The sequence below is a fragment of the Acartia tonsa genome, chromosome 6 (genome assembly GCF_053477335.1).
Source record: "Acartia tonsa isolate MP-2025a chromosome 6, ASM5347733v1, whole genome shotgun sequence".
Classification (NCBI taxonomy): domain Eukaryota; kingdom Metazoa; phylum Arthropoda; class Copepoda; order Calanoida; family Acartiidae; genus Acartia; species Acartia tonsa.
Genome location: NC_137265.1, coordinates 244329 through 316417, shown reverse-complemented (window position 1 = coordinate 316417; position 72089 = coordinate 244329). Strand labels below are relative to the sequence as shown.

General features: G+C 31.6%; 1 protein-coding gene and 2 long non-coding RNA genes across 4 annotated transcripts; all 3 read left to right on the top strand.

The window, feature by feature from the left end:
* The first annotated feature begins 653 nt into the window (after positions 1–653).
* On the top strand, positions 654–5306 carry LOC145323209 (uncharacterized). Its single transcript, XR_013880878.1, has 4 exons — positions 654–973; positions 2205–2264; positions 4221–4377; positions 4677–5306. It is a non-coding gene; the product is annotated as an uncharacterized LOC145323209 (long non-coding RNA).
* An 11352-nt stretch (positions 5307–16658) lies between these two features.
* Positions 16659–64316, top strand: LOC145321490 (uncharacterized). 2 transcript variants are annotated; one of them, XR_013880255.1, is made up of 10 exons: positions 16659–16728; positions 16946–17075; positions 19410–19553; positions 20362–20421; positions 51715–51791; positions 52159–52218; positions 60175–60396; positions 60682–60741; positions 63231–63387; positions 63687–64316. It is a non-coding gene; the product is annotated as an uncharacterized LOC145321490 (long non-coding RNA). The 2 variants fall into 2 exon arrangements; XR_013880254.1 differs by lacking the exon at positions 16946–17075.
* On the top strand, positions 44295–46070 carry LOC145323208 (uncharacterized). Its single transcript, XM_080165659.1, has 3 exons — positions 44295–45305; positions 45432–45571; positions 45690–46070. Exons 1-3 carry the CDS (start codon positions 45035–45037, stop codon positions 45981–45983), a joined length of 705 nt encoding a protein of 234 aa, XP_080021785.1. The 5' UTR covers positions 44295–45034; the 3' UTR covers positions 45984–46070.
* Positions 64317–72089: the final 7773 nt, after the last annotated feature.

The window sequence follows — 72089 nt, the reverse complement described above, 5'->3', positions numbered from 1 at the left end:
TAAAAATTTCAAACGGCTGTAATTTTCTTATTTTTGAAGCTAGAAGAACAATTTTTTCACAGAAAATCTTTATCTTTATGTAAATTTTATATTAGAAATATCAAAACATAAATTTCAGCGGCCGCAGCTGTACTTGGCAGCTGCCAGCCGCCGCAGTCGGCGGGAAAATATGTAGACATGTAAGAAAAGCTTAAGTTTAAAATTTGAAGTCTTTAAGTCAAAAATTGCGGTCACAGGAGCCTTTTAAAGATTTTCCTGAGACCTGGAGGATCAGGACCTGCAGGATCATACCTGGAACCTGAAATCGACTTGAACACCTGTATTTCATATAAGGATTTACTACTAGAGGATAATCTAGTATTTTAGTAAGATTAAATGCTTTGTTTAAGTCAAAAAAAAATATTTTTGCTCTTTACCTGGATCACCCTGCCAGGTTTGCTGGCATCCTGTGCCCGCCAGGATGGAGATATTCAAAAAATTCCAACTCTCAGTTATGTGTTATACACATACTTAAAAACTCACGCAGTTTGGGCTCTTTATTTTTCACACACAGAAAATGAGATAGAAAAAAACTTGAAAGCCCCCCCCCCCCCGACTGTTAAGGGTTAAGGGTAATTTTCGAATCAGCAAGGGCTAACAAACCAACCAAACAAACTATTTACTTATATATTAACTTCAGGATATGATTGTTATTATATGTATAATGTATATGCATGTTTTAATTCAATTAACATTATTTTTTTTTATTTGACTCAAATACCCTTAACATAAATTAATCATTATATAAAATTGTTTAGTTAACAAGATTTGAAGAGAGGACAAGAAGTTTGCTTCATGGTTGAAAAGTAAGAGAAGAGCTACATACTATGGGATCTTGACATCTAATACATGTATACAACATAAACTCTCATCACACCTAATATTATATGTATACAAATATATATAAATATAATCTCTGGATTATATTTAGCAGGTAAAAGTTCTCATATAAAATTTTATTGTGGATAGAGTATAACCTTTTCAAGAAAACAAGGGTGACAACATCCATAAGTATTGAAGCGCAAAAATCATGGATAAAATATGGTCAAAGTGATTTAAAGAAAATTTGTTAAATATTAACAAAGGCATTGCCAGTTAAGGGGAAGGTCCGTGGTGGAATAATTGCATGGGATGCCATGTTTACTATTACATAGATATTTGAGTTATAAACAACCTTTGCTGTATAAAACTTTACTTTAACATTATAATGATTAAAATAGCATTAGACAGACAGCCCTATTGGATCACAGAAAGCCAGGGAAATGATCTTCCTTATATGCTAATAAAATAGTTTTTTTTTCTGTCTGCACCAAAAGTTCTTGCTAACTGCTGAACCAATATGGTCTTTTTCTTTAGTGTAGCTTCTCATAGGTCCTGATAAGGTTTATAACTTTTTTTGGAAGGGTACCAATATCTTCCTTGTAGATTTTACCCCAAGAAAAAAATCCCCTCCCCTCATTTTTTTTCACTTTTACTTTTTAAAACTACTATCGGCTACGCCCCTAGAGGCCTCTAGTGGCCTTTAAATGTTTTTTTTATTTTAAATATCTAATTTGAGAAATAACTTGTCTATGTTATCAATTGTTAAATTCACGCGTCTACGCAGCGCGACTACGTAGCGCGACTATGCTAGCGACACTATGCGGCGGAAATATTTAATATTTTTGATTTTATTGTGATTTCTCTTGGGAGGGTGGTGGTACCCTCCCCCAAAATAGTTATAAACCTTCCTGGGACCTATGAGAAGCTACCCTGTTACGGAGAACCCGATCGGTTCAGAGGTTAGCGAGATCCTTCGGTACAGACACACAGATACACAGACAAACAAACATCCTGTTACTTTAGTATAAGGATAATTAAAAAAGGGGTGGTTGACAATTTACATTTGATACTAATAGCAGAAAATAAAAATAAATCGGGCCAATACCACCAAAGATATGTAGATAAAAATAAAAACAGCTTAAAATCTGTTTTAAAGCAGTCGGATTGCCATAAATATTATTTATATAAATATGCTCCCTAAATCAAATATCTAGATTTAATAACAGCTGAGTAAATCCTATTTCCCCAATAGCGTTACGGACTGACTGACGAATGGACAAAGTCAATTATAGAGTAGCTTTGCTACTAAATACTTATATATAAATAACATGTGTCTGTTTTAGGATTCCTGCAACAATAAGACTTAAATAAGGACAACAGTCAGGCGAATTATCAAGTGGCAAGTAAGTTCCTTTGCAGCTCACCTACTCTTTAATTAAGGTTTGTCTGTACATCTCTGTTACATAGAATCTCTGAATAAAAAGGTATTTTAAAAACAAGATTTTTCTTCTTCAAATTTTGACCTTGATAAAGAGAACAAAAATATACAAAATGATCAGTAATTGAAACAAAACCCTGTAAAAAAGACCCATATTGTGTATCTAAAAACAATAATGAATGTAGAATAAACAAGGATGGCAACATCTACAAGTGGCAAAGCACAAAATTGTGTATGGACAAACAGAGAGAGTGAGTTAAATAGTAGAAATTCATTGATTTAAATCAACAAATAAAAAACCGCTTAACCTTTTTGAATAAATTTCATATGTATTTGTCTTAGAAAACGCCTATTTTAAAAAAAGCTTTCCTCAATAAATTCCTATCTTATAAAATGTATACTACATATTAATCTTAAAATGCATTGTTTTATTCCTAGCTTTTGTTTTAACAGATTAATAAGACTATATTTTATATCATGCATGTGTCACAATTTTATTAATTTAGTATTAAGACATTTTTAGTAGCGAAGCTACTCTGTAAATTGAAATGTCCGTCTGTCTTAGTTTTGGGGAAACGTGATTTTCTCGGCTCCTAAAAAAGATAAAAGGCTAATTTTTTTTGACAACATTTTCATTACACAATTTACTATAAAACATCAATGGTATCGGACCGCTATTTAGCAGGTTTTAGGCTATTTTTGTATTTTTAACATTTTTCTCCATATCTTTGGTGTTTATGGTCTGATTTCCATAATTTTTTCAGTTATAGATATCAAAATTAAATTTCCTGTCGTTGAAAGAAAACAACTATGACGGTCAGACTCCCTTTAAGCAGTTTTTAGGCTATTTTTGTATTTTTCACATTTTTCTCCATATCTTTGGTGTTTATGGTACGATTTCCAAATTTTTTTCAGTTATACATATCAAAATTAAATTTCCTGTCGTTTAAAGAAAACAACTATGACGGTCAGACTCCCTTTAAGCAGGTTTTAGGCTATTTTTGTATTTTTCACATTTTTCTCCATATCTTTGGTGTTTATGGTACAATTTCCAAATTTTTTTCAGTTATACAAATCAAAATTAAATTTCCTGTCGTTCAAAGAAAACAACTATGACGGTCAGACTCCCTTTAAGCAGGTTTTAGGCTATTTTTGTATTCTTCACATTTTTCTCCATATCTTTGGTGTTTTATGGTCTGATTTCCAAATTTTTTTCAGTTTTAAATATCAAAATGAAATTCAAAGAAAACAACCATGACGGCCAGACTGCCTTTTTGCAGGTTTTTAGCTATTTTTAAATTTTCCCCTTATTTTTCCATATATCTCGTGTATATAGTCCGATTTTCCAAATTTTTTAAGCTAAGGATATAAAAATTTTAGCAGGTTTTTGGCTATTTTATATGTTTTACATGTTTCCTCATGTTTTTGGTGTATTTGGTCCAATCTTAAAACTTTTTTGGGATATCAGTATCAAAATAATTTTTCTTATTTTTATGAGCATCTTTTGTGTAATTTACTTTGACTGCATCATTAAACAAAATATGTGTTTATTTTCTCTAAAAAATCTATTCTTGATTATAAGAAATACAATTTAAATCTAATTGTACGTATTCCCATCAATGATTTTTTGTGCTTCGCTACTTATGGATGTTGTCATCCTTGTTATTTTATTCTTCATGAGCTTATTCTACATTTTTAAAATGAATAAGTAGTATGCATTTTCTAAAAGGGGTTATTGTCAAAACATTTATGAATGAGATTAATGTCAACATTATAACACTTACTGGCAAATTCAATGAGCTTTGAAATGCATTCTTATGAATGAAATATATAATCATAGGAATTATATTCTATTATAAAAAGTTGGCTTTTCTTCTTACTTTTATATGAATCCATTTTACAACTTGCTTATGTTGTTTAGGTATGAATGTATATAGAGAAGGCAATACAATGGTCTAAACTAACAACAACATGGTTTTGCAACTGGATGAAACTAGAGATAGAGAGCAAATAAAAGAGAACTAAAATACAGTAATATTAGCCATTGCACCAAGCACACTTGTGTGGTGTATTTACAGGTAAATATTTTCTCATAACTACTCCATTATTAAACAATTTATTTTGTAAAGAAATAGATATAATAGAATATAATATAATTTTAGATAATACAAATAACCTATAATATTTCTAAAATAAAAGATCAAAATCAGAAATGAAAATGGATAGCGGAGTATGTATTTGTATAAAACCTGTTGAGTTTAGTAATAATTGTCAATTAGTCATGGAAAAGATGTCTTAATTATTAAGGTAGAAATGTATATTTACATAATAGATTTGATGATAAAAATATCTTTCAATACACAAAAATGTATTTTAGTTTGTGAAATGGAAGGAGCTGGCCCAGCAACAAATTCTTCCTGCACATGTGGTTTTCAATTTGGGGTATATACTCTATCTTTACAAGATTCTCAAGTATCAAATTTAGCTGAAGAATTTAGTAACTTGAGTATAAACTTTCATGGACCTGCAGGAGAAAATCAAAGAATTTTAGCTAAAGAAAAGATTGCAGAAATAAAAAAGAAAGTAGCTGATTATTATTATGATCAAGACTGTAAAGTTATAGCTATTCCAAATCATTATGTAGTACCTAAGAAACCAACTGTGTTAGGAAAAGTGGGGAAGGAAAAGCAAGATGCTCAGATTTTGGATAAATATCTTGAAGAACGTATACATCATGAGCTTGTCAATGCAGCTAGAGAATTAAAACTGGAATCATTCATCTTCCTTGGCTTTCAAGCAGCTGATTGCATTCACCAATTAGATAAAAAAGGAAAAAATACCAGAGGCAAGGATAAATTTGCAGAATTTAATGAGTATGAGAAAAAAGTGAAGGAGATCCTTGACATAGAAGATGTTGAAGAGGAGAAATTGAAGTCTTGTATTGAGGAACATAAAAAGTGGAGGGAAAATCCATTGGAATTTCAAAGCCCGCAAAACTGGCTGTTTAAACAGGAATGATCATATTTCATTGATAAACTATATATTTTTCCTTAAAACCTTATTTAATCATTGAAGGCATAATTATTTTTATTTTGATCAATTAAATAATCTTAAAGGGAGTGTGAACGTAAAAATTTCTCATCTGATTATCAAATCTTAACATTTTCTAAGCACATTCCACTACACTGATCAACCAAAAACGTCCCATTAACAAAAATATCCAGGAATAATGCCTTGATTTTGTGGTATTTTGGGAGGGAAAAGGAAAAGACAGGGAAAATCTGAACGTTTTTGTTTCTTATAATGTTTGTAGGGATATTTAACTTGTCTTATATAGTTGAAACAATTTACTTACTGTTAAGGATTTTTTTATTATATAATTATTGCCAATTAGTTTTTTTTATAACGTAGTAATTAGGTAATAAAAACCTATTTTAAATTCGTATTATTGACAAAAAAATACCTCACTGCCTACAAAGGGTTGAATCTCATAGGTTATTTAAAATAATAATATCCTTTTTTTATTGTGTTGGACAATAAATAATCCACTTTGGAGAATTAGTTTACACTTTTATCAGACTGTTTATAAAGAAATATTGCGTCTTTATTATTTACAAATTTGTAATTAAAGGTGGGCGAGAGATGGACAATCTAAAGTTAATTGGATACTAATAAAAAAACCTGTTTCTAGCTTTGTTATTGTATTTGATTTTCAATAAAAAATATTGCTTATTTTATCAATTTCTAAGTAACTATACATTGGTTTAAAGCAAGGATTATGTTAAAAGTCAGCTTAACCGTTAGGAAAAATCAAGAACTATGTGAAAAAGTTTAACTTTAGCTATAATGGGAGAAAAAAGCAATTTAATGCACATTTATATAGTACGGAAAGTTTCTTCCTTTCCCTGGAACTTTTAAAAATCGTCAGAAAAAGCCGTTTTTTAAGCAAACAAAAGCGCGTTTTGCTCTATCTGTGAGATATTATGAATGAGATAATGTTTAGATTTGATATCAAGATGAGAAAAATTTAGGTTCACAGTCCCTTTAATTTGAGATATCAATAACTTACTTTTCATCAAACTTGCTAAAAATTCTTTTTTTGTCTTTCCATTGTTGTTCTTTTTTATTAAATTTTAGTATTAGGTAATATCTAAACAACAACAAAAAATTTCAACATGTGAAATATTAGCTTCATTTACGTTAGGTGTTAAAAAGTCAGGTAGACAGAAAACGTTTCAATAAGGAATCAAAGCAACAGGCAATTGTTGTTGAGAATAATCAATCTGATTTCCAGAATATCATCACTGACAGCTCTAACCAAGATCAGTGTTCTTCTAGTCTAAGTCCCGAAAGAAAAAAGTTATATAATAAAATTGAAAATACATTACTACACAAGATCCCTGATGATAAGTTAAAACACTTTTACAAATATCAGTTTTACAATTTTAGCCTGCAAGAAAAAAAGACTGAATGGGACACCATCATGATAATTCCTAAGCATAATGCTATTATCAATATAGAGGTTAAACTTGGACCTAAAGATCAAGGAGATAAACTCAAACTACTTAAAGATGCTTCAGATCAAACAAAACAGCACTTTTCTTTCATGCAGAAATTATTTGGAAAAATGCTTCCAAAAGATTGGGTGTTTGTCAGGGCTGCATGTGTTCCACATTTGACTATTGATGAAGAAACCACAAAGCCCTGTGTCAACTGTCAGCAATTTATTCTACAAGATGCTAATGATGCAACAACTTGGTTAAAGCAGATAATTGAACACAAGCTTGTTACATCTGATTTTTATCAGACAGTATATGAAGAACTTGTAGCTGAATTGATATATCACATATCAATAAATGAGTCCAGTAAATTTGATAAACTTATATCAGATCCATTCACAATTAGCAGAGAAACTGAGAAAGCATTTACTGGAAAAACTGATGGTTTATCAGGAGAAAGCTATATTCCTGAAAATTTACTAACTGATGAACAACTAGAATTAATAGGAGAGGCTGAAGGCCTTTCAGGAGGTGATGTTCCTAAGAGTATGTTAACTGATCAACAATCAAAATTACCAGAAAAGATTGAAGAACTTTCAGAGGAGAGTAATGTTTCTGTATACATGCTTAACAATGAACAACTGCAGGCAGTACACTCACCAGCTAAATTCCTTATCATAGATGGTGACTATGGTACTGGTAAAACTTATGTACTAAAGGAAAGAGCTAAAAAATGTGCAAGAGATAATAGTAAAGACCAATTATTTTACATTGATCTGACAGCAATTACATATGAATTAAGATTTGAAACAGCTGAATCATCCATTATGAACATTATAGCTGTAGCAGATTTTGAATATTATCCTAATATCAAAGTTATTACTACTAAAGATTTAAGGATCAGTTACAAATACAAACCCCTAGAAAAAACTGAAATAACCAATGCATTAAAAAGTTTTTTAATAGATAATCACTGTGATCATTTATTCATTGATGAAATGATAATTGGAAAAATTGTTTTTCCTGCCTCTATAGAGACAATTTGTGTTAACTTAAAAGTAATAGATGAAGAGAAAGAATATTTAGAAACTGAGAAAGCAGAGTGGTTAGAAACTATGAAAATGAATCATAATGCTGTATATGTTAATCTCACCAAAAATATGAGAAATTCTCAACAAATTATCCATCTAGCTAAAGCTTTAAAGCGGAATTCTACTCAACAAATATCTTGTTCTCCTGATACTAATGTCATGGGTAACCATAATTTTTTCTACAAAAATATTTATAACATTAGTCCTCAATTATTAGTTGTTGCTGCTGTAAACAAATATTTCATACACAAACCTAAAGAAAGTGTTGTTATATTATCAGAAAATATAAGATATAGTGATAGAGTATTTCAATTGTTACACAAACACTTTTCCTCGACTACATCAGTTGACAGAGATTTCAGAGAATACATGAAAAAACCTGAAGGAATATTGGTAACAAGTATAGAGGAATTTCAGGGTGCTCAAGCAAGGAACATTATCCTATGTAATATATATAGGGTGGGCTTGGCTGACAATATGAGGAATACAATACTTAGAACAATGGCCCATGCAATTATTATTATTGAGGGAGATCACTATAATTTAAATAGTTCTGGAGCAATTAAAGATAAAAACCTACATGAATTTATTTATACAGAAGGAAAAGGTCCAGAGTGTCATCACTATCAAAATGAATATAAACATAATATTAGTGCCTTAACTATGGCAATATTAGAGAAGTACAAATTATTAGACCATGATGAGAGTATTGCAATTATAACATACTCAAGAGTTTCTAAAGATATTATCAGAGAGGCAAATACAAAGGAGTTTCTTAGTTTACCTGAAAGAGAAATAGAGGAACAAGTAGGGGAGAAAATTAAATTAGAAAATAGAGAACTATATGAAGATGTAAAGAGAAACATTTCTAGAAATTATCCTGATATATCATGGAGCTACTATCACATTAACTACGCCGAAAGAGACTTAAAAGATCTAGTAAACAAGCCAAGACATATCAATTATATCAATATGAGGGATGCATGGAAGGTGAGAGATTTTGATGCACTCAGTGAATTAAAGAATATTATTGTATTTGCTGATGAAAATATTCATCATAAACATGAATTTGCAGCTTGGGGAAGAGAGTGTTCACTAAATTATTCAGATCATGAGACAAGCATAGATGTTAAGTGGAGTAAGAAGGAAAAAAATAAATATGATAGATTTTGTAGAGATGTAATTATGATTCATCAACCAAAGTTTGCCATAGTTGTTCATGATGGCAACTTAGAAAATTTCAGTGAACCTAAAGAAGCTCTAAACCAAATTGAGGATGATAATCTACATGAATACATACCTGTAACAAACACTAAGCAATTTTTTAAGGGAAGCTTCTAATAGTTTGTGTTAGATTGTTTTAGAATATTTTATATTTATATTTAAGCCATTGGATAGTTTTAAGCCATTTTTCTGCCCATTTTTACCCAGTTGAATACAAAACCCCTAGATGCTAGAGTCTCAGCCGAAAGTCCTCTTATAAAAATTATAAATCTTTGTCAGAAGCTAAATATATCTGAAAATGCTGTTCCAAATTTGTTATACTTTTCAGGGATTCTTTATGAATGTCTTTGGTTTGTTTTAGGCTATTTTTCCTAACCTCCGCGGCCCTCTACTATAGGCTATGGGCACAGCAGCTAGTATTATAATCAACAATAATAAGATAACAATATTTTTTTTGCAAATATTGTATTGCTAAAGCGAAGCTTTCTATAATTAGGGTTGGCCTGTTAGTACGTTCATCCATATCTGTTAGCTCTTGTTAATTGAAACTTATTAGGATATTTCTATTGAATTTAAAGTTTGCATGATGATTCCTATAACAGTTAGGTCCAATTTAGGAAGTGTTAAATATCTATAATTGTTACCAGAAAATCCGTTAAAAACATGTTTAATTTTAACTTTTAATTTTTCATGTGATATAATTATCTTATTCAACTGATTTCTGAAATAATGGTTCCTAGGACAACATAATGCAATACTATAAGCGAAGCTTCTCTATTATCAAGTCCTAAATTCAAGTCCTATATTCATGCAGTGTTAGGTGTTAATATTTATATTTATAATATTTATTTTATATTAAAAAACACGAAACCTTCCATGAAAAATATTGAAATACAAAACTTTTAATATTGGTTCAGAATTTGCATTTTCGCTGAATTCAATACAATTCTAAACTTGAATTCTAAATGAAGACACACAATGTTTTACATGAATTTATAAATAATGTAAATATATAAACACGGTAAATTGTTTTAAAAATGTATATTATGGTTTCTCTCTTAACTATTACTTAACCCAACGTTTGAATAAATCAAAGTTTCTTGTCCTACTACTACTTGTCATCCTTAGGAAAGAAATTCTAAAGAACTAGCTAAAGGGCTTAAGCTGTGCCGAAAAAATTCACGAAACCCGTATGTGATTAAACTTAGTAGTAATGATTACCTTTTTATTTGCACCCAAATATCAATTTAAATTTATTTTTGTTATTGGCTGCTCGGCTAAACACCGCGTCATAACTAAGACGTTAAAAAAGGTTCCTATTGATACTAAGTCAAGTGAGTGGCATTAAAAGTTAGGAAAAATGCTTTGCTCCAAAAAAGGCGCAACTTTGGACAGTAGATCTTTTCATGAAAATACCCTTTCTCGAATTTCATTCTTCTGCTAACCTAAAAAGTTACTTTAGGGGCCTAGAAATACATGTACAAAATTTCAGCTTTTTATCTCTACTGGCGACCTAGCGCCAGGCATGTAAAATATCAACAGATAACGGTAGCACGGCGGTTTTAACAATATCTCAGTAATGTGCAGGTTTTAAGATCTTCTGCATATTTCAATTTAAACACATAAGGCCAAAGATATTATATCCAAAAAATCTTTTGTCAAAGTCTACTCTACACCTAGCGCCAGTCAGTTTTCTAAAATCATGCATTTTATACCTGTGAAAAATGAAATCGCCAGCGCTAGGTGTAGAGTAGACTTTGACAAAAGATTTTTGGGATATCATATCTTAGGCCTTATGTGTTTAAGTTGAAATATGCAGAACACCTAAATTCACCTTCCAAGCCATTCTCTAAGCATTTTAAATTTATTTATGAAATAACGGGATTTCAAAACTGCCTTTTGAAAAGGCCTAAAAAATAACTTTTTTTTCCCCTTTTTTCACTGTTTATAGTTACAACTTATTAAGATATTATTCTCAGTTAAAAAAAAATTGGTGCTTCCAGCACCAAAAGCGGCAAAACAGGCAGTTAAACTTCTGTACCACTACTTAACCCCCTATCAGACCCCCCCCCCTCTATCTCGGCTCCTGTCACAGATAGAGACGTAAAACTTTTTTCTGGTGGTTCATGTGTATTTTTAGAGAAAATTACTTTTCTAGTCATAGCAGTCAGACCGCTCCTTATCCGCTTTTTAGCGGCCAGCCGCTAAATATTAAAACTGCTGTAGAGCAGCCAATTTTAAAGCTAAGAAAGCCAAATTTATGACGAACTATTTTTTTTTATAACAAAAAAATACCTTTTCTGACCATCGCCGAAAAACGACAAATAACGGAAACCGCCAATTTTGGTGGTAAACAGTGGTTGGCAGCGCTAAATAATATTTTTATCTGTTTATAGTTACAACTTATTAAGATATTATTCTCAGTTAAAAAAAATTGGCGCTTCCAGCACCAAAACCGGCAAAAACAGGCAGTTAAACTTCTGTACCCCTACTTAACCCCCTAACAGACCCACCCTCTATCTCGGCTCCTGTTACAGATAGAGATGTAAAACTTATTTCTGGTGGTTCATGTGTATTTTTAAAAAAAATTACTCAATTTTAAAGCTAAGAAAACCAAATTTTATGACAAACTATTATTTTTTATAACAAAAAAATACCTTTTCTGACCATCGCCGAAAAATGACAAATAACAGAAACCGCCAAAATTGGCAGTAAAACGGCGGTTGGCAACGCTAAATAATATTTTTATCTGTTTATAGTTACAACTTTTTAAAATATTATTCTCAGTTAAAAAAACATTGGCACCTCCAGCACCGAAACCGGCAAAAACAGGCAGTTAAACTTCTGTACCCCTACTTAACCCCCTAACAGACCTCTCTCTATCTCGGCTCCTATTACAGATAGAGACGTAAAACTTTTTGTTGACTTCTTAGCTAAAAATTAGTTTATTAGCATTATATATTCATTGAATAATTTCTGAGAAAATTAAGGTTAGGTTCATTTTTAGGGTTTTTTGGGCCCCAGACCAGACCAACAGAAAAAAGTTTTACGTCTATATCTGTAATAGGAAAATAAATTCAGTGTCAACTACAACACATTATTTATTTTAGTAATATCTTCGGCCATCATACTTAGGTACATGTGGCAAATCATTTCTATAATCATCAAAATCGGTGCCATTTTAGAAGGGAGTTGTTTCTAAAATATCCCTGATTTTCATTTTTCTGGCATGATGATTTTAAATGAATAGATGTAAGCGAAAAAGATGAAAATTAAATGAATTTTAATGAAAATGTTAGCTGGGTGTTAGATGTCAATTAAAACTTGCATTCTGGTTTATAACGATTCCCAAGTCAGAATGTCCATATGTCCATTTATAACATGTCGATTTTTTTACTTTTTTGACTATAATTTTTTATATTAAATCTCAGCACAGAGTGGCCTAAAAAGTATATTGCATTTAATGTTGAAATATGTGGCTTTACCCCCCTTGTAGATACACATAACACAGGATGTAACATATTTCATTAAATATTTGAATAACCACCTTGTCCCCATCACCCCCCCCCCCCACACCCTAAGTCTGTGCACACAACCAAAATAAAATTATATTGCAACAAACATATCTTTTTATGTTGAAATATCTGGCTATAAATTTTGTACACTTTTGCAGCTTGACAGACAGACAGAGGGACCAAGCAAATTATACATTGGAGGATTATGAAAAATAAAGAAAATCATAGCATAAAGATATTTAACAGTCTATCTTGAATAGAAGCCATGAAATTCACGTTATCCCCATTACTAACAGACGAACATTTTGATCTATAGTGAAGCTTTGCTACTATCAAACCCATTCATTGACACACAAAATATATTTACATTAGTTACTTATCGCATCGTATTACAGACAGCTTTCCGCTTTAAACAAAAATGGGTTAATTTTATGATTTTTACTTTAACATTCGCAGAAAATTCTCTGTATTTTAATGTTAGACGTGAGTTTTCAGTATAGTTGAGAACCGGTTCTAATCCAGCGGCTATCAATCGGTTTCGAAGTCATGCCCCCCTTGGATTCTCGAAACATAAAATAAACAAATGCATCAGGAAACTAAGGGAGGGGACAATGAAGCAGAATTAATCTTCTGTCATCACCCTCCCCTTCTTAATATCTCTTAGAAGACAGAATATTATGATAGAATGATTAGAGGAAAAAACACTTCACCATCTACTGTCCTATACTTATATTACCTATACAGATAGTCTCTCCAAAATCGACCAATCCCTGGTATATCTGCATTTAAATAATACCTCCCCTGGCTATACCCTCACTCTCACTTACCCAGGGAGGGAGGGACATTGGACAATAAATTTTACTTGTAACCAAAGTTATATAAACTCAGTTGCTTAGTAGTACTAGGGTACTATTTTATTCTTGATGGGATGGTTCAAACTAGTAATGTCTACTATTTTATTCTTGATAAGATGGTTCAAACTAGTAATGTCTACTATTTTATTCTTGATAGGATGGTTCAAACTAGCAATGTCTACTATTTTATTCTTGATAGGATGGTTCAAACTAGTAATGTCTACTATTTTATTCTTGATAGGATGGTTCAAACTAGTAATGTCTACTATTTTATTCTTGATAGGATGGTTCAAACTAGTAATGTCTACTATTTTATTCTTGATAGGATGGTTCAAACTAGCAATGTCTACTATTTTATTCTTGATAGGATGGTTCAAACTAGTAATGTCTACTATTTTATTCTTGATAGGATGGTTCAAACTAGTAATGTCTACTATTTTATTCTTGATAGGATGGTTCAAACTAGTAATGTCTACTATTTTATTCTTGATAGGATGGTTCAAACTAGTAATGTCTACTATTTTATTCTTGATAGGATGGTTCAAACTAGTAATGTCTACTTCTGTACAAAAACATTTAATCAATACAAAATGTAATTTTGATAATCATAATTGTTAGTGAACAGAAATTTATCTTCAATTGTCTTATCCCGAAAAATCCCTGCCTTTTTTTACTGCCTAAATATGTTAAATCATGGTGTTCAAATTTGTAAACATTTTTTTAAATTACATACATTATTTCTTTAATAATACTATAAGGTTGTGTGAGTGTGTAAGTATTTGTCTACTAAGATCTTATAAATTGTTAGACAAATCATTTCAGATAAGTATGGTTTTAGTCCAGGGCAGGTTTAGGCTATGTAGCGAATGGGGGAGGGGGACGAAACACCCACACTAACTTATTCAATAAAAAATGAACACAAAACTTTTTCTATTACAAAGTAATGAAATGTCTCTGTCTGTCTATCTTTTTTTTAAAGCTAAAGATCTTGCTAACCGCTGGACCATGTGGATTCTGATTTAAATGTAAATATACGTATATAGCATTAGTTTTAAGCTATTTTATTATGTGGAAGGGAAAACATATGCAAAAAAATCTTTTTATTTTAGTTTTTAAAAATAATGTTCAAGTTTGTCAACCAAAACATATGTGCGTTACTAACTAAATGCTTTGATTGCTTTAAAAGTCGAAATATCAATCCAGTTCTTAAGTGGTGCCAGATATACGCTTTTTAAGAGCAATGTACTCTTTATTGGCCCAATATTTTTCAACTTTTAAAAAATTAATTCCTTGCATAATGTTTCCAATTATACATTGATTTTGACTGAAATATTTTCCTCATCCTTAATAGTTACTTGCTGAAATAAAATTAATGGTAGTGTTTACACTCTCCTTTTATGATCTCAATTATGTTCATTCTATGTAGGATTTTTTCCCATCTTCCCCTCTCTGTTTCTTCTTTCCCAATGTTGTACACCTATTTTGTAATTACTTTGATATGAAAAAAATCTGGCACCTATGCTTAGTAGTTGTTGTAGAGGTAGAGTGGAAGAATAGTGTTAGCTCGAAAGTGAAAATACAGAATGTAGGGTAGTGCGGGGTTAATGCGGTCATCGGGTCAATTCCGGTCAAACGACCAACTTTTTTAAAACCGTTTTTAACGGTGTTCTAAACGTTTGCGAGAGAACTTCAGAAAAGCTAAGTTGTAGTTTATTGCCTTTACTTTCATTTCTTACTTATTTCAAAAATTTGCAAAAAAAAAATTTCAAAATAGGCCATGTTCAATCTAAAATTGTGAAAAAATGGTAAGTCCTATCGACCCCCGGGTTTTTGTAAAATGAAAGATATGGCATTCATTTATCGTTTGCAATTGGAGGCGTTGTTCTAACTTGATTTTTTCATATTTTTTTTTTTCGTCTATAAAAAATGGTCTATTCCGGTCACTTTTTAAATGCACTTTTTAAATGCATGACCTAAGCCTTAATCATTGCCTTGCCTGTTGTGTGATGTACATTACTAGTCATTTTACTGCTTGTATTATGTCATGATTTGTTGCCTAAGCTTTTCAATTTGTAAAGACTTTATTGAATTTTGATTGTTTGTTTTATTAAGTTGAGTGTCCAAACGTTGCAACCACTAATTGTAATTTTACAGAAGGGGTTATTTTGTGTATCATCAATTTATTGGCCATTGTCTTATCCCTTTAGATCCCTGGATGAAATAACTGTCTTGGTTCTAATCACCCTCCCCTTCCACAGGCAAATATCTTTGCAAGCGCCTAGGTGTGTGGGTTTGGAGGGGGGGGGGGGGGAATAGACTGACTCCCCTCCATTTTCAAGATTAGGAAGGCATAAAAAAGGTGGATTTCTCCCCCCCCCCATTCTTTTTAAGGTTAAGATAATAACTTTTTAAAAGTAACAGAATGTCCTTTTTTGTCTCTGGGGAAAAATCTTGCAAACCACTGAACCTAGATGGCTCTCCTTTACATTGAAGCCACTAGTAGATCCAGGGAAGGTTTATCATTATTTTGTGTCAAAGTTCATCCATCCTCACTAACCTTAAATAAAAAATTAAGTCAGACAATAGAAAGCTACTATAACATAACTCTAAATGATTTTGAATATCTATGGAACAAATAATTTGATGTTAAAAGTTGCTAGTCAATTTTACAGTAATTTTTAAAAGCAAAGCTTTTCTATAATTAGGGTCGGTCCGTCCGTCCATATGTCTGAGAAAGATAGCTTTTTTTGTTAATTTAGGCATGTTAGAATTGTCCTATCGATCTAAAACTTTGCAAGTTGATTCCTGTAGTCGTTTGGTACGATTTGGAAAGCATAGCAACTCTATAATCATTACCAAAATGTCCATACATCCATTTTAAACATGTTGATTTTACTATTTTTTTAACAAATTTTTATGTGATCTAATTATCCGAATTATCTGATTTGTGGTATATTGATTCCTGGGACAACAGAGTATAATATTATAAGCGAAGAAATTTACTTACAATTTTGCTTTGAATCTTATACATTTATATTTGATTATTCAGTTTTTTGACACTATACAAGTGTTAATGTTCAATTGTCCTACTGTTTCAGTGCTTCACTTTTATGGATGTTGTCATCCTTGTTATGATATAAGTATATACAGTCAATATGAAATAAATATCAATTTTCAGAAAATATGTGAAAATGTTGAGCCATTGCTTATACTACATTGCATTGGAGTGAATTTTGCTTATCTCAGGTAAAAAAAAAATATTTGTGGTTTTCTCCAAATGCCTAGTCCAGCACAGATTCCCCTCACCTCATCAACCTTACATTTAGAACAACCTATTTTCTTAAACATATGACTGTTATTTTACTATGTTTTTTTTTATTAAATTAAAGTATAAATTAATATGACCCACTTACTATTAATAGAAACTAATATTTATTAAGCATAATCCTATAATATTGTTTAGTTATGAGTTACAGAAGAGTGGCTAACAAAGGAATATAAATAAGTTTGGTTGATGATGGTAAAGTAAAGTAGGTCTGAGATACAGTAATACTGGTTTCTAACTTCTACTTAATTCAAACTCTATTTAGCAGGTAAAAATTTTGGTATACTTCAAATCTGGATAGAATCTCCTCCTGTTTATTTAGGAAATAGTGGGCATTGAGTGCAAGTAAGAAAGATATGACCAGTAAGATATATAAGTTTTCCGGAATTTTAATGTTAGGGGGAGATTTGAAATCTGCACACACCCCACCCGAAGGCGTGTTAGGTTAGAAAAAACCCCCCGCAGAAACGGTTTACACAGGATGTACTGGGACCTTATGGTGGTTTCAGAACATGCTTTCCCTAAATTGAGTTAGTACCTTCCCATAGTTGAAAATTTTAAAATTACTTTTGGTGATCAAATATTACTTTTATTTTTAGACTACCTTAACCTAACCTGCTTTATTGTCTTATTTTGTCTTTCATGTTTATCATGCAAATTCGCTGACATTGCAGTTGAAATGTCAGATATTGGAGCTTTCTAAAAAGGTCTCTAACATTTTTCTAGCTCTAATACTTTTTTAGATATCTTATTTCAAAGTATTGCTGTAAAATCATCTTTTACACAACAAAAAGTTGAAATAAAAAATTAGTTATTTTAGAGTAAATTACATGTATCTTCATATAAATCACTATAATTTTGCTCCAAATTGACCAAATTGGACAGTTAAGGTGCCTAAAACTATCTACATTCAATGGACAATCCAAATACACACTTTTGAGACTTTATAAGTCAACAGGAGAAGGCTAAAATGAAATATCAAAGAAACAAATGTAATTTAATTTTAATTAAAAATCACTATTAAGGCATTTTTAATAATGTAAAAGGAGTATTAAGGTACAAGAAACTCATAATTAATTATGATTTATTATTTTTAAAAATCTCAGCACTAGTTTAGAGTACCTAATAGTGTTTATCAACAAAAAAAATGTGGCCTAAGAATGAATTGTTTCTTTTATTATATGTGAGATCATCCATAAAAGTCTTTTAATTACTATGTTTTTTTTAGTTAAGATGGCAAAAACTAATTTTGTTTCATAAGGTTATAAAAAATCAAAAAAGCCAATCAACTATTCCTATAAAAAATTACTAGAATTAGTAGATTACATTTGTAACCTGCTTGGAAATGATTAAAATTCTAACCAATTTTTGGTTTATTTTCAATGTTTATGTCTATTTTTCATAAGATATGTTTCTATTGGTTCAAAATATCAGATGATTGTGTTTTATTGGCTTTCTAATTACAAAGTGACAACTTTATACACCATAACTTACCTTAAAATCCTTTCTAAAGTCGATTAAATTTCAATTTATTTTAAAAAATAGGAAATATTTTTTTCCTTTAGCATTTTTAAAAATCATTTCAGCATGCTCCTATTGGCTTATATAGTCTTAAAAACTATGTATTTGGATTGTCCATTGAAAGTAGATAGTTTTAGGCACCTTAACTGTCCAATTTGGTCAATTTGGAGCAATATTGGAAAGATTTACATGAAGATACTTGTAATTTTCTTTAAAATAACTAATTTCATATTTCAACTTTTTGCTGTATAAATGATGATTTTACAGCAATACTTTGAAATAAGATATCTAAAAAAGTATTAGAGCTAGAAAAATGTTAGAGACCTTTTTAGAAAGCTCCAATATCTGACATTTCAACTGCAATGTCAGGGAATTTGCATGATAAACATGAAAGACAAAATAAGACAATAAAGCAGGTTAGGTTAAGGTAGTCTAAAAATAAAAGTAATATTTGATCACCAAAAGTAATTTTAAAATTTTCTACTATGGGAAGGTACTAACTCAATTTAGGGAAAGCATGTTCTGAAACCACCATAAGGTCCCAGTACATCCTGTGTAAACCGTTTCTGCGGGGGGTTTTTTCTAACCTAACACGCCTTCGGGTGGGGTGTGCTTACCTACAAAAAAATGACATTGAAAAAACTAGAGGTTGGGGTCATCCCCCCCCCCCCCCGATCTGTAAGGGTTAAGAAAAGGTAAAACTTATCAGATCATGGAAAGAAAAGGAAGTAGCGGGTCTCATTGTAGCGTTTGATTGTTTTTTTTTGTTTAAGTAAATATTGATGATTACCTTGCAGTGTTAGATAATTGATCCTGGTTTAAAGCCCTCTGCATGGGCTGTATTAGGAGAAATGCTACTGTGAAAATATGATGAAACCCGCTACTTCGTTTTCTTTCCATGATTTAATTCATCTGTAATTGAGGATAAAAGGCTGATGCAATTTGGATATTCTCAATTGCTATAAAAGATAGATGTTTGTGTTTTATGAAAATATTTCCATGGTTACTGTTCATCTACTATTAAACTCCTTTTACTTTTTTATCTCTGAGGCTTCTTACTAATGTTGTCATCCTTGTTTAGGAATCAATGTGTAATAGAAGACAACCTAGTGATCTACACTGCAATATAATTGAATAATATTACAAATAGTGAACAAGTCAAGGAGAACTGAAATGCAACAAAATTAGCCATTGCCCCTTAATAAACAGTGTAGTGTATTTACAGGTAAATATTTTCTCATAACTACTCCATTAGGAAACAATTTATTTTGTAAAGAAATAGATATAAAAGAATATAATATAATTTTAGATTGAACAGATAAACTTTACTTCTACACTAAAAGATTCAAATCAGAAATGAATATGTCTAGTAGAGTTTAAATTGTAAAAAAGTTGTTGAGTTAAGTGATAATTGTCAATTATTAGGTATATGCTTAATATTTTAGCACAGGCAATGTGTCTATATCTTCCAGGGAGAAATGTATATTAAATTTAAACTAAAATTAAAACAAGTTTTGTTAGACCCGATTGGTCCTGAGTTTCGGTCTATCAAAACTGGTGTAAATTTTATGAATTTTGTTTTTATAATCGTGGAAAATTATCTCTAATATGAGCTATACATGATTTTTCAGAATGCCTGAGACCCGGTTCTAATCCAGCAGATATTAATCGGTTTTAAAGCCATGCTGAAAATATTATTAAAAATTAAATCTAAAATGAAATAGCCTAAAATAACCATCCCGTAACCTATTTGAAACTTTCTGCAAGAAGAACTTTATCAGTTTAGTAATTATTTGAAATCTTATGCCTCACACAAAAACCCTTATTTCTTTATACAATAGGATAATACAATTTAGCTTGATGTCTGTCTGTCTGAAGCCTAAGGACCTGAGGTAGTTTTAAGCTATTCTCTTAAGAGATGGGACAACCTAACTCCACGAAAAAAGAATAGTCCCCTATCAAAAATTTTAAAGTTAGGGGTGAAGCCACTATATTATATATAGAATAATTAATTGACGTATTTGTTATTTCAGTTCTAGAGAAGCTTTGCTCCCAAGGAACAACTTGGCCTTGGTTTCATCTTCTGTTGTTAGGTAAGTTCCCTTAAATAGCCTGCCCAAAATCAAATTTAAGCAGTACTGTAAACAGTGGATTTATTGTCCAGAGCTGGATCTTTAAAAGCGTAGCCGTGGCCGTAGTCGTGGTCAGAGTTACAGCCACCAACCTAATAGCGATCTTTAAATCATATTAACCACGCGTAATCGTGGCCACAAAAAAAAATGCGATCTTTAAATCATATTGACAACGCGTAGTTGTAATCGTAGCGTGGTTAACCACGCTAAAAGTGACCACAGTCCGTTGGTGTGGCTAAAGCGTTGCTAAAGCCACAAAGACAGCTGCTTTTGATAATTTTAACGTAAAACCATTGAAAACGTAAATTATAATTGTTAAATGAATTTATAAATAATTGTACGGGCATGGAATATTTTATTTTAAAACTATCATAAAAATATTTTAATTGTGGTTTTTATAAATAATAAAATAAAAGTAAATTATAAAAGTTAGGATGTAGTTTATTTATATGATGTATAAAATAACGTACAGGCATGGAATGATTAGTTAATATTGAACCGTCACGTACTAATAAAGTATGCTGCCTGTGTTACATAAAGAGACAGTTTTTAGGAAATTAATATGATAAAACTATAAATATACTTAAATTAAATTAAATTCTTTTGGGGATTTATTGCTGCAATATTATTGATAAGGTTGGAATATGATTACATTTTTTAAATTTTAGTAATCAAATGTATTTCTTTATTTATATTGAATTTATTGGACTCTACCTTTGTCTTGTGTGTAGTGGCTGTCTGTCCAGCCGTGCTGGGCAATTGGCCAGGCGTGCAATGTCGTGCTGTGCCGTGCCCCGGCACGATATAGGCCATACCAGCCGTAGTACCAACTACATTGGATCATGCCCTTAATAATATGTAAATATTACAAACATTTAAAATGTGTTATTAAAATAGTAATTTTGTATAAAATATAATTTCATTTCTTTGATGAAAATAATTTATTTTTAGGTGGGCCATAAAAGATTTTAGATATCCATATTTCTAGGATAGCCGGCATTGCATTGCTGTAAAATCATTTAAAAATCCATGTTTTATTAGCAGCACTGTGGCGACGACTACAGCTACAGCTACAACCACAGCTACGCCTACGACAACGACTACAACTACAACTACAGCCATGACTACGGCCACGGCTACAGCCACGCCAACGGCTACACATTTAAAGATCCAGCTCAGGCGTTTTTAGATCAAACCACTCAATTTTCATTGTCTCACAAAAATTAATTTTCTTCTAATAATATTCATCCATTCTAAAACAAAGCTTTTCTATATTTAGGGTCTGTACGTCCATCCGTACATCATAGTTAGCTCTTTTTTTGTACATTTAGGCATGTTAGGATTGTCCTGTGATTTCAAACTTTGGATGATGATTCCTGTAATAATCATATACAATTTAAAAGTGTAGGAACTTTATAATTGTTACCAGAAAGTATGTACGTCAAATAATCATCCTATTCATCTAAATATTGGAACTTTGATTCCAAGAACTACAAGATACAATATTTTTAGCAAAGTATCGCTTTAATTAAGACCATAAAAATATAAGTTTATACTCCATTTTGTATATATTTAAATTAATATTCTGCTTATTAAGTTTTGACATTTTAAGTGTTCGTTGGTTCTACCTATTCCCTAGGCTACCTAACCCCTCCGGGTTATCCTAACCTTGCGGGAAATTTACCTGTCCTGCGGTTCCCTAACCCTGCGAGGCGATCCAGTGACCAATAAAACCTAAACAATCCAAATAATAAAGTAACAGGATGTTTGTCTGTACCAAAGGATCTTGTAACCGCTGAACCAATCGGGTTCTCCTGAACAAGGTATCTTCTCATAGGTCATGGGAAGGTTCATAACTATCTGGGGGGAGGGTACCACCACCCTCACAAGAGAATTATAAAAAGAATCAATTTGAAAAAAAAATATATTTGCTTTTACGTAAAACCAGCAACAGAGACATGAAATAAAAGTGCCACTAGAGGCCTCAAGGGACTTAGCCGCTAGTAAACAATAAAGTAATAAACACGTTATTTTCAATACTCAATGAAGTACAAAACAGGGATTTTAGGAGACAATGGCCGTTAAATTCATTTACATCCCCAATGATGATGAACAACATTACCCCTTCTGTAGATTACAATTAATGCTTAAAACGTTTAAACACTCATTTTCATGAATGTTCCAATCAAAATTTAAAATAGTCCCTATCGTTGTTGAGGTAACGAATGTTATTATAAACTTTGGGTACCAGTATAATAAACAAAGAGCCCAAACTGAGCACAGAATATTGATCCATAGGTCCAAACTTGTATCTTTATTTTAGTTTTAGAAAAATTTTGCTCCTAGGAAATACTTGACCTTGGTAGTGTTATCTGTTGTGTTTAGATAAGCAGTAAAATTCCCCTGGGAGGGGATATGGGGATGTTCATTACACTATAGTCCCCAAAGTTTTATAACAATGTTTTCTTATTCTTGTTATAACAACTTTGGGGAATTATATTGAATTTTTATTGGTTCATGTCCAAACATTTAAACCACTTATTGAAATCTGCAGAAGCGGTAATTTTGTCATAATTAGGGATGTACATTAATTAAGCGGACATTGTCTTATCCCTTCAGATCCCTGAGTAAAATTATACAGTTTCATAAGTAGCGTAGCTATCCATGAAATTGAAACTCACCAGGATAGACAAACAGTAACATATGAAGTATCAATGCTAATTTTAGAAATATGAAAAAAATAATGCTTGTTTTTTTGGGGTACTGGAAAGCTCCTTCAGGGTAAGGGAAACCCCTCCCCTTAAGAGAAAATAACTGTCCTCCCCTTCCATATTTTCATTTAATTTTAAAAAAATTTAAGGGGGGAATCTGAGATTGCACTTTGTGTTATCCTATACTATAAAGTATAACGGGTTTTGTCTGAAGCTTAAGATCTCAATAATTACTGAACCAATTGGGTTTTCTTTTTTAGGCAAGCTTCACATAGGTTAAGTAATAGTTTTAGGCTATTTTATTTCAGATTTAAGTCTTTGAATGGGTTAAAGATATTTTTCTAGCCCCTCTTTGTCAATTTGAAGACAGAAACTCTAGATTCTAGGGGCGTATCCGCTAATAAAAATGTATAAAGGAGAACCCCCTCCATCTGACACACAACTAAAGGCCTTGCTGAGCAGTCCGTGACAAGTACCAAATCTAGTTGTAAGATAGCTAAGCTTTTGAAAAAACAGGGATGACAACATCCTAGTAGCGCGGAGCACAAAAAAACATGGTTTGACAAACGGCAGTTAAAGAGCAGATGTTCAGTAGTAAAATAATAATCATATAGAAATAATAAATTATGTAAACTGGATACCCCTAGCTAGAGAAAAACTTTTGATTAGATCTTTTGATTCTGCTCTCAATAAAATTGTGTAATTTGCTTCACCCAACAAACATTTAATCATCAACTAAACAAAAAAACTTTTTTTTCAACAAATGCTTTTTCAACACATAAAATTCGTTTGCAATTTCAAAGATCTACTAAAAAAAACCTCATCATTTAGTTTATAAAAAAAAATATTTTACACTGAACACTTCTTTAAACTTAAATTAACTGTGTGCATTTGCAAATTTTTATAAAAAAAACCTATATAAAACACAGTTAACATTTCATAGGATTAAGCTTCTTTGATATTTAAGTTATCCTTAAACACAAATCAATTGTTCAATGAGTCAACATTTTTCACCCTGTAGTTTCCATTTCATGTTTCATCAAAAAAAAATGTACACATTTTTTCACTTTTTTGGTTATTTTAAAAGAACATCAAATCTTCCTCCATCCTAAAACCTAAACAAACCAGGAAACCATAAAGATCAAAATTTTTCCCATCTCAAGAATAACTCCACCCATTTCTTTTAACAGATTTCAAAATCCAAATCTCCACCCATGAACAACCAAGGACAAAAATAAATCCACAACCTTTTTTCCAACCCCCCCCCCCCACCCAACTCCTCCCACTTTTTTGTCTCCTCCCAGTTTTTTTTCTTTCTCCGCCTTCAACCAAACTCACCTATCTAAAACTCCGCCTATTTCCTAACCATCCAAAAATTCCTTCAATAAAAACCATCTCCCGCCCCATAACTCAAACAAGGCCAAGAATTATTCCCCTACTCCTCCTTTTCAAAAAACTAATGTTTTAATCTTTTTTTTTCAAACTTTTTCAGTTGTCATCTGTTTTTTATGGTGAAACCTAAGATTCAAAATAATTTGTGACATTGTTATATATAAATGTATGTTTAATATCTTTGATCTTATTTGCTGTTATCTAATGTCTCATACCTATATTTTTTTAGACGAAATAAATTGAAAATGATTGTTAAAATCGAAATATATCTTCATGTCTTAAAATAGTGTAATTTTTTTAAAAATAGGTTGAAAAACATACTAACTTTAAAATAAAAGTAAACTTTCGTAGCATGACAGACAGGCAGACAGACAGAGGGACTAAGTGAATTATATACTGAAAGATTATGAATAATCTTCACACAAAAATTCAACATACTATCTAGAATAGCAGCCATGAAATTCACGTTTCCCCTATTTCTAACAGACGGACAATTTTCGATTTATAGAGAAGATTTGCTACTAGTAAAACCCTTCATTGCATTGCAGGGATCTAAAGGGATAAGACAATGGCCAATAAATATATGTACCAGACATATGTCTACTTGAAATCTATTCAATATATCTTTGACGATGGAAATTTGAAACTCACGGGTCAATATTTCTTTAATATTCCCCCTATTTTCGAACTGTCCAAAGTCGTTTATAATAATTAGGGAAAGGGTTGAATTTGGACAGGAAACATAAATATTAAAATCTTTTCTAAATTTTTACGATCCTGAAAGTTAATATTTACTGATATTTTCCAATAAATTTTTTCGTTCCGTCAAAATTTGGAAAAATAGCCAATATGGCTGTCTAGAAAGAACACGAAACCTCTACACCTAATATTTTCTCAGTGTTTTTTTTTACTTTTTATACAATTTTTTTTAAAAATTAAATATTGATGAGTTTTTTATTTTTATAGAATGAATTATAAAAAAAATAATATTGGTTGATTGGTTTTTGCGATATCAGAACTCAGAACCATATCAGTTTTACTTTTAAACAATTCAATAAATATGAAAACTTTAAAAATTAAATATTGATGAGTTTTTTTTATTTTTTTAGAATGAATTATAAAAAAATAATATTGGTTGATTGGTTTTTGCGATATCAGAACCATATCAGTTTTACTTGTAAACAATTCAATAAATATGAAAACTTAGATATAAAATTTGTATAATAGATAAGACTTTTAAATAATTTATTCTCCCCTTTCTTTATTCCAAAAATCTCGATTTTTCTTTCATTGTCATATCCTAGTATTTATTATGTGTATTTGTATTGTCATGTGAGTATGTGAGAGGGTTGTAAAGGATAGATAAATTACCACCCCCCCCCTCTCCCTCACATAGCTGTTAAGACTTAACATTTTTTGTATCAGGCTTTCAGCGTATCTACTCTATAATAATCCACCTTCCAAAGTTCCAACACCCTACATTCTCTAACCCTCCACCCTGCTTACTCTTCTACATTTTAACTCAACCATATATCAAACTTGCTAATATCATAAAGTGAAAGAAAAGTTAAAAAATAAACCACCAATAACCATTAAATAATGTATTAATCATTCTAACTCAAGTAATATGTACTAATTTATTATTTAACCTAACATACTAACAAAACAATAATCATAACTTTTTTTACTTTAATGAAATAAATAATCTAAATAAATAAATAAACTATGTTGACTTAAATAAAATGAAAATAAATATTTTTATTTTATTTGGATTGGAGTTAGTTTTGTAAATTGTAACGTTTTGTCCTTGTTCTCTAAGGTCTCATATTTCCTGTATCATGAGTTGACCCTTAGCTTTATGCGGTCATAAATGTTCCCCCCCCCCCCAAAAAAAAAAAAACGCTGAATCGATAATAATTTCAGTCATATCGTTAGTTTCAAAAAATAATTTACGGCTTCAAAATATTAAAATTGGTGCCAAATATTGCTAAATTCCCTCAGTGAAAGTTAAATCCTATTTATATTTCCATCCAAAGTTGCAAGTCAAATATGAATATGAAAGGGGGGGGGGGGGGGGTTAAAATGTATATTGTCCTTGTTCACGTGACTAAGTTGACCCTTTTATCAATATACCTTGTATATTGGGGAATATTAACAAGGATTAAAACATCCATAAAAACTAGTACTGAAACTTTATGACAAACGGATACAGGAAGCAAATGCCTACATTACCAGAAATGAAAAAAGCTATCCGCTTTCTTACGGATTGACCAGCCCTAATTATAAAAAAGCTATTGTTCTGTAAGATTAAAACGATTTCTGAAACTGTATAACAAACGGATAATAACACTTAAATAGTTCAGAATAGTCGACAAATAGTCGACGGACAAACTGACCCTAATTATAGAAAATTATTGTTCTGTATGAAGATCTCATATTTCTCATGTGAGTTCAGTTAAGTTGACCCTTCCAGTTTCCCTTCCTTAATCAGGTGACATAAATTTTTCCTCCCCGCCCCCCCCCCCCAAAAAAAAAATATTGTACAGCGATTAAGCGAAGATATGTTAATTTTATTTACCATAAAAACGAGTACTTTTAAGTCAAGTTTTTATTTCTATATAATTACTGACCCAACGGTTTGAAATAGATATTTATCGCATTGTGCCGTATATGTAATTTAGAAGCCATATTGGAATAGATATTTATCCTATCATATTATAGACAACTGACATTATTCTTTTATTTTAGTAATTATGGGAAAATTGAAACAAATTTAAAATGCACGGAAAAATGTCTATAAAAATTTTAAAAAAATTAATTATGAAATAGCTTCGCTCCAAAACAAAAAAAATACTGAAGGGAAACAAACTAATCTAAAATCTTAAATATATATGAACATAGCTTTGTAAGTATGTCTGTCCAGGCGATAAATTTAATTCAAAAAATAGATATTTATCAAATTATCACATCGTATTATAAGCGTATGACCGGAAATTAAAAACGATTTCTTTCAACTGAAGTCCAAAAAAACCGTATATAGTTATTCCGAATTTTACGATTTGTATTTAATAAAAGATAGACAGACAAAAAGAAAGAACTAAAATTATTAAAGTGATTATCTAAATTTGGTTACTATCATCATATCTTTGTATAATTGGTCAAAAAGCCTTCATAAAACTCCTAGGAAAGTACAGACGATATTTTTATTTACCATAAAAACGAGTACTTAAGTCAAGTTTTTATTTCTTTGTATGTAGATTTCTAGAATAATATCTATTTTTTTTAATAAAAAAAATTAAATCGACTTATATCGACAAATTACGGCTTTGTGAAAAAAAAACTAAAGATATATTTTAAAAATTAAAATCCACGGAAAATGTCTATAATATGTTAAAAGTAAAAGTACTATAGAACCTATTTTTTGAAGCGAAGCTATTTCTGATTTATTTACATAAATAAAAACGAAAATGTCTATAATATGTTAAAAGTAAAACTATAGAAACTAACTTTTGAAGCGAAGCTATTTCTGATTTATTTACATAAATAAAAACGAAAATGTCTATAATATGTTAAAAGTAAAACTATAGAAACTAACTTTTGAAGCGAAGCTATTTCTGATTTATTTACATAAATAAAAACGAAAATGTCTATAATATGTCTATAATACGATGCGATAAATATCTATTTTCTGAAGCAACATAAAAGATAGACAGACAAAAATCAAAATGTATTTCCGTGAGAAATTAAATCTTGTTGTTTATCTCCCTCCCCCACCCCTCCTTCTAACTAACCATTACTACCAGGCTAAACCAATCTAATGAAATTCTCCCCTCTTTTTATAAGGTTTTAATTTAACACCTGCATTTATAATATGTGTATGACCGGAAAGTAAAAACGATTTCTTACAGATTTTTCTTTCTCATAAATTTAAATGATTTCTATTTCAAATATTATTTTTTCAAGATTATATTAAAATAGTATTTAAACACAATTTTACGGATATAGGATGTATGTATGTACAATTATAATTTCTACTAAGAGTAAGAGTTATCAAATATAGTAAAGACAAGACTTATTAATCCCAGTGTATGACCGGAAAGTAAAAACGATTTCTTACAGATTTTTCTTTCTCATAAATTTAAATGATTTCTATTTCAAATATTATTTTTTCAAGATTATATTAAAATAGTATTAAACACAATTTTACGGATATAGGATGTATGTACAATTATAATTTCTACTAAGAGTAAGAGTTATCAAATATAGTAAATTTAAATGATTTCTATTTCAATCAAATATTATTTTTTCAAGATTATATTAAAATAGTATTAAACACAATTTTACGGATATAGGATGTATGTACAATTATAATTTCTACTAAGAGTAAGAGTTATCAAAAATATAGTAAAGACTTATTTAAGCTTTAAGTGTATGACCGGAAAGTACTTAAAATCTTAAAACCACGTTAAAACCATCGCAAATACGTCGTATGATGACCGGAAGAAAAGGCCAAAGGGGGCGGAGATTTAGTATAAATATCTGAGTTCCGTTCAAATACAACTTAGTTTAATAAAATATAAGAAGCATTCAAGACCAAGGTCAACAAGTCAACAACACCAGTCATCTTATACAGTTTTCCACAGTCATCCCTATCAGTATCATCTTATTCTTATCATCATATTCCATCGCCATCGTCCTGTTCACCATCGCCATCGTCCTGTTCACCATCGCCATCGTCCTGTTCACCATCGCCATCATATTTATCATCAATTATTATTATCTGATTCTGTTAATAATGCCTTCAGTAACCAGGAGTATGGTACGTGCGGGGGTTGCGGCCCTTGAACCGGCTGTCCAGCCTGCCCGTGTCCAGCGTGCCCGTGTCCAGCGTGCCCCTGTCCAGCCCCAGCGTGCCCCTGTCCAGCGCGCCCATGTACGTGGTGCACCACGGCAGGCGGGAAATATAGGGCAAAACCTGATCATCATTGGTGATCAGGTTTTTAATGCTCCTGGAGTTGGACCTGCTGGTGTAGTACCACCGCCGCCAGTTGACCAGCCTGCCCCTGGTGCTCCTGCTCCTGGTGCTCCTGCTCCTGGTCCTGCTCCTGGTCCTGCTCCTGGTCCTCAAGGTCCTCAAGGACCTCAAGGTCCTCAAGGTCCCAGGGGCCCTAGGGGCGCCGATGGCCCCCCTGGAGTGGGGAATAGGGTCAACAATAGTTTCACCATTAATAATAATAATTATTATAATTATATTATTAATGGTGTAAGAGTCCCTATTCCTGTTCCTGAGCATCCTGGCCAACAGAACCAGATAAATATTCACATTCACCAGCACTATCATTAACCATCATCAATCAACTTGTCATAATCAGTTACCTGTTCACCATCGCCATCTGTATATATATTAATAATCCATCGCCATCTATTATTACCTGTTCACCATCGCCATCATATATTCATCTAATATTAACTAATTATTTAACTATTTGTTTTGTATGTATTGTAAATAGAAACTTAAATAACTATATTGAAATTGAATTGTAAATATTATAAAAATAACTTTTGCGTGATATTGTAAAAAATAAATGTGATAGAAACTCAAAATAATACACTTTTTATATTCATTTTTGGTGGATAGTCTTTAGATTTAATTTTATTAGACACTAACACTTTCAAAACGATTCTGGTAACGATTAATTTAATTATAGAGTTGCATGTCAAAAAAAAATCAGTTAATACTTGTGTTTGGATTAGGAACTTCGGATAATTATATCGCATTATTGGATTTACGGCCTAAACTAACCGGCTGCTTATTATATACACTTTTTATATTGGTGGATAGCTTTTAGATTTAATTTAAAAGTTTAAAAATGATTCTGGTAAAAAAGAGAAAAGATAGAGATTTATCGCATCGTATTATAGACAGCTTTCCGCTTTATTTAAATAAATCAGAAATAGCTTCGCTTCAAAAAATAGTTTCTATAGTTTTAATTTTAACTTAATTATTAAAACCAGATTTTTTAGCCCCGAGGAGCCGTTTAACTATGAAAGAAATAGCTATCTGTCTTAAAGAACGAACGAATTAAAAAGTAAAAACTTTGTATATTTGTAATTGTTTTACATAGAAAGAGTAGTTTTTATTGCAAATCAAATATATTTTTTTATCCGTGGACCGTGGGACATGAAATTTCGTTGTTTCTCTTAAATAAATTAATAACCCCTCGCCTCCCCCCTCCCCCAAGCCATGAAAAAAAGAAATGAATATAAATAGATTCAGATTTCAATTTGAGATCCTTGGTAGAGAGATATTAACAGACATCCTATTATTTTATTTTTTGGTTTTCAATGATAACTATGACATATATAGAGTAGACAGAACAGAAAAAGAGTAGTTTTTATTGCAAAATCAAATATAATTTTTTTCATTTGTTTTTTATCCGTGGAGATTAACAGACATCCTATTATTTTATTCTTTGGTTTTCAATGATAACTATGATATATAGACAGAACAGAAATGTACAATCGTTTGATTATTAAAACCAGTTTTTTTAGCCCTGAGGAGCCGTTTAACTATGAAAGAAATAGCTATCTGTCTTAAAGAACGAACGAAGAAATTTCGTTGTTTCTCTTAAATAAATTAATAACCCCTCGCCTCCCCCCTCCCCCAAGCCATGAAAAAAAGAAATGAATATAAATAGATTCAGATTTCAATTTGAGATCCTTGGTAGAGAGATATTAACAGACATCCTATTATTTTATTTTTTGGTTTTCAATGATAACTATGACATATATAGAGTAGACAGAACAGAAAAAGAGTAGTTTTTATTGCAAAATCAAATATAATTTTTTTCATTTGTTTTTTATCCGTGGAGATTAACAGACATCCTATTATTTTATTCTTTGGTTTTCAATGATAACTATGATATATAGACAGAACAGAAATGTACAATTGTTTGATTATTAAAACCAGTTTTTTTAGCCCCGAGGAGCCGTTTAACTATGAAAGAAATAGCTATCTGTCTTAAAGAACGAACGAATTAAAAAGTAAAAACTTTGTATATTTGTTTTATTCAAAAAGAGTAGGTTTTATTGCAATTAGAGTCTTCCAACTAATTCACTTACAATTTTGCTTCATATCCGTGTCATGTTATTTAGTTGACCCTTTTTAAAAAAATTTAAATTTCCCTTCCTTGCGAAAGAATGTTTTTAAAACTTAAAACATATGAAATGATATTATCAGATATTATCATCAATCTATAATATAAATAATTGGCCAAAAAGCCTTCATAAAGTGTTATAAAGAGAATATAGTATCACTGAAGATATCTATATTCCAACTTTCAATATGTAACTTTGAAGCAATTTTGTTTGTTTTCTACATTACCGAATACTTTGTGAAATCAATTCGTCTCAAATGTAACTTTTCTTAAAAATAGGTTTCTAAAACTTGAAATATAATTTTTAACTTTTCTTACCAATGAATGATGAAAGTATAAATTTAAGAACAATTTGAAATATTTACCCTCTAACGGCTAATTTATTTACTATAATTTCATCGTATTAAATCCAAATTTAATCTTGTTTCTCCCCCCCCCCCCCCCATCCCAATTATTACCATACCATTACCAGGTTGGTTACGATATTATATATTTGTTTTTTATCCGTGGACCGTGGGACATGAAAGATTAAGCATCAAATCCTCCCCCCCTCCTCAAAGGGGAAATTAGCAGAATTCTTACATGTCTACCTAATAAAACATACATAAGTAGCGAAGCTCTAAAATTATGAATAATAAATAGACCATTTGGAACAATGTATGGTTGTCTTTTGAAGCATTAAGCTAATAGAAAAACGTTAAAACTTAAACAATTGAATTTACATAATCCTAAATTTGCCTAAACTTAAAATTGTTTATTTCTTATCAGTTCAGCATTTTGATTATTATTATTGTCAACTGTCCTATCCCCTCCTAATATTTATGTTTTTCCCCCTTTTTTTTTGGGGGGGGGGGGAGCTAAACAGATATCCTATTACCTCCTAATATTTATTACATACAACACCAACCCCAATTTTAGGGGGTTACATGGAGAAAATGTTAAAAATTTTGAGATTTTTACAAATTACACCTCTAAATATATAAAGATAGAATATAGATTACTGATTATTATTATTGTCCACTGTCCTATCCCCTCCTAATATTTATGTTTTTCCCCCTTTTTTTGGGGGGGGGGGGGGAGCGCGCATTACCACTCCGCCCATATTCATAATGAGCGGTGAAAATGGACAAAAAAATTGTAAAATACGTGATAAAACATTTATAACAATCTTTTTCTATATATAACAATATAGTGTATTTCCGTAAAAAGACTCGGACGGAGGGACGTATGGACATACCTTAATTATAGAGTAACAAGGATTCTTATAATTTCATTTTCACTATGTTTATATATATGAGGGGGGGGGGGTCACGATTAATTTTTAACTTGGGGAGTGGGTAAGATTATAATTTATTATACTAGTGTAGTCTCACCCCTCCCCTATTTGAAGGTTGACCGTTACAACTTACGATACAAATATTGACCCCTCCCCCCCCCCCCCCCCAAGAAATAAGTTAACAATTCAAAACATATGGAAAATAGGAATTAGCGAAGCTTTTCTATAATTTGTGTTGGTTATAGACGTCAGTTAGTATTACTATTTTATATAATTTATAGACAGAATACTTACTTATAATTATACTTATGCATTTATGTTAATGTTCCCCCCCCCCCCCAAGAAACAAAACAAAACAAAACATATGGAAAATTCAAAATACTAGGAATTAGCGAAGCTTTTCTATAATTTGTGTTGGTTATAGACGTCAGTATGTTAGTATTTATATAATTTATAGACAGAATACTTACTTATAATTTTGATTATACTTATGCATTTATGTTAATGTTTTGCTTTAATGGATATTGTCATCCTTGTTAAAAATATTTCACACATCCCATTCCCAACACTTCATATTTGAAGATATCTAGAATATTATAAATCTTAATAATTTCTTGGAAACCAACAACAAAGAAAAATTTGTAGGGGGTAATGATTCCTTGAAATTTCATTTGCTTACAGACCTTTGAAGTGACAACATTTGAACATTTGTTTTATTTTTGCTATCGTTATGGCGGAACAAGGACAGAGAGTCAGAGTTGGGCGCAGGCGCAAGCCGGTGATGATGGATGACTTGGTTCCTTACTTCCCCCGTACTCTTACCTGCACAGATCCAGAACCGGCTTTATACCCCGACCTGATGCCTGGATGGTACGCCCATTATCAGGTCCTACACAGATATTTTAAAGATATATGTAACCTGCTTTACAGGTCGGGGTTTCAGAGTGTTCGTAATATGGAGGCGCTCAGACTATTTAGTGAAGGAATTGGTATATACCAATTCCTTCACCAAGCCCTTCCATCTTCTCAGCGTACACGCGAAGAAAATGAACTTGTTCTGCAGCAACTTGAAGCCAAATGCAACGGTTACCGTGACGACGTTATCCAGTCGTTAGCTGTCTATGACCGTGCGATTAATTTAGATGGCACAGTAGATCTATCATCAGATGAAGACGAATATCCCGATATCTCCGGCGATGTAAATCCATCTTCCGATGATGACGATATTGACGCCATCCTGGAAGTTCTGGAACACGAAGGTGGCGCGAGCGAAGGTGAAGGTGATGACTCTGATGAGTCTGTGATCATTATCGATTGATCATTGATGTTGCGTTGAGTTGAGATCGTATTCCTGTGAATATTTAGTTAGATTCCACATAAATAACTTGACATATATATGCTATAATAATAAAACTATGAAAAATAATTTTCTTATTTTTATTTAATTTAATTTGTAATTGCGATGCTGCTCTATAATTTGAATTATAATTGAAGAAGTAAGCTCTGTTTGTCTGTAGCTAAGGATCTCGCTAACCACTGAACCTATATGGTTCTCCTTTACAGTACAGCTTCGTATAGGTCTTTAGATGGTTTTAGGCTAGAGAGACGTTTGATATAGTTATTTGATATAGTTAAAGTTTAGTTAGGTCGTTAATTAATATATGTTTACGAAATACTTATGTTTCTGCCGTGATTATTTGTGTACTTATTTTAACTTTGAAGACATAAATTTAAAATTATCAATAGCTATAGTATTAACTTTAACAAACAAAAACATTTAAAGTGCCACTAGAGGCCTCTAGGGGCGTAGCCGCTAGTAAACTTATAAAGAAGTAAGCTCTGTTTGTCTGTAGCTAAGGATCTCGCTAACCACTGAACCTATATGGTTCTCCTTTACAGTACAGCTTCGTATAGGTCCTTAGATGGTTTTAGGCTATTTTTCTGCTTTTTCATATCCCTTTGAATATAGAGCCTCTAAATGCTAGGGGCGCAGCCGTTTGTATCCAAGGAAGAGAGACGTTTGATATAGTTATTTGATATACTTAGGTAGGTTAGGTAAGCGTTCCACGTATTTAAAATTATCAATAGCTATTTCTTGCATCGTTAACGAATAAAAGCTAACTATCTCGGACGAAAAATCAACATGTTTAAAATGGACGTACGGACATTCTGGTAATGATTATAGAGTTGCTACGCTTTCTAAATCGGACGGACCGACCATAAGAATGAATAAAAAAGTGTATTATTTCGAGTTTCTTATCACATTTATTTTTACAATATCACGAATATGAATATGAAATGAATGAAATACAAAATGAAAATGAAACAATGAAATTGAAAAACGAAAAAAAAACAGACAGACAGACAGACAGACAGACATATTTACATTTAGAAATATAAAGTAGATTTGCTACTAAAAAATGAAAATGAAACAATGAAATTGAAAAAAAAATTAAATGAAAATGAAAAAATTTAAACTAAAGAAAAGTTTCACGAAATGCATTTGAACTTAATTTAGTGAACCGCATATTTTATCCTGGTTAAATGGGTAAACTACATTTATATGGCATATATTTGAAATGAATTCAATTTTCTACCACGTAGTTTTTAAAATATCAAGACCTGAAAATTGTCTTTTTTGTGATATATGCAATTTAAAAAGACGATTTTCAAGTCTTGACATTTTAAAAACTATGTGGTAGAAAATTGAAATTTTTTCAAATATATGCCATATAAATGCGGTTCACTAAATTAAGTTTAAATGCATTTCGTGAAACTACCCCTTTAAAAAATCTGCAAATTTACGAAAATTAATTAACAATAAAATCAATAATAATATATATTACAAAATTAACAATAATCAATTTGAATTCTATTATGAAATAATATTACAAAATTATAAATATTAATTTAAATAGAATTCAAATTGATTATTGTTGATATTGACTGTGGCGTGCGCACCTATTGTTAAATTGAAAATAGCCGGTACGACACGCTCACGACGAGGTTCTTGCTGTGGGGGGGGCTGTTGGGGGGGCTGTTGGGGGGGGGTTTGGAATGGGGTCTGGTTGTTGGGGGGGGGGCTGTTGAGGGGGGTCTGGCTGTTGTTGAGGGGGGGGCGGGGGCTGTGGTTCTTGATGGGGAGCCGGAGCAACACCAACATTGTTGTTGTTCCCCATCTGCTGGACAACCTGTTGAGCATGACCTTAATAAATTAAATCAAAATTAAAATTAAAATCTCTCAGGAGGGTGGTCGATAGATCGATGTACATCCCCAGTGATTTTCCCTTCTGTAGATTACAATTAGTTCCATAAAAGCCAAAAAAAATACATTTTAATTAAAGAGCCAAAAAAAATACATTTTAATTAAAGATCCAGCTTAGATTTTTTGACGCATTTTTTTGGAGCTTCTCTTTTATGCATGTTTTCATCCTTGTTTTATAATAATCATGTAAGCAATTCTGTATGATATTTACTATTAATTTAAATGGTTAATTTTTCAAAATCATAAAATATCTCAACGCAATCAGATTAAATTCATTCCAAAAGGTGAATTTATTATTTCAAAGTAAGGTTACTGGACAAACGCAGGAGTCCCAATTATATATAATACCTTGTCCTCTTGGAACATTACGGCGTCCATGGCCTCGACGATGCCCATCAGGCTGGGGTTCAACAGGAACAGCGGCAGCCACACCTTAATGAATTAAATCTTATTTATTATTTCAAAGTAAGGGGACTGGACAAACGCAGGAGTCCCAAACGTCGGAGTGGACAAACGCAGGAGTGTTAAATTAAAATATTAATTTTAAGTATTTCTGTACAGGTTAGGTTAGGTTAATATGTACAAGATATATAAGACTTGGAATAGGTAATAATAAAAATATGATTATATATAATATAATACCTTGTCCTCTTGGTTGAACAACCCGATCATCTCGTCCATGGCCATCATCAACAGCAACAGGAGGAACAGCTGCCACACCTTAATAAATTAAATCTTATTTATTATTTCAAAGTCCCAAACGTCGGAGTGGACAAACGCAGGAGTCCCAAACGTCGGAGTGGACAAGCGCAGGAGTCCCAAACGTCGGAGTGGACAAACGCAGGAGTGTTAAAGTATTACAACAGCCACACCTTAATGAATTAAATCTTATACACTAAATAAATTTATTAACTTAGTCCTATAGTTTATACAAACGGACAGTTTAACTTTAAAAAAGTTTAAACTTTACAGTAATATAATTAAACTAAAGAGTAGCTATACTTAAAACAACGATGACAACATCCATAAAAGCGAAGCACTGAAACGGTAGGACAAACGGACATTAACACTTGTATAGTGTCTGAAGTGAATAATTTAAATATAAAGTATAAGAGTCGAAGCAAAATTGTAAGTAAATTTATTGGAAAACTGCTTCATACAGGATAACCGATAATGTTTATGGTTATACTTACATTTCTAGGACTTAATTATAGAGTTGCTTGCTTCGCTTATAATATTATTCTTTGTTGTCCAAGGAATCAATATACCAAAAACCAGATCAAACGGATAATTAGATCACATAAAATTTTGTTGTTATAAAAGTAGAAAAATCAACATGTTTAAAAGGGATTTACGGACATTCTGGTAATGATTATAGAGTTGCTTCGCTTTCTAAATCGTACGTAACTACATCATGCAAAGTTTGAAATCGATAGGACAATTCTAACATGCCTAAAATTAACAAATAAAAGCTAACTATCTCGGACGAAAAATCAACATGTTTAAAATGGACGTACGGACATTCTGGTAATGATTATAGAGTTGCTACGCTTTCTAAATCGGACGGACCGACCATAATTATAGAAAAGCTTCGCTTTTAAAAAGGTAAATTAAAAGGTAAAAAGGAGAACCCGATCGGTTCATCGGTTAGCGAGATCCTTTAGTATAAAGATTATTTATTCATTATATTACACTTGGAATAACTAAAAATAAATAGAATTCAATATATATTATACCTGGGTCAAGTCGTTGACGTCGTTCAAGTATTCGCAGGCTCCTTCGTTTCGTGCTGGGTCTAGATTTCATTATTCGGATATTTATACTGAAATAAATTATTAAGGTAATAAATAATAATAATTAGTATTTTTCATAATGCAATGCAAATGCAGATATAATTCAATTTCAATTCAATTTCAAAACGTTCACAATATAAGTATAAAAACACTGCAAAATCAAATATTAAAAAATAATTAACTTTATAAGTTTATTTTATATATGCGTATATAAAAAATAATTACGCATTTAAAAGAAAGAGAAAGGCGTTCAAAAGGTAGAGAAAGCCATTAAAATAAAGGGGTTGTATGCAAAAATGTAATTTCATCATTACCTTCCGATAAGCCGCTGAAATTTATTTTGCCTTTTCTCGGCAGTTTTCGGCGGTTGCGCCGCCGTTTCTTCTCCCCTTAGTATCCAAGTAACTTGAAGTTGGCTGGCCCATCTCTCGTTCGTCGCCAACCTACAATTTAACTTTAAATTACAAATTTGTAAAATGTAAAATGTAAATTATCTTTATAAACCAACCTAATGCCGTAAAATCAATCTTCGAATAAACCAACCTAATGCCGTAAAATCAATCTTCGATATTTATTATTTAGAAAATGTTAAGATTTTTAATTTGTTAATACTAATAGTCTAATAGCATGAAAAAATTTTATCTTTACATACCCTTTAAAATAAGTGGCATCCGCATTTAGAGCCTAGAGGTCAATATCATCAAACATATATGGGTGGGGGAAGGGTTTTACATGTAAGTAACACCTTTATAGTCCCCCCCCCCCCAAAAAAAAGGGAAGGGCAATGGGCTGTTTATTTTACACTAGTCTCCCCCCCCTCCCCTATTTAAGAAGGGTTGCTATATGAAAAGAAAGGGTTGAAGATTTTGAATATAACCCCCCCCCCAAAAAAAAAATACAAAGAATAATCCCTTTATTTATTTAAATTTTCCTTTATAAAAATTTTCCATAATATATATATGACATTATTATAACCCCCCCCCCTGGGTGACGGGAGAGTTTTTTTTTAACTTTTAAGAAAGGTTTATATATATGACACCTTTATAAATTATAACCTTATATTATAATGGCCCATAAATTGATGTACACTCCCAATGATGATGCACAAAATTACCCCTTTTGTAAATAACAGTTAATAGTTGAAACGTTTTTACACTCAACTTAATGAAGCAACCAAGTCCCAAAATTCCCCAAGTCCCCAAAATTGTTGAGCAAACCAAAAAGAAAACGTTGGTATAAAACTTTGTTTTTAAAAGATATGAAATGATACAGATATTCATCATATCATTATCATCAATCTATTCTATAATTGGCCAAAAAGCCTTCATAAAGTGACAGCAAGCTGACAATAAAGATGAAAATCCTTGAATGTTATGTAACTTCCAATATGTAACTATGAAGCAATTTTGTTTGTCTACATTACCGAATACTTTTTTAATTCTATTCATCTCAAATGTAACTTTTCTTAAAAATAGGTTTCTAAAACTTGAAATATAATTTTTAACTTTTCTTACCAATGAATGATGAAACTTAAGTATAAATTGAAAAACAATTTGAAATATTCAGCCTCTAACGGCTAATTTATTTACTAAAATTTCATCGTATTAAATCCAAATTAAATCTTGTTGGTTCCCCCCCCCCCCCTCCTCCTAACCATTACGTTATGATGGGTGGAGAAAAAAAGATTACATATAATTATATTCAAATAAGAAGTGTTGAAAAAGGGGGGTGGGGCAGGTTTCAAATAATCTTTAATCTTTTAATCTTTAATCTTTTACGGAGGGTAAATTAAGTGTTAAATTACCCCTTCTGCAGATTAAGCATCAAATCCTCCCCCCTCCTCAAGGGGAAATTACTTAGTCTTACATGTCATATAAATATTTTCCAACACATCCCATGATTTCCCTCGTAGTAATTGGATACGGATTATACCCCCCCCCCCCCCACACTTTCTTTTATGTGTGTTTATTTTATCCCTTACTATTCCAAAAAATAAAATTATGGGTGGAGTTACTGTTAAGTTGTTAACCCTTTTCTTCCCCCAATCATCCAATGTAAGCGGTAACCTGGCCATTTTCACCACCTTAGGCTTAAAGTCATAAAGTCATAATTAATATTAATCTTTTTATTTTAGTTTTAGTTCAGTTACAACATCGTTAGAGAATGGCTGAGCCTGACTCTAATAAAGTTATAGGTGACGATGATGACAACATGTCCGATGTTTCGGATGTTATTAATATTGACAGTGAGGTTGTCCAAGCTATGCCTGACTCTTCAGTTACGCGTAGTTTGCGTGAACGTAAGACTAAGATCGACGATGCAAGCATATCCGATTTTTTGGATGAGGTTGAACTTGATATGTTGGAGGAAAAGGAGGGTTTGGGGTCCCCCAAAAAAAAAATAACCCCCATTGATAACATTAGGTAATAATAATATTTTCATTTTATATTTAATAATGTTATAAAAAAACTAAAAGGGGTAGTTTCACGAAGTGCATCTACCCATGCTAAAAAAATTATAGAAATGGGATTTTTACAGTAACTTTTTATTTATTAAGCTCAAATGCATTTCGTGAAACTACCCCTTATAAAATTAGTGGGTTTCGTCGTATTTTTACTTTTTATTTACTATTAAGCTCAAATGCATACCCCTAATAAAATTATAATAAATGGGATTATGAAAAGTAGTGGGTTCCTTTGTATTTTTACAGTAACTTTTTATCTTAGGGTAGGTAAATGTTATTTATTTATTTAATTTTCAGTTGCACTCCAGGGTCGGAAATGTTGGAGGAAAAGGAGGGGTTGGGGACCCCCACAAAAAAAATAACCCCCATTGATAGCATTAGGTAATAATAATATTTTCATTTTATATTTATACCCTAATACCATTAGGTAATAATAATATTTTCATTTTATATTTATACCCCTAATAAAATTATAATAAAGGGGATTATGAAAAGTAGTGGGTTCCTTTGTATTTTTACAGTAACTTTTTATCTTAGGGTAGGTAAATGTTAAAAAAATATCCTTACTTACTTTTGGTCAGGTTAGGTTGGGTCGCATTGAGTAATCCATCCTCCGGGGCGAATTCCTTCCATGTTCAGCAACTCTCGGTGCTCTACACACCAAGAGAGGCCATTTTTTTTTAGAATATAATCCCAAATTTGGTAAATTTGGTGGGTTCTAAAAAGAACCAGAGAAAATTGAAATGCTTTATTTATTTATTTATTTAATTTCAGTTGCACTCCAGTGGCGTCAAAAATAGCTGATCCACAACGGAAGCGCATAATAACAAAGTTGTGTTCACCTCCAAGGGTCAAGAAAAGAAGAAAAGAGTCTTCTCCCCAATCGAGGTAAAAAAAACAAGTAGCCAAATAATTTTTTTTTTTTATTTTGTCCAGAGGGCAAGGGAAAAATAATATTAATTAATAATTAAAATAATAGGCTATTTTTTTAAGGTCAAAACCTGCAAGCCCAGAACCTGAAAAAACGACTTCACCCCCCAAACCTTCTCCCCAATCGAGGTAAAAAAAACAAGTAGCCAAATAATTTTTATATTTTGTCCAGAGGGCAAGGGAAAAATAATATTAATTAATAATTAAAATAATAGGCTATTTTTTTAAGGTCAAAACCTGCAAGCCCAGAACCTGAAAAACCAACTTCACCCCCCAAACCTTCTCCCCAATCGAGGTAAAAAAAACAAGTAGCCATATAATTTTTATATTTTGTCCAGAGGGCAAGGGAAAAATAATATTAATTAATAATTAAAATAATAGGCTATTTTTTTAAGGTCAAAACCTGCAAGCCCAGAACCTGAAAAACCAACTTCACCCCCCAAACCTTCTCCCCAATCGAGGTAAAAAAAACAAGTAGCCAAATAATTTTTATATTTTGTCCAGAGGGCAAGGGAAAAATAATATTAATTAATTAATTAATTATTTTAAGGTCAAAACCAGCAAGCCCACAACCAGCTTCACAAACAACACCAGATACATCACCAATGCGCCCACTCAACGTAACGCCGCCGCCGTCTCCATCACCTACAAGTACAACAGCCACACCTAAAGCCGCAGCCACACCTACAACACCAGCTGGAGACACACCTTCTTCAGCACAGTCATCCCCAGCTGGAGAAAAGCCAAAAGGGAGAGGTGGCCGTAAAGCAGGATCCAAGAATAAACCCAAGATGAACAGTGACAGTTCGGAACATATGTTCATCAAAGGTAAGCTTAAATTAGTATAATTAATATCAATAACATAGGTAGTAACATTAAAAATTTAATTGACAGGATGTCTATTTGTCTGTACTTAAATAAAATACATTATATTATATTTATAATTAATAACCATACAATCTCAACCGTAAATACATAAATTTCTAGAATACTAGTTTGTTTTACTTTACCTATATATTAAATTAACTGTTCTATTGATTACCTAGACTGCATGGGTACAGTACAAGGTGACACACACTCGCTCTATGACCGCCTTGATGGGAAGAGGATAACATATAGTAATGGTGATAAGGTACAAACATAAATACTAAAAATAATAATAAAATGTAGAGGGGGGGGGGGGGGGCAAAAGTGACACTTTTTGAAACCAAAACTAAAAGTCAAGAAAGGAACACAACTAAAAAAAGAGTTACAGGTGTGAGATTATTAAATAAAATGTTTAATAAAATTAAAATTACTTCAGGTTTATGTCTACTTGGTTAAAGTGCTTGAAGATCATGCTTACATGATCCCCAACTACCCTGGAAAGGGTAAGCATAAGACCCCGTGGGGGCGGGGGTGCAAATACTGTCACTTCAATACCTGGGATGGCACATACCACGTGAAAGAATACCCCACAGATCCAAAAGCAAGAGAGAAATTTATACTGCAAGAAACTAACCTTCTTAGGTAATAATATTAAGTTGACATAAAATAACATGATGTATTAACGCAACGTGCCGGAGCCGTATAATTTTGATGCGGCTCCGGCTCCGGGGAGCCGTATTTGGAAATACGGCTCCCGGCTCCGGCTCCAGCTCCGGCTCCGGCTCCGGCTCCTACCTTAAAATTAATATATCAATTTTTTTTCATTATTGAATTTGATAAAATAAGATAAATAATATAAAATATTTTGCTTTTATTTGATTAAAGCTATATAAAAGTAGAAGGATGTGTGTCTATTTGTTAAGTAACAATAGTTTTTCAGTTTATTATATGGAAATAGACCGTTGCCAAATTATAATATTACTTTAAAAAATCATTTTTACCTAGTCCGGAGCCGGAGCCGTTTTTAACAAAAAATACGGCTCCGGATCCGGCTCCACAAAAAATGTTGCTGCTCCCGGCTCCCGGCTCCGGCTCCAGAACACTGGTATTAAGTATTCATAAACATTGATTAAAAATATATACTGACGGACAAGGTGAATTATAGAGTAGCTTTGCTAAAAAAAATAATATTAATTGCTTACCTGTTTAGGAGGTTTCGCCATCACTGGATCAATGACCACAGAGATGTTTACCGAGAGTATAGGAAGGGAGTGAACCTGGCCAGCTTTCAGAGGAAGTTTCAACAGGCCCAGGCAGATGCTGAAGTTATCCATGAAGTCAAAATATACACCACTGCCCTAGAAGTGCTGCGCCACATAACAGGAAAACTGGTTAATAATGAAAGTTTCCTTCGCTTTAAGGTAAATGTATGTTTAATATTTTTGATCATATTTGCTGTTATCTAATGTCTCATACCTATATTTTTTTAAACAAAATGAATTGAAAATGATTGCTAAAATCGAAATATATCTTCATGTCAGTTAGAATAGTGTATTTTTTAAAAATAGGTTGAAAAACATACTAACTTTAAAAAATTCGCTTTAAGGATAAGGATGCCAATGCCTTTGACCATCTCATCGCCAAGCAGGTCGGTTTACTTGAGAAAGGCAAGAAGCAGGATGCACCCACCAGCAAACAGCTTCATAACTGGCTGCAGGGGCAGCACAAGTATTACATGGAATCCTTCAAGAAGATTTTAGAAAATAAAGGTATTAATAACTATTAACTATTAAGTATTATAATTTATAAACTAAAACATTACTAAATAATTTCAAAATCTGAAAGAAATAACAAATAATTAATTTAAATTATCTTTACTTCCGCGGGTGTGTACATTGCCGAAATCGAAGGAAAGGTGCACACCTGCGGAAAAAATGTTAATATTTAATTATTTTAAATAACAAATAATTATAATCAATATTATCTTTGTTTCCGCAGGTTTGCACCTTTCCTTCGACTTCGGCAATGTTCACCACACCGACTTCATTGCAGGTAACCTAAATAAAATAAATAAACTATTATTATTTATTAATGCAATTACAACTGCAGCAGCTACATAACCTGAATTAAATAAAGTAAAGTAAACTATTATGAATAATATAAAAGAATTACTAATTTTTCAGTAACTGCAAACTATACCGATGCAGAAGGTCCCAAAGAATTGTTGCTCGCCTGTGAACAGGTATAAGTTTAAAATTAATTCTTAGAAATTTAGAATGACCACAAATACCTAAATGATAATTTGATTAATTACTTATGTTTAGATGCCTAAACCCGATGCTTCCGGCCGCAGCATCTACGAATATTTCGAACAACTGTTGAAAAGGTTTGGGCTTGAGCATTATCAACTTCTCAGCTCCACATCCGACTCGGCTGCCAACTGTGTAAAGGTAATGAAAAATTATAAATTATAATTATAAAATCATAACTATTTAATAGTTTTTTCTCGCATCGTATTTTAAATGGCTTTCCGCGGATGTAAAATGTACAATTGTAAGATAAAACCAGTTTTTTTAGATGAATATTTGAATGAATACGAGAATTAATATTCTAAAACAATACCATTAGAAAGTAAATCATTAATTTATTTTTCATTCTTTAGTCCGTCAAGATACTCAATGAAGAGCACGGGAAAACCCCCACAGAGTATACAAGTTACATGAACCATGAGGATGAAGATGAGGAAGTCAGTGATGATGATGATGATAGTGATAAGGAAGACACACCTGAGGCTGATAGTGAAGATGAAATCCCGTTGGATATGGTTATAGAAGATTTAGATGAGGTTGAGGATGGTGTTGTAGAAGCCGAAGGTGAGGGTCAGGATGGAGGTGAAGAAACCCTGGCAGGAACAAGACAAGGCGATGGCGGCATATCAAGTGCGATTTTCTACAGGTCCATCGCCATCAAAGATCCACAACAAAGAGAGGGTAAGTAAAGTTAAATTAAATTCATTCCCAAAAAATTCAATGAATTACATTTAATGATTTACAGGGGTAGTTTCACGAAATACATTTAACTAAATTATATTAATTTATTAAATTATTTCTTTTCAGCAATCACAAATTTCGGGAAACTAATGGAAGAGAACATCCAGAAAACAATGATATGTGATGAGCAAAAATGTGGACTAATAGTGGGAGGCGTTTGCCTCAACCACCAAGTGGAGTTGGCGTTGAAGCAGGCTGCCAAAGTTGTAAGTAAATTAATTAAATGATTAATAGAACCAACTAAATAACTTATACAGTAACTTAAAAAGTTAAATAATAAATTATACAAAAACGTGAAAATTAACAAATATTATATTTTTTTAGAAAGGGAAGGGGTACAACAGAACCATAATTAACCTGGCAAAGCTGGTCAGTAAAATTATGAATAACAAGAAGCTGCGTCGCATTTTGGTAGAGAGTGGACAACGTATGCTTACCAGATACGTGGAAACGAGATGGAGCTCCAGAATGAACATGATAAAGCGGTTCTTAGAGTTGTTTGACAACAAACAACTACTTCAGAAGGTGAAAAAATCCGTGCAGGATCAGAAAGGTAAACCCAAAAAAGTTAATTATAATTTAAACAACAATTTAAAACTAACAAAATTACCAACTTAAATTTCTCTCTGTCCCTTAATTAAACAAAAGAGAAAGGTAACAAATAGAAGTTTATTAAAATTTAAACTAAATAAATTATTTCTTCTCTCGTTCCCTTAATTAAAAATTAGAACTGTATATATCAATAGAATTAATTTTTATTTTAGTCAACAAGAAGTTTGACAATCTGTGGCCAACACCTGACCAGGTTCTTGCCCTCAGAGAAGTCCTGCAAGTGTTGGAGTGTGTGGATACCATGCTGACAATTCCCGCACAAGCCCATGAGGCCACAATCATCCAGATGTTCACCATGCTGGATACGGTGTTCTTTACCCTACGGACAAGTATGCCTAGCAACTTATTCGCTAGACGTGTATTCAAGTTCCTTCACCTGAGAGTTAACAAGATTGTCCGTACTAATGCAGGCTGGCAAGTCTGTCTCTACCTACACCCCCTGTCACGCAGTCATTTGGAAATGATTGCGAGTGGCACACAAAGCTTTACGGTGACACAGGATGAAGCAAAAACAATCTTACAACAAGCACCCAAAAATTGTAGGTTGTTGGGTGAACGGCTACACCGAATCTCACTGAGAGCCAACCTAAGTCCTGAAGAAAAGGCAGATGAAGAGGCCGACCTGCGTAGTGCTAATGCGGATGCCGACAATGAGGATTCCGAAGCTGACGAGTATGAATCTCCAGAAACTGCACCTCCCACAGGTAAAGATATACAATATTAATTAAAATAGATAATAATAATAACATTAGTTAAATAATTCAATTATCATTTTTATTAATTATATTTATGTATTACAGGCATGATGACACCCATCCAAAAGATGTTATGGAACAAACAACAAGAGTTCAAAGAAATTCAGGCTCAAGCAGCAGCCAAGAAGAAAAAGAAAGAACAACGTGACAAACAGAAGGATCCCCTGGACGTCATGAAGAAACACCTGAAAGCTGGGCTGAAGGATTGGAATAATATAGAAGAATCCAAGTTGCATGCCTTGACATACGGTTACCAACGTGAAGTCGCTAAGATAAAGGAGGAAATTGCGAAAGTCAAAAAATCTAAGTCCAAGGATTTCGATGTTGAAGAACGCCAGAAACTGTACAAACAAGGAGCAATGACCGCAAGCCACAGGATGCTTACTGCCAGGTATGAACATGTTACAGAGCAGATATGTTATCCACCTGGACTTGTCAGTTTGATGACCAACTTCAACAACTTACCTGTTTCTAATGCGAGGTGTGAGAGAATTTTCTCACACCTCAAATTAGTTTACTCATCGAGGCGCTATAACCTAGAGAAAGACACCATCCACGCCATCATGTTCTTGAAGATGAACAAGCTAGTCCCCAAGAAGTCCCAAGCATTTTGGGATAGACAGGTAAAAGTTACCAAGAAGACAGCAACCAAGGAACTGGAAAAGTGAAATAATTTTTGTAAATATGTTTATCATATTAATTATGTTGGAAAGAAATAAAGTAGAAGTAAAAGTAAAACAAATAATTTAATGAAATAATTTTGTGTATTTTAAATATCTGTATCATTACCATTATAAAATAAATGTTGTAATAAAACCCAAAAAACTGTTTATTGATATATTTATTTTTTTTGCAGTATTGTTATTTAATTTAACAAGGATGAATAATCAATAAGTAGCGAAGCCAAAAACATTACTCAAATCATACTTGTCTTGTGTCTTTATGCGTGGATGGTCTCTTGCTCGAGGTTCTAGAGTAAATAAGTTGGACATCAAATGAAAGTAAATACTAAATATCCAAAAATAAATTTGAATTTCAATTAAAGGGTGATGGAAAAAAATAAAAATGCGTACTTGCCGCTTCGCTTATATTATTGTACATTCAAACATCAGTAAACCAAAAATCAGACCAATCGGATAATTAGGTCACATAAAAATTTGTTGTTAAAATGTAAAAAAAATACGGACATTAATGTCAGAACTGAATTATCAGAATGTGAATATATAAGAGTCAAAGCAAAATTGTAAGTAAATTTGTTTAAAAACAGCTTGATAATCAGGTTTAATATGAGCGTACATTTAAAAACGAGTTTCAACGCAAAAAAACGCGGAGCCGAATCTAGAAATACGGCTGCGGATGTGTGTATATTTGGTAACATATGGTTTTTAAGTTTAATTTAAGGAAATAGACCGTTAAATCATATTATTACTGTAAAAACTCACTTTTAACTAATGTGGAGCCGAGCCGTTCTGAACGACGTAAAAAAATGCACGGAAATTCTTTTCGAACACAGGGATTCAATATTTTTAGGTAAGACTAAGACTTATCGATAAAACACACCCGATACTTTGTAATTTTGGAACGATATAAAAAAATAAAAAATAAACATAATTAAAAACAAAGTATGGAGCTTGCCGAATTATTCACAGTATAAAATCTGTGCGTTTAAAATTGAAATTACCAAAAGGCAAAATAAGAATAATTAAGTTATAACGAACAGACTTTTCACTTTATATTTACAAATTATTACAAAATCCTTACCTTAATATACTCTACTAAATGATTATGTGTACTGCCTTCCGAAATAGAAAACATAGCCTATTATTTTGACGTGTATGTACTCTTATGACATTCACACAAAACAATAGACTACAATAATTTTTTTCGGACGACAGTACAGAATTAGATCTTCTTGTGTTGACACTTGACTTTGTTTCTTTCTTCTTTTTTTTATAACTATGCAAATAATATTTATCACTTTATTTTATTGTATTAATATAATTCCATTTGAAGTTTTCACATTGAATATTAAATTTTTTATTATTTTTCACTTTTCTTTGTATCTAACTAACGCGTAGTTTGACGTGTCAATACACTCTGAAATTCAAATAAGGACTGAAGAACTATGTGTGTGTGCACGAGGTGCACGAGGTAGAAATGTACATGGGTAATTAGAAACTTCAATATAATTTATTTCGTTATATTTACATTTTTTAAAATAAGATTTTTTAATATGTTTTGACCACGGTAAATAATAAAAATTTGTTGGAGGAATTTTTGTGTATATATTTATCCCTGATATAACAGCATACACCGGAAACGGATGATATCAAATAACAGGGAATCTATAAATATATTGTTACAAATACAATTACAAACTATTATAAGTTAACTTTAATATATTTCATTATCGTTATATACTTTTTTTACGTAATGCAAAATTATCCTTTTTTAATATTAGGAAGAATTTTTATTTTACCCTGTAAAAAAAGCAATGAAAAAAGTAAGACGTCTAAAATGTCGTATTCTTAACAGGTAGACTTTTTGGAGTAAGGAAATTATGTCATCACATTAATTTCATAGAGAGAACCTAAAAGTCTAATATATCTAGTAAATTTTATTTCGGAATTGTTTAACGAACATACTTAATTTAAGATTGCGTGATTTATTTCGAAATAGAAATATAAAACGTAAAAATTTATTATTTTTCAAAATCTTCTATTTATTTACGAAGTACTTCGTAAATAAATATTAAGAAATTTGAATATTTAGAAAAATAGAAATAGGGATGTATTTTTGAACGAAGGGAGAGGGGAATAAATATCCTATTTTTGAAATAGAATTCTTGCACACGTAAATTAATATTCCCCAATTTCAATATTTTCATATCTCTAAATTCCCTTCCAAATTTTCTCGAAATACGATACGTTTAGGGTTTAGAATAGTTAATATTTTAAATATCTAGTAGACAAATCATTGATATGTACATCTCCAATGATGATACCTAATATTACACCTTCTGTAGATTACAATTAGTGGATAAAAGGTTTGAACCTCATCTAAATGAACCAAAACATAAAATTTACCCAAAGTTGTTAAACCAACAAATAAGAAAAGGTTATTATAAAACTTTGGTGACTAGTGTAATGAACATCCCAATGTCACTCTCTCTCTCTGCCTTCATGGACACACATATATATATCTGTATAGTTGTTATATTATATTATTATCATATTATAGACGGCTTTCCGCGGATTTTAAAATGAAAAGTATAAGATTTAAAGATGTTTTTTTAGCCTCTTGGGGCCGCAGATACTGGATGACAAAACTGGACAAAGTGTTTTACTTTTATTTTAACATTTGTGGAAAAATTTGTTTAATATGATGTTATACATGAGTTTTCAGTAAGTCTGAAAACCAGTCCTAATCCAGCGGATATGAATCGGTTTGGAAGCAAGACTAGAAAAATTCTACAACATAAACAAATGCACCAGGAAAGGAAGGGAGGGAACAATGCAAGTAAAAATAATCTGCTGTCATTTCCTCCCCCCCCCTTTCCCGTCATATTAATAAGCTACTAAAGGCTGAATTTTATAATAATCCGAGGGATGATTATTTTACCATCCATTGTCCTATCCCTGGGATGCCTACACCCAGAAATAATACCTCCCCCGCGATGAGCTGAATTTGAATTTCCAAATGTGTACACAGTTTCCTCGGTGTTTCCTCATCCTATCTCAATATTTACTACTAGCTAAAAAACTTTAAAAATAAAAATTTGAATATATAAACGATCTATACATTATACATTCAAATAAGTTTTTTCAAATTTAGATATTTTTGGAAGTTTGAAGCATTATTAGCGAGTAGTAAAATATTGAGATAGAATGAGGAAACACCGAGGAAACTGTGTACACATTCGAAAATTCAAATTCAGCTCTTCTTCCCCGCTATACCCACACTCTCTCTTACTTATCCAGGGAGGGAGGGGACATTGGATTGTAAATTATACTTGTACCCAAAGTTTTATAAACTTTTGGGTACTTTTATACAAAAACTTATGCTTACCATGAATGAGAGTGAATAGAAATTTACCCTCTATTGTCTTATCCCTTAAAATCCCTGCACTTGCCCAACAAGTTTTTTTTGCCTGCCTAATAAAAAAAATCATAGTGTCCAAATTTATGATATTTTAATTTTCTAAAATACATGTATTATATCTGTAATCTATAATACAAAGTCTGTCCGTGTATCTGTCTGTCCATCCCTTAAGATCTCAGCAACCGCTGAACCGATTGGGCTACACTCTTCAGGGAATGTAGATACTGGTCCTGTGGTGGTTTTAAGCTATTTTGGGGTGGGACACGTTTAACGTTCTGAATAAAAAATGTATGAAAAACCTTCTATTATTATAAAGTAATGTAATATCTCTGATTGTCTATCTGTTCCAATAAAGCGTAAGATCTTGTTAACCGCTGAACCAATTGGATTATGTAACATGTAAATATATAATATTTTATTGGGAAAATGAACAACTATCCAAAAATATTTCATTTAACAAAATAGAAAAACAGAGGTAAAAATTTATTTTTAAAAATGTTTTAATTTGGCAACCTTAACATGCATTACTACTATACTCTGCTCTGACTCAGTGCTTTGATTGCTTTTTAAGTTGAAATTTCAAAGTTATGTTAATAAACGCATTAGAAAATAGTTTACAATGTTAGTCATAGGTTTGTTTTAGACTTATTTATACAAATACTATGTTATTATGTGATTTGCAGTATAAGGTACAAAAAGTTATTTATCCTATCGTAATATGTAAAGTTTTCTGCGGATATTAAAATAAAAAATTAGATTAAAACTATTGCTAATTATTAATTAATTGTTAGCCCAGAGTTCCAGGCTATCAAAATTGGTGTTAGATTTAGAGTTTTTTATCTTAATATTCGTGGAAAATTTTCTGTAATATGATATTTCAGAATGCCTGAGAACCGGATCTAATCCAGCAGATAAAAATCGATTTTGAAGTCATACTGGAAATATTATTAAAATTAAGGTATCTATAAAAAATCATATTATCCTATTATATAATCTACTAGCGGTTTCGTCCCAAGCCTCTAAGAGTTATTAAGAAGTCACCATCATATATATAATTTTTTTAAAGGGGGGGGGATGATTTTTTCATGGGGGTTTTGCCTCTAGGTTGGGGTGGGTGTTCTCCCGCCCCGCTTATTTGTTTTAGTTAAAAAAATTGTTGGGGGAAATTTTTTCGGGGAGTGGGGGTTTCTCTACCCCAAGATTATAGACTAAAACTACCACAAGACCAGTGGGTGTATTCCCTGAAGTGTAGAAACACAATCAGTTCACCGGTTACTGAGATCTTAAGCTGTATTAGTACATGTATAACATATTTGTTATTTTAGTTGTAGAGAAACTTTGCTGCTAAGGAATAACTTGGCCTTGGTTTTATCTTCTGTTGTTAGGTAAGTTGTAAAATTATTCATTTTCATTAGTAGCGCAGCTACTCGTTAACCAGGACTCTCCGTTCCTCTAAAAAGCCTTTTCTCTCTTTTCTTTAAAATTAGCTATATATGTATGTATACTAATGGCTACAAATTTTTTTTTTTTTTTTTTTTTGGGGGGGGGTGTTTAGTTGAAAACCTTTCCAGGACCTATGAAAAGTTTGAGAGCTGGGGGGCAGGGGATTTACAACCCCCCACCCAATCTTAATAGAAAAAAGTAGGAAAAAATTATACAGGGAAAATTTTGTGAAATAAAAGGCTATACAGGATTTCTCAGAATGGCTGAGAACCGGTTCTAATCGAGCATAAATTAATTGGTTTGTAAGCCATACTGGAATTATTATTATTAATGATTATTAAAAGTGTACATATATACAAAACCCTATTATCCTATCCTTATAATAGATAACAGGATGTGTGTTTGTCAGTCTGTCTTAACTGAAGGATCTCGCTAACCGCTGAATTGATCAGGTTCTCCTTAACAGAGTAGCTTCTCATAGGTCCCGGTAAGGTTGATAATTATTTTAGGGGAGGGTACCACCATCCTCCCAAAAGAAATCACTGAAAATCAAAAATTTTTCATGTAGAGACTTGAACGCAACATAGAAATGTTACGTATTATAAAAAAAACATTTGAAGTGCCACTAGAGGCCTCTAGGGGCGTAGCCGGAGGTATCATAAAAAGTAGTAAAGTTTTTTCTGTCTGAAGATTAAGATTTCAATATTTACACTTAGTTCTCCATTTTAGCTAAGCTTTACATTGGGTTGATTTTAAGCTATTTTATTTAAGAATTTGGATGGTTTTAGGCTATTTTTCCGTTATTAGGATAATTTGGCTCTGGTATCTTAAAATTTGATTATCCAAATAAAAACAATTTATTGCTCCTTAACAGGGACCTAAAGATAGATGACCGAGAGATTGATGTACACATCCCCAATGATTTTGAACAAACGCCTTGTATAGATTAAAAGTATTGGTTGAAACGTTTGAACACTCAACTTAATGAATGAACCAATCAAAATTCACTAAAGTCCCCAAAGTTGGTAAGGCAACAAATAAGAAAACATTATTATAAAACAAGTGTAATAAATACTAAATAGCCCATTGTTCCTTTCTCTCTCTCTACTACATATATTTTTATCCAAAGTGTTGATAACTTATAATGTTGTTATTATGATACTTACAAACATAATTATAATAAACACATCCAACATATAAAATTAACAGAATGTTTGTCTAGCTCTGTGTCTGTTTGTTTGTACTCAAGTATTTAGTCAACCGCTGGGTTCTCCTTAGCTGTAAAGCCTGTTATAGGCCATAGAAGGTGTATCATTATTTTGTGAAAAAAAATCTTTCCTCCTTCAAAAAATTAACTTTTTCTTTTTATATTTTACTCCATTAATTGTTCTCAATTAAATCTATGGCTTTATAAAAAATTAAGCTTTTCTATAATTAGGTTCGGTCAGTCTGTAAAGGATAGCGCTCATTGTTAATTTGGGTATGTTAGAGCTGGTTTTTCAATTTCAAACTTTTTTGAAGAAGGAGGAGATGTGTACCCCCCTCCCCCCACTTCCACCAATCTTAGTAACATTTGTAATTATCATTCAGTTTTATAGGTAAGGCCAAGGTCTTAGATTTGAGATACTTATTTTTAATTTGTTATAACCCTTTTGATTCTTTACCCCCCCCCCCCCCCCCCTCCTCCTTACCCCTGTAAATATCTGTTCACGCACTTGGTTGTGAATATGTATGTATAGTGTATACACAGAGAGAGAGAGAGGGAGAGAGGGGACAATGGACTGTTTATTGAACTAGTCCACAAATGTTTTGATAACCTTTTCTTATTCGTTGGCCTAACAACTTTGGGGACTTTTTAAAGAATTTAGATTGTTTGATTCTAAATAACTAATTTTGATATACAGAAGGGGTACATTTGTGTATCATCATTGGGGCTGTACATCAATTTATCGGCCATTGTCTTATCCCTTTAGATCCCTGTTGCGTACAGCAGATATTTCATTTTTTGTTGAAATAGAGGCCCTCATCCCTTCCCCTTTCCCCGGTAAATATCTGCAGAGAGAGAGAAGACAATGAGCTGTTTATTACTCAAGTCCCCAAAGTATTGTAATAACATATTCTCATTCGTTGGCTTGACAACTTTGGGTACTTTGATTGATTGACTCATTAAGTTGAGTGTTTAAATGTTTCTGTCATTTTAATCTACAGATATTTTTGTGTATTATCATTTCGTATGTACATTAATTTATCGGCCATTGTCATATTCCTTTAGATCCCTGGCGCATATGCCTAACCTAAATTTATACCACAACATATATTTCAATTGAAGATGAAATAATAAACTTGAAATGGGCCCTTACACTCCCCACCCATTGTCTGTGCCGCATCTGGCTTTTAAAAATTTCATTTTGTTTAGAAATAACACTTACAAATATTATCCTTATAATAAAGTAACAGGATCTGTGTGTGTGTGTGTGTGTGCAACAAAGGATCTTGCTATCCTCTGACTCTAGGGGCGTAACTGCTAGTCTTTATTATTATGGTACATAGTATAGAGTACCAAATTTGTTAAAGTGAATCTTTTCTACATTAAAGGATTTGCTCTTAATCTCGTCCATTAGGTATAGGACGGTTCTTATTGTTATGAGGCATGTTAGAATCATCCTAAGGTTTTCAAACTTTTTTTTCTTGGACTATATCTCCGACATAAAAAATTGAAGCCATATCCTAGCCTAAAACCTGGCCTAGATTATTAACAATTTCTCCTAAAAAAATTCTACTTCTTTATGATATACTAGATTAAAAATAAAAACTAAGTACCTCTGGTGCTGCAACTACCTATTTTAAATTAACTGCCTAAAAAAATGGGGAGGGGAATTTTTTTTTTGTTTTTGGGAGGTTGAAGGTGCCCCCGCCCTAGATATACCACACTTTTCTGGGATCTTGCTGTGTCAAGTATCAACTGTTGGGAATATCAAAGGATGACTCCATGCAAAATTTGAGCCGGATCCGGCCAATACCGGCCGTGAATTTTATGAAAAACCGTTTTTTTCCGGTTTTTAGGGGGTATCTGTAAATCGATTCAGCTGGAGCAAAACCGGTTAGAGGTACAAAAAATTTTACTTCACATGAAATTTAGCAAATGCAATTGCCTACAAAATTATACTTCATCATCAACTTGATTGGACAACTCTTTCCCCTCCTAAATGTCCATTAAAACCTCAAAAACGGCAAAAATCGCCTAAAATCACGCCTTCGGCGGCAAATAACGGCTAAACAGTCAGCCGGAGGCGAATGAAACATAAATAAAGAAATGTCTGCCTCAAAAAGTTGTTCAACATCAAAGAGATGCTTGAAGTCTCTAAAACGACTCCTTCCCCTTCTTTAAGGGGAAAAACTGAAAAAAACGTGATTTTCAAAAGTATGCCCACTTCGTGGGTTAGGGGGCACTGAACCCGTCACCCAAGGGTCACCAAATATAAAGTCTAGGCGGCCCACAATGCTGAATTTTCACCAAGTGAAAGTCTTGTGTCATTATCTCTTATGAGAAAAAAGTTATTATTTAATTAAAATTTCAAATTGTGATTTTTTGATGGATTTCTTTTATGAAATGACAGGCCGGTCAATTTTTAGGCCATTTTTTGCGGTTTTTGGGCCGTCACGCCCAAACGGTTTGAGATAATCTCACGGGACCTTTTGTTAAAGTGAATCTTTTCTACATTAAAGGATTTGCTCTTAATCTCGTCCATTAGGTATAGGACGGTTCTTATTGTTATGAGGCATGTTAGAATCATCCTAAGGTTTTCAAACTTTTTTTTCTTGGACTATATCTCCGACATAAAAAATTGAAGCCATATCCTAGCCTAAAACCTGGCCTAGATTATTAACAATTTCTCCTAAAAAAATTCTACTTCTTTATGATATACTAGATTAAAAATAAAAACTAAGTACCTCTGGTGCTGCAACTACCTATTTTAAATTAACTGCCTAAAAAAATGGGGAGGGGAATTTTTTTTTTGTTTTTGGGAGGTTGAAGGTGCCCCCGCCCTAGATATACCACACTTTTCTGGGATCTTGCTGTGTCAAGTATCAACTGTTGGGAATATCAAAGGATGACTCCATGCAAAATTTGAGCCGGATCCGGCCAATACCGGCCGTGAATTTTATGAAAAACCGTTTTTTTCCGGTTTTTAGGGGGTATCTGTAAATCGATTCAGCTGGAGCAAAACCGGTTAGAGGTACAAAAAATTTTACTTCACATGAAATTTAGCAAATGCAATTGCCTACAAAATTATACTTCATCATCAACTTGATTGGACAACTCTTTCCCCTCCTAAATGTCCATTAAAACCTCAAAAACGGCAAAAATCGCCTAAAATCACGCCTTCGGCGGCAAATAACGGCTAAACAGTCAGCCGGAGGCGAATGAAACATAAATAAAGAAATGTCTGCCTCAAAAAGTTGTTCAACATCAAAGAGATGCTTGAAGTCTCTAAAACGACTCCTTCCCCTTCTTTAAGGGGAAAAACTGAAAAAAACGTGATTTTCAAAAGTATGCCCACTTCGTGGGTTAGGGGGCACTGAACCCGTCACCCAAGGGTCACCAAATATAAAGTCTAGGCGGCCCACAATGCTGAATTTTCACCAAGTGAAAGTCTTGTGTCATTATCTCTTATGAGAAAAAAGTTATTATTTAATTAAAATTTCAAATTGTGATTTTTTGATGGATTTCTTTTATGAAATGACAGGCCGGTCAATTTTTAGGCCATTTTTTGCGGTTTTTGGGCCGTCACGCCCAAACGGTTTGAGATAATCTCACGGGACCTTTTGCCCAACCTAAGTCTGGTTATTTGTGAGGTCTAGGAAAACATCCAGACTTACGCAAAAGATTATAATTATAATCTTTACACAGAAAAATGGCACAAGGTGAGGGTTTGAGGGGGCAAAATGAGCCGACCAGCAATTTTTGACGGCACGCAGCGACGTCGTGCTTCATCCAATCCCGGATTTTTTTTTCTTAGACCTTACAAATAACCAGGCTTAGGTTGGGCAAAAGGTCTCGTGAGATTATCTCAAACCGTTTGGGCATGGGACGCCCCCCCCCCCCCCAAGAAAATATCCTAAAACCACCAAAGGACCTGTAGGTGTATTCCCTGAATAGTAGAATCCAATCTGTTCATTAGTTACCGAGAACTTAAAGGACAGACAGACAGACATCAAGCTATTGTAGACTAGCAGTAGCGCAATTAGTATTTTAGGACCCTGTAATTAAAAAGGTGAGAAAGAAAGGGGCATAAAATAGCCTAAAACCATCACGGGACCTACAAGAAGCCTCCCTTAAAAGAAAAACTCAATCAGTTCAGTAATTGTTGACTTCTTAAACTTTAGACAAAAAAAATAATACTAAACGTAACAGGATATCTATCTGTTTCTGTGTTACTGTCTGTCTTTAAACCGCTGAACTGATATGGTTCATCTATTGAAAAAAACCTTATTACATACATATTTCTGCCTCAAGTTATGTACTTTAAATAAAACTAGCGGCTTCGCCCCTAGCCTCTAGGGGCTTTGCCCAAGAGGTGATAAAAAAAAATTATTGCGAGAGACCATAAAGGACCATGGAAACTCCTTCAAAAAAAAAAAAAAAAAAAAAAAAAATGGGGGGGGATTTTTTGGTTTTTTGGGGGGTTGGGGGTGTCCCACCCCCCGAGAAAATAGCTTAAAACCACCACAGGACCAATAGGTAGATACCCTGAAGAGTAGAATCCGATCGGTTCAGTGGTTACCGAGATCTTAAGGGACAGACAGACAGACGGACGGACAGACGGTCAGACGGACAGACGGACAGACAGACATCGTTCTACTTTGTATTATAGATAACAAACACAAACACTTCTATCGCACACACATACACACTCACTTCCGACGCACACACACACACAAACACTTAATTCTTACGCACAATAACACACACACAACACAAACTATACAATCTACTAACACACCCCAACCCCAACTTGCGCACACAAATATTCTAACAACCACACTTAATCACAACTCACAAAATTTCATTAAAAAGTAAAATGCTTATTTTTAAGAGCGAAGCTTTTCTATAATTAGGGTCGGTCCGTCCATCCGTAACAGTTAGCTCTTTTTGTTAACTTTGGCATGTTAGAATTTTCCTATCGATTTCTAACTTTGCACTATGATTCCTGTAACAATCTAGAAAGCATAGGAACTCTAAAATTGTTACCAGAAAGTAAGTAGGTTTATTTAAAACAAGCTGATTTTTAACATTTTTACATAATTTTTTTTCTATGATTTTCATCTGATTTTTGGAATAGTGATTCTTAGGACAACAAGGTAAAGTATTATAAGTGAGGCAACAATATAATCAAATCCTAAAAATGAAAATATGTCCTTTTACTGTATCCTATATTTACACAATTTTGCAACAAATTTATATTATACAATTTCATTTAGATTTAGAAATGTTCTGCTTATTAAATTATAACATCAACAATAGTTATTGTTCATTTGTCCTTTCTTCTGATTTTAGAGCTCCGCTTTTATGGATGTTGTCATCCTTGTTGGTTTAAATTTCAAGAGAGAACATTTCAAATTTTAAATTCAAATTTACGAACTTAATATATTAAGTGGAAATTAATCAGCGGCATGCACATAAATTAACCATGGGGGTGTATAACAATAAGGAGGGTGGGAGGAAGGAAGGCCTTTCTTATTTCAATTATACAATTGACACCGATATACAACCACTGATTGTAACTGGTTTTGTATTTTGTTTTGTAATCTTAGGTTTTATGAAACAATTATTTCTATTTCTAATTCTGTAATTAAACAGTTTTGCAACAAGTTTATAAACTATTTTGCTTTATACCTTTAAATTAATATTCTGCTTAATATATAAAGTTTTGTCAAGCTTGCTTTGATTGTTCTTCATCCTAATCCTAAAATGAGAGCTTCGTTAGTATATATACTTTTAACAGTTATAAATCTATCTCAAGCATAACATTTATAAATTAGTAACTACTGCTGCTTCATAATGAAATATATTTCAAAGAAAAAAAATCTTCATTATCAATCACATCTCTTGTGAATCAAGCTATATTAGCTTGGTCGTTTTAGATGTTAGTATAGATGTTGTCATCCTTGTCATAAACATATGTACAGTTATTATGAAAAAAAAAAAAATATTAATATTGAGAAAATATTTTAAAATGTTGAGCTCTTGCTTACACAACGTTGCATTGGAGTAAATTTAGCTTATCTAATGTTAATAAATATTAGTGGTTTCCCTTAAAATTCATGGTCAAGCACAGAACCCACCATCTTCTCATTTGGAATAAATTAAACATAAGGGGGGGGGGGGGATTATAATTTCTTGAGTTGGTTATTTGAATAATGTTAGGTTTTGGCACATCATTTATAGGTCCCGCAGGTTTATGGCCCCTTTAACCCCCTAAAGGTTAGGCTAAAACACATTACTAACTCCACTTATTTTTAATTTATTTCGAAAAAAAATAGAAGGAGGTGGGGATTATTTGCTTGCTTAGCAATTTGGGGGAAAGCACTGAAATAATTATGTTGTTTTAAAAATACAATATGTATTTTTAAAATAGTAAAATCATTCCTAGGTAGCAAGATCATTAAGCAAGGATGTTTTAAGCAATAATAAGAGTAACCTTTGTGAATACTAGATCTGCAGTTCTACCTAGTTTCCAATAGAAAAAGTTCTTCCAACATTTTTTTTCAATTTATGTATAAATAAGAGGGATTGTTCTACTCGACTAGGCACTTTAAGGGTTATTTTCGAATCAGCAATGGCTAAAAGACCAACCAAATAATTAAATAATTAATCATTATATAAATTTTTTTAGTTATCAAGTTTTGAAGAGAGGAATAGAAGTTGCTTCATGGTTGAAAAGTAAGAGAGGAGCTACAAACTATGGGATCTTGACATCTAATACATGTATACAACATAAAGTAAGAGAGGAGCTACAAACTATGGGATCTTGACATCTATTACATGTATACAACATAAACTCTCATCACACCTAATATTATATATATACATATAATCTCTGGATTATATTTAGCAGGTAAAAGCTCTCGTATAAACTTTTAATCTGGATAGAATGAACCTTTTTCAAGAAAACAAGGATGACAACATTTATAAGTAGCGAATCATGGACAAGAATAAAGATATTCAAAAATGATTTGTTAAAGTCAAGAAAATATTTATTGGAGAAATAAATTACAAAACCTTTTACATGTTGGACCAAAAACACCAAAGATATGGTAGAAAATAGCCAAAAACTTGCTGAAAAGCTGTCCAACCTTTGCTACTAAAAACTTTTATATAAATAAATATGTGTCTGTTTTAGGATTCCTGCAACAATAAGAATTCAATAAATACAACAGTCAGGCGGATTATCAAGTGGCAAGTGAGTTCCTTTGCAGCTCACCTTTAATTAAGGTTTGTCTGTACATCTCTGTTACATAGAATCTCTGAATAAAAAGGTATTTTAAAAATAAAAAAAGTTGTCTTTTGTTCAAGATTTTTCTTCTTCAAATTTTGACCTTGATAAAGAGAACAAAAATATACAAAATGATCAGTAATTGAAACAAAACCCTGTAAAAAAGACCCATATTGTGTATCTAAAAACAATAATGAATGTATAATAAACAAGGATGACAACATCCATAAAAGCGAAGCTCTGAAACGATATGACAGACGAACATTAACTTTTGTTGAGTGTCAGAACTGAATATACAAAATATGAAATTGTAAGATTTGACAAAATTATACGTAAATTTGTTGCAAAACTTCTTAAATACAGAATTCTGTTTAAGGACATACTGACATTTTTAATACTTGATTATGGAGATGCTTCGCTCATAATATTGTACCTTATTGTAATAGGAATCAGTAATAAAAAATCAGATCAATCGGATGATTTTATCACATAAAAAATTGCTATTAAAAAAGTAAAAAAATCAACATGTTCAAAATGGACATACGGACATTCTGGTAACGATTATAGAGTTGCTACGCTTTCTAAACCGTACCTAACTACTACAGACATCGACAGAACGATTCTAACATGCCTAAATTAATGCATAAAAGCTAACTATCTCGGACGGACGTACGGACCGACCCTAATTATAGAAAAGCTTCGCTTTTAACAAGGATGGCAACATCTACAAGTGGCAAAGCACAAAATTGTGTATGGACAAACAGAGAGAGTGAGTTAAATAGTAGAAATTCATTGATTTAAATCAACAAATAAAAAACCGCTAAACCTTTTTGAATAAATTTCATATGTATTTGTCTTAGAAAACGCCTCAAAAAAAGCTTTCCTCAATAAATTCCTATCTTATAAAATGTATACTACATATTAATTTTAAAATGCATTGTTTTATTCCTAGCTTTTGTTTTAACAGATTAATAAGACTTTATTTTATATCATGCATGTGTCACAATTTTATTCATTTAGTATAAAGACATTTTTAGTAGCGAAGCTACTCTGTAAATTGAAATGTCCGTCTGTCTTAGTTTTGGGGAAACGTGATTTTCTCGGCTCCTAAAAAAGATAAAAGGCTAATTTTTTTTGACAACATTTTCATTAGTAAGGAGCACAATTTACTATAAAACATCAATGGTAGTCGGACCGCTTTTTAGGAGGTTTTAGGCTATTTTTGTATTTTTAACATTTTTCTCCATATCTTTGGTGTTTATGGTCTGATTTCCAAAATTTTTTCAGTTATAGATATCAAAATTAAATTTCCTGTCGTTGAAAGAAAACAACTATGACGGTCAGACTCCCTTTAAGCAGTTTTTAGGCTATTTTTGTATTTTTCACATTTTTCTCCATATCTTTGGTGTTTATGGTACGATTTCCAAATTTTTTTCAGTTATACATATCAAAATTAAATTTCCTGTCGTTTAAAGAAAACAACTATGACGGTCAGACTCCCTTTAAGCAGGTTTTAGGCTATTTTTGTATTTTTCACATTTTTCTCCATATCTTTGGTGTTTATGGAACAATTTCCAAATTTTTTTCAGTTATACAAATCAAAATTAAATTTCCTGTCATTCAAAGAAAACAACTATGACGGTCAGACTCCCTTTTTAAGCAGGTTTTAGGCTATTTTTGTATTCTTCACATTTTTCTCCATATCTTTGGTGTTTTATGGTCTGATTTCCAAATTTTTTTCAGTTTTAAATATCAAAATGAAATTTCCTGTCATTCAAGGAAAACAACCATGACGGCCAGACTGCCTTTTTGCAGGTTTTTAGCTATTTTTAAATTTTCCCCTTATTTTTCCATATATCTCGTGTATATAGTCCGTTTTTCCAAATTTTCTAAGCTAAGGATATAAAAATTTTAGCAGGTTTTTGGCTATTTTATATGTTTTACATGTTTTCTCATGTTTTTGGTGTATTTGGTCCAATCTTAAAACTTTTTTGGGATATCAGTATCAAAATAATTTTTCTCATTTTTATGAGCATCTTTTGTGTAATTTACTTTGACTGCATCATTAAACAAAATATGTGTTTATTTTCTCTAAAAAATCTATTCTTGATTATAAGAAATACAATTTAAATCTAATTGTACGTATTCCCATCAATGATTTTTTGTGCTTCGCTACTTATGGATGTTGTCATCCTTGTTATTTTATTCTTCATGAGCTTATTCTACATTTTTAAAATGAATAAGTAGTATGCATTTTCTAATAGGGGTTATTGTCAAAACATTTATGAATGAGATTAATGTCAACATTATAACACTTACTGGCAAATTCAATGAGCTTTGAAATGCATTCTTATGAATGAAATATATAATCATAGGAATTATATTCTATTATAAAAAGTTGGCTTTTCTTCTTACTTTTATATGAATCCATTTTACAACTTGCTTATGTTGTTTAGGTATAAATGTATATAGAGAAGGCAATACAATAGTCTAAACTGACAACAAAATGGTTTTGCAACTGGATGAAACTAAAGATAGAGAGGAAATAAAAGATAACTGAAATACAGTAATATTAGCCATTGCACCAAGCACACTTGTGTGGTGTATTTACAGGTAAATATTTTCTCATAACAACTCCATTATTAAACAATTTATTTTGTAAAGAAATAGATATAATAGAATATAATATAATTTTAGATAATACAAATAACCTATAATATTTCTAAAATAAAAGATCAAAATCAGAAATGAAAATGGATAGCGGAGTATGTATTTATATAAAACCTGTTGAGTTTAGTAATAATTGTCAATTAGTCATGGAAAAGATGTCCTAATTATTAAGGTGAAAATGTATATTTACATAATAGATTTGATGATAAAAATATCTTTCAATACACAAAAATGTATTTTAGTTTGTAAAATGGAAGGAGCTGGCCCAGCAACAAATTCTTCCTGCACATGTGGTTTTCAATTTGGGGTATATACTCTATCTTTACAAGATTCTCAAGTATCAAATTTAGCTGAAGAATTTAGTAACTTGAGTATAAACTTTCATGGACCTGCAGGAGAAAAAAAAAGAATATTAGCAAAAGAAAAGATTGAAGAGATAAAACAGAAAGTAGCTGATTATTATTATGATTCCGAGTGTAAGGTTATAGCTATTCCAAATCATTTTGTAACACCCAAAAAACCAACTGTTTTAGGAAACAAGGGCAGGGAAAAGCTAGATGCTCAGATTTTGGATAATTATCTTGAAGAACATTTACATCATGAGCTTGTCAATGCAGCAAGAAAATTAAAAATGGAATCATTCATCTTCCTTGGCTTTCAAGCAGCTGATTGTATTCACCAATTAGATAAAAAGGGAAAAGATACCAGAGGCAAGGATAAATATGCAGAATTTAATGAGTATGAGAAAAGAATGAAGGAGATCCTTGACATAGAAGATGTTGAAGAGGAGAAATTAAAATCTTGTATTGATGAACATTTGAAGTGGAGGAAAAATCCAATGGGATTTCAAGGTTCAGATAACTGGTTGTTTAAACAGGAATGTTAATATTTCATATGATAAACTATATATTTTCCCTTTAACCTTATTTTCAATTAATCATATAAGACACAATTATCTTTATTTTGATCAATAAATAATCTTAAAGGGACTGTAAACGAGAAAATTTCTCATCAGATTATCAAGTCCTTAACATCATCTCATTCATATAATCTCAAAGATAGGGCAAAACTGTCGCTCGTTTCCTTAAAAAACGGCTTTTTCCGCCGATTTTTATTACGTTTAAGATTTGGGAAAAAAATTCTGGACTATATAAATGTGCAGTTAATTGTCTTTTTTTCCTTCTATAGCTAAAACTAAACTTTTTGACATAGTTCTCTATTTTTCCAAACAGTTAAACTGACTTTTAACATAATCCTTGCTTTAAACCAATGCAATGTATAGTTACTTAGAAATTAATAAAATAAAATGAACTGAAATTTAGTTGCCAAATGTGTACGCAGTTTCCTGGGTGTTTCCTCATCCTATCTAAATATTTACTACTAGCTAAAAATCTGCAAACTTTCCCCCCCAAAATCTAAATTTGAATGTATAAACGATTTATACATTATACATTATAAATTTTAATTTTTCAAAGGGATAGTTTCACGAAGTGCATTTTAAAAAAAATAGTGAACTGTAAGTTTTTTCTATATTAAATAACGTAGTAGTGCATAATATAAAGTTATTGATTAAAATTAAAAGATTTGACCAGGGATTTTTCTTAAAAAATACGTTTTTCATTTTTATTTTCAACTTTGTTGCATGTTATATATGGCAAAAACTTTTTTGTCATAAATACAACTTTAGATAGCATTTACTAGTTAATAGAACTTCAAACTTTTAATACAACAAAATACACATAACAACAAAGAATGACCAATAAACTATTTAGTATAGTACTTAGAGTAGTGATCTTTTTATATGTCTTAGTAGCATATATTAGGCATTGGATACTATAGATATGTTTGTGATAAAGAATTTTAACATTGACCTGACCAAACTTTTTTTATTTGACAATATCTAAAAAAGTTAGTGATTTGCAACATAAATTACATGAGAATGGTCTTTTCATATATTATGTTTTATGGTTACTGTTAGATGGTATTTCCGCGTGAGATAACGTGTATATTGTAAACCGGACGGTTTTCTTTATTTTTAAAAAAGAATCTATAGAAAACCTGTTCATAATGCACCGGGCGTTATTTTTTATGTTTTTTAAGTAACTTGTCCCAAGGGGAACCCCTGTTCAATTTTTTTATAACTCTTGTGAAATATGTGGAAAAAGATTCTCTGATATTGGTGCTTTGGCTATACATATTTGGAAAAAAATAGACCATTCTCATGTAATTTATGTGGCAAATCACTTTAACTTTTTTAGATAATGTCAAATAAAAAAAGTTTGGTCTGGTCAATGTTAAAAATTCTTTAACATATAATCATATCTATCCAATGCCTAATATATTCTACTAAGACATATAAAAGTTCACTACTCTAAGTACCTTAACTTTTTAAATACACTTCGTAGAACTATCCCTTTAGATTTTTTTTTAAGTTTGAAGCTTTTTTAGCTAGTAGTAAATATTGAGCTAGTTTGAGGAAACACTCAGGAAACTGCGTACACATTTGGCAACTAAATTTCAGTTCATCTAAAATAAGCAATATTTTTATTGAAAACCAAATACAATAACAAAGTTAGAAACAGGTTTTTTTATTAGTATCTAAGTAACTTTAGATGGCCCATCTCTCGCCCACCTTTAATTACAAATTTGTAAATAATAAAGGTGCAATATTTCTTTATAAACAGTCTGATAAAAGTGTAAACTAATTCTCAAATGTGGGCTATTTATTGTCCAACACATTAAAAAAGGATATTATTATTTTAAATAACCGCTGAGATTCAACCCTTTGTAGACAGTGAGGTATTTTTTTGTCAATAATATGAATTTAAAATAGAACTTTATTACCTAATTACTACGTTATTAAAAAACGAATTGGCAATTTTATATAATAAAATAAATCCTTAACAGTAAGTAAATTGTTTCAACTATATATGACAAGTTAAATATCCCTACAAACTTTATAAGAAACAAAAACGTTCAGATTTTCCCTGTTTTTTTCCGTTTTCCCTCCCAAATTACCATAAAATCAAGGCATTATTCCTGGATATTTTTGTTAATAGGACGTTTTTGGTTGATCAGTGTAGTGAAATGTGCTTAGAAAATGTTTAGATTTGATAATCAGATTATAAATTTTTATGTTTACACTTCCTTTAACCTGAGATATCTATAACATACTTTTCGTCAAAGAAGGTTTCTTAACTTTTTTAATTTTTACTTTAAATAGCTATTCGGTGTTTTTAGTAAGTAGTAGATGTAAAACTTTCCATAGAATTTAGATATGCAAATGGTTATTTTGTAGACCTCTTATTTTTAAAGTAATTTAAGATTTTTAAAAAAATAATTAAGTGGGTTTTAAGGTACTAGAACCCAACAAAAAAAGAAGAAGAAAATTGCCATTATGAACAAAAATAGTGAGATCTTTAATTTGACACCTTACTTTTTTTTAATTCTGTTGAGTAATTATTGAAAAAATTGATTTTTTTGAACCCACGAGAATAAAAACTTTGAATATAAATATTTCATTGCACAGACATAAGAGATAGGTGTTTATATATACTTTTAGAATGAGAAAAATATTACAAATCCATTGTAAGCAAAATTGAAAAAGAAAGTTTACAAAATAGTAAATAAGCTACAATGAAAGAAATTATATTAAATTATTATACAGGCAACCATCTTAAATGTTGTTTTGAGAATAAAAATGGGAAGGGGGTAAAGAGGTGGTTAAAGTAAGAGTTGCCTGTTTAACATAATATGTTAGGCACTTTTTTTTGATTTAAATTTTTTTACTTTTTTTCAATTTTGCTTACAATAGATTCGTAATATTTTTCTGATACTAAAGGTATATATGAACCCATATTTTTATGCCTGTTTTAGGATATATTCATGTTAAAAGTTTTGATTAAACCAAGGTTTTAAAAAATTGATTTTTTCATTAATTACCTGACAGAATTCAAAAAGTAAGATGTCAAATTAAAGATTTAGTATTTTTGTTCATAATGGCAATTTTCTCCTTTTTTTATTGCGTTTTAGTACCTTAAAACCGACTTAATCATTTTTTTAAAAACTTAAATTACTTTAAAAATGAGAGGTCTACAAAAAAACAATTGCATATATAAATTCTATGGAAAATTTTACATCTACTACTTACTAAAAACACCGACTAGCTATTTAAAATAGAAATTTAAAAAGTTAAGACGCCCTCTTTGATAAAAAAATTCTTTCTTGTTTTTCCATTGTTGTTCTTTTTTATTCAATCATAATATTAGTTATTATTTCAACAAAAAACATGTTAAATATTAGCTTTATTTATGTTAGGTGCTAAAAAGTCAGGTAGACAGAAAACATTTCAATATTGAATCAAAGAAACAGGCAATAGTTGTTGAGAACAAGAAATCTGATTTCCAGAATATCATCACTGAAAGCTCAAACAAAGCTCAGTGTTCTTCTAGTCCAAGTCCTAAAAGAAAAAAGTTGTCTAAAGAGAAAAATTGCAATGCTAAAGAATATCATTATAAAATTGAAAATACTTTCCTATACAAGATCCCTGATGATAAATTAAGAAACTTTTACAAATATCAGTTTTATAATTTTAGCCTACAAGAAAAAAAGACTGAATGGGACACCATCATGATAATTCCTAAGCATAATGCTATTTTCAATATAGAGGTAAAACTTGGACCAGAAGATAGTGGTGATAAACTCAAACTACTGGAAAATGCTGCAGATCAAACAAAACAACACTTTTCTTTCATGCAGAAATTATTTGGAGGTATGCTTTCCAAAGATTGGGTGTTTGTTAGGGCTACATGTGTTCCACATTTGAATATTGATGAAGAAACCACAAAGCCATGTGTCAACTGTCAGCAATTTATTCTACAAGATGCTAATGATGCAACACCTTGGTTGAAGCAGATAATTGAGCATAAGCTTGTTACATCTGATTATGATCAGACAGTATATGAAGAACTTGTAGCTGAATTGATATATCACATATCAATAAAGGAGTCCAGTAAATTTGATCAATTGGTATCAGATCCATTGACAATTAGCAGAAAAACTGAGGAAGCATTAACAGGAAAAACAGATGGAATATCAGGAGAGAGTAATGTTCCTGTTTACATGCTCAACAATGAACAGCTGCAAGCAGTTCACTCAACAGCTGATTTCCTTATCATAGATGGTGACTATGGTACTGGTAAAACTTATATACTAAAGGAAAGAGCTAAAAAATGTGCAAGAGATAATAGTAAAGATCAATTATTTTACATTGATATAACAACAATTACACATGATAATGATAATAATTTTCGAAAAGCTGGATCTTCTGTCATGAACAATATAGCTGTAGTAGATTTTGACTCTTATCCTAATATCAAAGTTATTACTACTAAAGATTTAGGAATTAGTGAAGACCCTGAGCAAACTGATATAATCAATGCATTAAACAGTTTTTTAAGAGATAATCCATGTGTTCATTTATTCATTGATGAAATGATAATTGGAGAAATTGTTTTTCCTGACTCTATAGAGACAATTTGTGTTAACTTAAAAGTGCTAGATGAAGTGAGACAAGAAACTAAGACAATTTGTTTTAACTTAAAAGTACAGGAAGAACAGACATTAGAAACACGTTTCAAACAGGAGAAAACAAAGTGGTTAGAAACTATGAAAGTGAATCATAATGCTGTACATCTCAATCTCACCAAAAATATGAGGAATAGTCAGCTAATTATTCATCTAGCTAAAGCTTTAGAGCGGGGTTCTACTCAACAAATGGCTTCTTCTCCTGATACTAATGTCATGGGTAACCATAATTTTTACTACAAAAATATTTATGACATTGATGTTGGTTTATTAGCTGTTGCTGCTGTAAACAAATATTTCAAACATAAACCTACAGAGAATATTGTTATATTATCACGGGAAGGGTTTATCACGAATAGAGCATTTCAATTACTACACAAACACTTTTCCTCGAGTACATCAATTGTCAGAGATTTTAGAGAATACATGGAAAGACCTGAAGGAATATTGGTAACAAGTATAGAGAAATTCCAGGGTGCTCAAGCAAGAAACATTATCATATTTGATATAGGTAATGTTTACTTGACTGACCAAATAAGGAATATGATACTTAGAACAATGGCCCATGCAATTATTATTTTGGCAAACAATCAACTAAATAGTTCTGTAGCAATCGAAGATATAAATCTACATGAATCTATCTATCCTGAAGGAAAAGCTCCAGAGTGTCATCACTATCATAATAAAGATAAACATGATATTAGTTCCTTAACTATGGCAATATTAGAGAAATACAAACTATTAGACCAGGATGAGAGTATTGCAATTATAACATACAGAACAATTTCCAAGGAAATTATTAAAGAGGCAAATACAAAGGAGTTTCTTAGTTTACCTAAAAGAGAAAGAGAGGAACAAGTAGAGGAGAAAATTAAATTAGAAAACAAAGAACTTTATGAAGATGTAAAGAGAAATATTTCTAGAAATTATCCTGATATATCTTGCAGTTACTATGACACAAGAAAAGAGTTAAAAAATTTAGTATACAAGCAAAGACATATCAATTATATCAATATTGATTATGTACCATATCTAAACCAACTCAGTGAATTCAAGAATATCATTGTATTTGCTGATGAAAATATTGATCATAAGCATGAATTTGCAGCTTGGGCACTATATAATTCAGATAATGTGACCAGTATTAAAGTTAAGTGGAGTAAGAGTGAAAGAAATTACTATGATACATTTTGTAGAAATTCAATAATGTTATCCCAACCAAAGTTTGCCATAGTCGTTCATGATGATAATTTTAATATGTTCAGCGGTCCAAAGAGAGCTCTTAACCTAATTGAAGATGATGATCTACATAAACACATACCTGTAACAAACACTGAACTTTCAAATCAATAAAAAACACATAGTGTAGTGTTTCATATTTTTTCCTCTATTTTTAAGAAAATATTATAATGCCATATTTTAATAATAATGTATAAATACATTTAATTTAGTGTAATAAATAATGATTATTATCAGTCTTTTTATTTATCTTTTTATGCATCTACTCTATAATTTATCTTTCAAGTAAGATTTAAGAATAAAGATATAAATTCTTTATTTTTAAATATACAGTAAGTAGTTTTTTTTTGTCTTAAGCTTAAGATTTCATACTTAATCAATTAATTTTTTCTTTTAAGGGAAGCTTCTTATAGTTTGTGTTAGATTGTTTTAGAATATTTTATATTTATATTTAAGCCATTGGATAGTTTTAAGCCATTTTTCTGCCCATTTTTACCCAGTTGAATACAAAACCCCTAGATGCTAGAGTCTCAGCCGAAAGTCCTCTTATAAAAATTATAAATCTTTGTCAGAAGCTAAATATATCTGAAAATGCTGTTCCAAATTTGTTTTACTTTTCAGGGATTCTTTATGAATGTCTTTGGTTTGTTTTAGGCTATTTTTCCTAACCTCCGCGGCCCTCTACTATATGCTACGGGCACAGCAGCTAGTATTATAATCAACAATAATAAGATAACAATATTTTTTTTGCAAATATTGTATTGCTAAAGCGAAGCTTTCTATAATTAGGGTTGGCCTGTTAGTACGTCCGTCCATAACTGTTAGCTCTTGTTAATTGAAACTTATCAGGATATTTCTATTGAATTTAAACTTTGCATGATGATTCCTATAACAGTTAGGTCCAATTTAGGAAGTGTTAAATATCTATAATTGTTACCAGAAAATCCGTTAAAAACATGTTTAATTTTAACTTTTAATTTTTCATGTGATATAATTATCTTATTCAACTGATTTCTGAAATAATGGTTCCTAGGACAACATAATGCAATACTATAAGCGAAGCTTCTCTATAATCAAGTCCTAAAAATATGATTATGTCCATAAATAGTGTCCTGCATTTATCCAGTGTTAGGTGTTAATGTTAGTTTTTCCTACCATTTTAGAGCTTTGCTCTTATATATGTTGTCATCCTTGTTTAGTTTAAATTATTGAGAATTGTCTATAAGCTGTTTAGTAAGGCTGATACCTTATTTGTAGCACAAACCTTCAGTTGAGCATACAAACCATATCTATAAAGAAGCTGTGCTCATAATCAAGATTGTAAATCAAAAATAAATGTTAAAGTAATGTGGTGTTCAAATGTCTGTATGTCCAGTAAGATTTAGTATAGAGATGTAGAGAAAAAAGGAGATGGACAGACATACAGAAGGACATACAGGATTATTTACATAGAGAATGAATCGATAATGATATCACTCATTTTAATATATAAATTCGTTTATGACAACATCCATAAGTAGCGAAGCAAAAAAAATCATGTATTAGAATTTATTGTCAAAAACAAGAATATATGTAAAAAAAATCACGAAACCTTTCATTAAATTACATACTGGATTCTCAAAACAACAGACAATTTAATTTTAATACTGTAAAACAAAATAATTTTGAAATTCGAACCGAAAACACCATAGATATAGGGAAACATATGAAAAATAGCAAAAAACCTGCCAGTCCGACTGCCGTGGGTGTCATGTACTTAATAATACTTCATATCAATGAGAATGTTGGATAGAAGATAGATAGATAGATATGTATTTCAA

Excerpts from the sequence above, each read along its gene's own strand:
- LOC145323208 (XM_080165659.1), top strand. The coding sequence starts at position 45,035 with ATGAACCATGAGGATGAAGATGAGGAAGTCAGTGATGATGATGATGAT. Across the intron at positions 45,306-45,431 it reads AGATCCACAACAAAGAGAGG|CAATCACAAATTTCGGGAAA; the intron begins GTAAGTAAAGTT and ends ATTTCTTTTCAG. Across the intron at positions 45,572-45,689 it reads TGAAGCAGGCTGCCAAAGTT|AAAGGGAAGGGGTACAACAG; the intron begins GTAAGTAAATTA and ends ATATTTTTTTAG.